The following is a 72,089-nucleotide window of genomic DNA, read 5'->3' as shown; positions in this document are numbered from 1 at the left end:
CCAGAATACTGTAAATAAAAGCAAAAATAAACAAATGGGATCTAATTAAATTTAAAAGCTTCTGCACAACAAAGGAAACTATAAGCAAGGTGAAAAGACAGCCTTCTGAATGCGAGAAAATAATAGCAAATGAAGCAACTGACAAACAACTAATCTCAAAAATATACGAGCAACTTATGCACTCAATTCCAGAAAAATAAATGACCCAATCAATAAATGAACCAAAGAACTAAACAGACATTTCTTCAAAGAAGATATATGGATGGCTAACAAAGACATGAAAAGATGCTCAACATCACTCATTATCAGAGAAATGCAAATCAAAACCACAATGAGGTACCATTTCACACCAGTCAGAAGGGCTGTGATCCAAAAGTCTACAAGCAATAAATGGTGGAGAGGGTGTGGAGAAAAGGGAACCCTCTTACACTGTTGGTGGGAATGCAAACTTGTAAAACCACTATGGAGAGCAGTGTGGAGAGTCCTTAAAACCTGGAACTAGAACTGCCTTATGACCCAGCAATCCCACTGCTGGGCATACACACCGAGGAAACTGGAATTGAAAGAGACACGTGTACCCTAATGTTATCGCAGCACTGTTTATAATAGCCAGGACATGGAAGCAACCTAGATGTCCATCAGCAGATGAATGGATAAGAAAGCAGTGGTACATATACACAACGGAATATTACTCAGCCATTAAAAAGAATACATTTGAATCCATTCTAACGAGATGGATGAAACTGGAGCCTATTATACAGAGTGACGTAAGCCAGAAAGAAAAACACCAATACAGTATACTAACACATATATTTGGAATTTAGAAAGATGGTAATGATAACCCTGTATGTGAGACAGCAAAAGAGACACAGATGTAAAGAACAGACTTTTGGACTCTGGGAGAGGGAGAGGGTGAGATGATTTGGGAGAATGGCATTGAAACATGTATGCCATCATGTAAGAAATAAATCGCTAGTCTAGGTTAGATACAGGATACAGGATGCTTGGGGCTGGTGCACTGGGATGACCCAGAGAGATGATATGGGGAGGGTGATGGGAGGGGGGTTCAGGGTTGGGAACTCATGTACACCTGTGGTGGATTCAAGTCAATGTATGAACCAATACAGTATTGTAAAGTAAAAAAAAAAAAAAAATTAAAAATAAATAAAGTTTTTCACTTGCAAAAAGTTGTTTATTAGAGGATTTCCATTTAAAACATTTATTTTTCTTTCTGTTGCATTATGATTTTTTGTTTAGCTTCGAAGTTCCATGAATTCTCTAGTAATTGTGTATAATATTTGTGTTCATGTCCCCTTAGAAGCAAACCACAGTTTTAATCAGGTTCTTAAAGTGATATTTGGCTTAAGAAGTTTAAACTTCTTATACAATATAGATTTTTTAAAAGATGAGAAATTAAAAGAAAATTTCTCTTAGAGAATTATTTCTAAGAAAATGAAAACAACCAGAAAGGGCCTATTTTGGAGAGATCTCTGTCTTCCTATGACTCTGAAGTAGTACCAGAAGATGAAAAAACAGACAGAAAAAGAGAAAGAGAAGAAAAAAAATAGCATCTTCTATGACAGTTCTGGATTTCATGTCAAACTCTGTCTCTTGAGATCATATACTGGTGTATTGCCAGTGTCAAAATCCAAAGAAGTTTCAGGACTCTAGTGGATTATAAAAACAAAAATAGTGGGCTCCAGAAATACTCCACAAGTACTGAAACAGTTTTATTATTTCACTAGGAGAAAAATGCAACAGATAAGTTGTCCTTTCTACAAATCCCTGCCCATTTTCAGAAGTAGATGACTTTTAAAAGTCTGTGTTGATAGATTTATATTAATTCAACCATGGTCTCTGACTTCCCTGGTGGCTCAGAAGGTAAAGAATCCCCCTGCAATGTGGGAGAGCCCAGTTCGATCCCCGGGTTGGGAAGATCCTCTGGAGAGTGGCGTGGCAATCCACTCCAGTATTCTTGCCTGGAAATTTCCATGGACAGAGGAACTTGGTGGGCTACCATCCAGGGGATCACAAAGAGTCAGACACAACTGAGTGATTAACACACACTAACTTCTTGTAGGACCAATGACATAAGAACTAATAAAATTAGGAGTGAGGACTATCACTGTAAAGGAACTAGAACTTGATGTTGTCTGTACTAAATAGAGACAAGTTAAGGTGCTATTCACATTTCCTAAACAGCCCATTTTCAAAGTCTTCATCCTTCTAATTAGAGGGGCTTTCCTAGTGGCTCAAATGGTAAAGAATTTGTCTGCCATGCAGGAGACCTGGGATCACTCCCTGATATGGGAAGATTCCCTGGAGAAGTGAATAGCTTATTCACTCCAGTATTCCTGCCTGGAGAGTTTCATGGACTGAGGAGCCTGTGGGCTCTGGTCCATGGGGTCACTTTACTTGCTTATGAAATGAACTGCAGATGATTGAACAATTTTATTGTATACATCTGGTTTAATATATTTTAGAAAATAAATATTTGTTTATTATTTGCTTAATTCCACATGTACAGCTGATACTCTAAACTTTCTTTGCAATATTAAGTTTAAGACCTGCTTAAGTCAGACACTCCTGGTCCACAGAGCTTCAACAACTTTTCAGACACATTGACATGTTTTTTCAGGGAAAAGCATGCATAGTGGGAAAACTACAATAAAAAAACCGAAACAGAGCAAAACAATAAAAATCAATTCATGTTTCCCACCCAACTAGAAAGATTCCCTAGAGTCTGGGCTGGTATACTAAGTTAATTACAAGACTGTGTGACTTCTTGTCTGTAGCCCACTGGTTTTGTACTCACACAAATATAAAGGGTAACGATTTCCACTTAATTGTTAACTATTATGCCTTTGTAATTCTAAGCATTGTTTTTTTCTTAAATGAAAGCCTCCATTTATTTGTGTGGAAATGACATGGTTGCAAAGAAAAGTTAACTTTAAAAGATTGATAACTGCGAGGAATAGCGTATTGTATAATCTTTCAACGTTAGAAGAATCAAGGAAAGATCTACAAATGTTTTTGATTCCTGTATTGTGAAATTTTTAATTAGTTGTGCTAAAAAAGAGTGTTCTGGGACTTCAGAGTCTTGGCCTCAAGAACCAGGTAGGTTCTACTTGGTTCTCTAGAAACATCTACTTTTGGCCTTCTGAGCCACCTTGTAAGAAGACTGACCACAACCTGCTGAAAAGATCCTTCCTCAGGGGAAGCCCTGAGACTACATGAAAAAGGAGGGCTCCAGCTGAACCCGACCTTCTTGTTGTCCTTGTCAAGATGCCAGACTTGTGAGTGAACCTGTCTTGGACCCTCCAGTCCAGCTACAGGTGAATCTCATCGAATAACTCCAGTTGGTATGTGAGGCAGGTACATCACTTAACTGAGGCCTGACTCACCGTATCATGAGGTTCAATACACTGTAGTCTAAAACCACAAAAATGTGGGGATGGTTCATTAGTAGCAATTTATACTCAGAACATCCTTATGAAAACTTTGACTTATTTGATCAAAACTTTTATTCACTGATTTATTGCCAACAAAAGATTTACTAGTTGCATTTTGGAGAACAAGGTTCCAGGCAATAGATTTCTGTATTTCATGAATTCCTATCCTTTCTGCCCCTGTTTTCAACCTGTTTTCGCTTGTTCTAATCTGTAGCTACAGATTCTCACTTCCCGTCAAGTTTTTAGCTCATCCTGTATTTGAGTCGAGGTGTATATGTGGACCACTTTTCCAGCAGCCCAAGTGACTCCATGTCAAAGAGCTTAGATAAGGGTCTCATCTTAAGCCTTTGTACCTGTTTTAGCAAGTCAGAGTCTGTGTTTTTCTGTGTTCCCCCTTCTTATACTATAATCCCAAGAACTAGTTCCTAACCTTGTTCATTGTTCATTCTGCTTAATGGTCTAAACCTTTTCAGTTCAGTTCAGTTCAGTCGGTCACTCGTGTCCAACTCTTTGTGACCCCAAGAACTGCAGCACGCCAGGCCTCCCTCTCCATCACCAACTCCTGAAGTCCACCCAGCCTTGTCCATTGGTTCGATGATGCCATCCAACTATCTCATCCTCTGTCGTTCCATTCTCCTTCTGCTCTCAATCTTTCCCAGCATCAGGGTCTTTTCAAATGGGTCAGCTCTTCATATCAGGTGGCCAAATTATTGGCGTTTCAGCTTCAGCATCAGTCCTACCAATGAACACCCAGTACTGATCTCCTTTATGATGGACTGGTTGGATCTCCCTGCAGTCCAAGGGACTCTCAAGAGTCTTTTCCAACACCACAGTTCAAAAGCATCAATTCTTTGGTGCTCAGCTTTCTTCACAGTCCAACTCTCACATCCGTACATGACCACTGGAAAAACCATAGCCTTAACTAGATGGACCTTTGTTGGCAAAGTAATGTCTCTGCTTTTGAATATGGTATCTAAGTTGGTCATAACTTTCCGTCCAAGGAGAAAGCGTCTTTTAACTTCATGGCTGCAATCACCATCTGCTGTGATTTTGGAGCCAAAGAAAATAAAAGTCTGTCACTGTTTCCCTGTTTCCCCATCTATTTCCCATGAAGTGATGGGACTAGATGCCATGATCTTCGTTTTCTGAATGTTGAGCTTTAAGCCAACTTTTTCGCTCTCCTCTTTCACTTTCATCAAGAGGCTCTTTAATTCTTCTTCACTTTCTGCCATAAGGGTGGTGTCATCTGCATATCTGAGGTTATTGATATTTCTCCCAGCAATCTTCACTCCAGCTTGTGTTTCCTCCAGCCCAGTGTTTCTCATGATGTACTCTGCATAGAAGTTAAATAAGCAGGGTGACAATACACAGCCTTGACAAACTCCTTTTCCTATGTGGAACCAGTCTGTTATTCCATGTCCAGTTCTAACTGTTGCTTCTTGTCCTACATACAGGTTTCTCAAGAGGCAGGTCACGTGGTCTGGGATTCCTATCTCTTCCAGAATTTTCCACAGTTTATTGTGATCAACACAGGAAAAGGCTTTGGCATAGTCAATAAAGCAGAAATAGATGTTTTTCTGGAACTCTCTTGCTTTTTCCATGATACAGTAGATGTTGTCAAATTAATCTCTGGTTCCTCTGCCTTTTCTAAAACCAACTTGAACATCTGGAAGTTCATGATTCACATATTGGTGAAGCCTGGCTTGGAAAATTTTGAGCATTACTTTACTAGCGTGTGAGATGAGTGCAATTGTGCAGTAGTTTGAGCATTCTTTGGTGTTGCCTTTCTTTGGGATATGAATGAAAACTGACCTTTTCCAGTCCTGTGGCCACTGCTGAGTTTTCCAAATTTGCTGGCATATTGCATGCGACACTTTCACAGCATCGTCTTCCATGATTTGAAATAGCTCAATGGAATTCCATCACCTCCTCTAGCTTTTTTGTAGTGATGCTTCCTAAGCCCCACTTGACTTCACATTCCAGGATGAGTGGCTGTAGGTGAATGATCATACCATCGTGATTATCTGGGTTGTGAAGATCATTTTGTACAGTTCTGTGTATTCTTGCTACCTCTTCTTAATAGCCTCTACTCCTGTTAGGTCCATACCATTTCTGTCCTTTATTTAGCCCATGTTTGCATGAACTTTTCCCTTGGTATCTCTAATTATCTTGAAGAGACCTCTAGTCTTTCCCATTCTATTTTCCTCTATTTCTTTGCACTGATCACTGAGGAAGGCTTTCTTATCTCTCCTTGGTTTTCTTTGGAACTCTGCATTCAAAAAGGTATATCTTTCCTTTTCTCCTTTGCTTTCACTTCCTTTCTTTTCACAGCTATTTGTAAGGCCTCCCCAGACAGCCATTTTGCTTTTTTGCATTTCTTTTTCTTGGGGATGGTCTTGATTCCCGTCTCTTGTACAATGTCATGAACCTCCATCCATAGTGCATCAGGCACTCTGTCTGTCAGATCTAGTCCCTTAAATCTATTTCTCACTTCCACTGTATAATCATAAGGGGTTTGATTTAGGTCATACTTGAATGGTTTAGTGGTTTTCTCCACTTTCTTCAATTTGAGTCTGAATTTGGCAATAAGGAGTTCATGATCAGAGCCACAGTCAGCTCCTGGTCTTGTTTTTGTTGACTGTATAGAGCTTCTCCATCTTTGGCTGCAAAGAATATAATCAATCTGATTTTGGTGTTGACCATCTGGTGATGTCCATGTGTAGAGTTTTCTCGTGTGTTGTTGGAAGAGGATATTTGCTAAGAACTGTGCATTCTCTTGGCAAAACTCTATTAGCCTTTGCCCTGCTTCATTCTGTACTCCAAGGCTGAATTTGCCTGTTACTCCAGGAGTTTCTTGACTTCTTACTTTTGCATTCCAGTCACGTATAATGAAAAGGACATCTGTTTTGGGTGTTAGTTCTAGAAGGTCTTGTAGGTCTTCATAGAGCTGTCTAAGCTGGTCTAAACTGATAGCATTTCCAGTACTCCACACTATATTTCTATAAGTGCCATATCAAATTGCTATACACTTGGCAGCCTAAAACACCACCAGTTTATTATCTCACAGTTCTATGGTGAGATAATGATAGATGTTTAGACTTAGAGCTGGACTGTAAACAAGGCTGAGAGCTGAAAAATTGATGCTATTGAACTGTGATGCTGGGGAAGACTCTTGAGAGTCCTTTGGACAGCAAGGCAACCAAACTAGTCAATCCTAAAGGATATCAACCCTGAATGTTCATCTGAAGGACTGATGCTGGAGCTGAAGTTCCAATACTTTAGCTACCTGATGCCAAGAGCCAACTTATTGAAAAGACCTTGATGCTGAGAAGGACTGAGGGCAAGACGAGACGTGAGCAACAGAGAATGAGAGGGTTTGATGCCATGCATCACCAACTCAATGGACATGAGTTTGAGCAAACTCAGGGAGATAGTGAAGGACAAGGAAGCCTGGTGTGCTGCAGTCCATGGGATCACAAAGAGCCAGACATAACTTACCAACTGAAAAACATGAGGCTCAGCTTGGCTCAGTTGGATCTCTGGTTTCAGTGTAACCAGGTTGAAATCAAGGTGTCAACAGAGTTGCCTTCCTTTCTGGAGGCTCTGAGGATGACTCTGATTCTGAACTTCATGCCATTGCCAGTATCTTGTAGGTGTAGAGCTAAGATGCCTGTTTTCTTCCTGGCTGTCAACTGGGGGGTCATTCTCAGCTTGTAGACTCTTTCTACATTCCTTGGCCTCTGACTCCCTCTCTCCATCTTCAGAGTCAGCAGTCATGCATGGAATCCTTCTCATTCTTGGAATTTCTCTGACTTGCCCTCTTCTGCCTTTCTTTCCTGCCTTTAAGAGTTCGTATGATTGCTTTGAACCCTCCAACCCACCCCCGGTTAACCCAAAATAACCTTCCTCTCTTGAGTTAGAGAGGGTAGTAGCATTAATTACATCTGCAAAATGCCTTTACAGCAGTATCTGGATTAGTGTTTGATTGAATGATCAAGGGATGGGAATTATGGAGGGACATCTTTAGACTTCTTTTACAACATGTCATCCTAGGAACTAAAGATCTGTCTTGGAGCTAAGGAGCTACCATCCATCCGCTTTGGTTTCCTTACATCCTTGTCCTTTTGTCTAAAATGTCAGAACTCCCTGTTTAAAATATTTTCATTACCTGTTTTTCCCCACTTGCTAAGATATCTTTCATCATTTTCTGAATCCTTTTAGTGACGATTATCTACTTGGTTGCTATCCATTTCTTCCTTCTTTCCTTCATTTGGCAAGTACTTATTGGGTATTTATTTTTGCCAGGTAATTTCAGGGTAGCTGAGGAAATGGCAGTGAAGAAACAAACAAAAAGGCTGTGCTCTCAAGATATGTTTTGAGTTGGCCAAAAAGTTCATAAGATCTTGCAGAAAAACCTGAAAGAACTTTTTGGCCAGCCAAATGTATAAAGAAAGACCCCAGAGAATCTAGGAATTAAAGATGGTTTGGACTTTTCACATGCCTATATTTCCATTTTGAACCATCTTCTTTGTTCATTTTACTCCTAATCTAAAAAGTACCCTCCAGACCACTTTTACACTTTCTACTTTGCCTGAACCAGCTCAATATTAATGTGAAGGAGTTTGTAAGATTAAATACCAAGGTGCTTTTTCCCCTTCCAGCCATTTACTGGTTTTCTAAATCAAATTCTCTCTCCTTAAACAACAGTTCTTTGTACACTCTAAGCTCTTGTCTCTATTCTCACTGTTTGCCCAATTCTCCACAGTTTCCATGCCATTTTAATTGGAATTTTAGGATCGCTCTTGTTTTTACTCAAAGGCCCACACATTAGGTCATTTAAATTCTCCCCTTCACCACCCCCCCAATTTCACGCATTCTTCCATGCACCCTGCAACCCCTCCCTCAGACTCCTAGTACTTTAAGAAGCCAATAACTGATGACAAATATCTACGGTTATTATACTAGTGCTTGGTCCTTGGCGGCAGCTAGATGACCACGACAATTGTTATGATTTGAGGGCCATCTGCAGTGTTGGTATCTTAAGACCAATGTCCTAAGGCTCATGGGGTGGAAAATCTGGGAGACAGTTTGTGAGATATTTACTATTGGGCCTGACACAAAGAGGTGTTCAATAATCTTAAATTACAATATACCAGACTTTTAAATGTTTAAGTGTTTTAAATTATTTCTTTCAACACTATACATCCTACCAAGAAGAAAATTTAAAGTACAGTTCTGAAATACTATTTGATAAGAGAGAGAAATTCAGTGTTTGCAATGTACACTAACTAGTAATGATTTCAGTTTTAGAAGGAATTCATGTCCTTCAGAATCTTAATGCTATAAATTTGATACCAAATAAATAGCCTTTTGTTGCTGCTGCCAAGTCATTTCAGTCATGTCCGACTCTGTGCGACCCCATAGTCGGCAGCCCACCAGGCTCCCCCGTCCCTGGGATTCTCCAGGCAAGAACACTGGAGTGGGTTGCCATTTCCTTCTCCAATGCATGAAAGTGAAAAGTAAAAGTGAAGTCGCTCAGTTGTGTCTGACTATTAGCGATCCCATGGACTGTGAATGTTAATGCCTTTTAAATTTCCATGCATGCATTATTATTTTGGCTCTTTAATTTTATAGCTAGAATACATTTATCTTTGTAAAAGTAAGGCTGAAGTAGGTAGGTTATGTTGCTTGTGGTTCCAATTTAACATCAGAAGTTTGATACTAGACAGATGTAGGGGCTGATACTCTAGTAAGAAGAACTTGAAGCAAAAGGTCATTATAGTTTAAGATAGACAAAGTATTAAAGGCCTGTGCCAAAATGAGAGACGGTAGAAATTATAGAGAACCTGGGGCTTCATTAAGACCTAGCTTGGTCCTATTCCTGTTATGAGAAAATTAAGAATAAGTAGACAGTAGTTTCTACCTCTAAAACATATTATATGCCGTACATACTTTAACCTATTTTACAGTTTACATTTATTATGCCCACTGAAACCACAAAACCAATGTTTAATTTTACAGTTTAAAGTCACACATAAGGAAATGCTTTACAAAATAGGATATTGTTCCTTAATGAAAACTATTACAGTAAAGGTCCCAAACATCTCATTTCAAGTGGTTTACCTGAATAACAGAGCTGTTGTGGAAGGTAGGCTACAAAACACAGTAATGCTTCCAATAGTTGTTTCAGGTTTGAAATATGCCAAAGCTGAAGAGACATTGTAAACAAGACCCGTCTTAGTTTTCCAAGATCTTTTTTTTTTTTTTTTTGATTTTCCAACAGCATTATATTTACTGAAAAAATGCCATCACTTCTGGAAAACTGAGAGTAAAAAGCAGCTTACATTTTACTGCTTGTATACAGCATGTAAATCTTCAATATTTTACTCTGTGTTGAAAGCATCTTTCAAGACTTAAAAATACCAGTTCTACACCTATTTTGGTTTATTACCTGACTTGACTCACAGACATTAATATAGAAATCAAATCTGTGGCTACTGCCCATATCAAATCCAACATATTCCTGCAATCTGTTTACTTATTTGCAGTCTGTTTACAAAGCACATGCATGATTTCCTCTGATGAACGAGCTTATTAAAATGTAAGCAGTATTTGTCAACTCCTACATTTATGTTATGCTGGAGTGTGTAATGCAAAAATACCATCCAGAGACAATATAAATTTCTTAATCCAAAGTCTAGTTTCACAAAGTCACACAGTATGACACTCTATCTTAGATATACTCAGCATGGGGTGAAATGTTTCTAATATGTTGTGAATTGTTACAGAAAAGATGGAGATAGAGTAGCCAAGTGTACAGACCTAAAATACTGCAAAACTTGAAGTCCAGCCAAATATACACAAAAGTTTCTCTGTGTATAAGAAACTTGAAACAAGTTTGTTTGAAAGGAATGCTGATGGCTTAGTACATGATGGAATGTGACTCATCTAAAACTGGGCTATGGTGACCTGATGCTTTTCAAGTGTGGATGTCACCTTAAATATCCTCAATGGACATGGAGCTTCTGTCACTAAACCCTGCCAATCTGAATGACCATTAGGTACAATTTCCCAAACTTTGATTATCAAGTTGTGCCCAGCCTTGACAAAAAGACTTAAAGAGCTCTTTCTTTCTTGTAGACCAAGAAATCATGTAGAATAAAATAGTAACTCAGAAATACTGCGTTTGGCAGTTGGGTCACTGAAAGTGCTAGCACCTTGACAAAGATTGCAATTGTTCACTGGATGTGCCAAAGGAAAAGTAAAAAAAAAAAAAAAATTCCCTGTTTTATTTATAAATCACAGTTGTCCTCACAGTGTTAGACTTGGATCATTCTGCTGTGGCAGTGCCTTATAGGAAGATGTGTGTGGGTGTGCTCAGTCATGTCAGACTCTTTGGCAACCCCATGGACTGTAGCCCATTAGGCTGCTTTGCCCATGGGATTTTCCAGGCAAGAATACTGGAGTGGGTTGCCATTTTCCTACTCCAGGGGATCTTCCCAACCCAAGGATCGAACCCGCAATAGGATGATGGGCCATTATTTATTTTTTTCACTTGACCTATGGCAGTGCACATGGACCACTTGGTGGAGATGTGAGATATGCACCACAGATAGCAAACTTACTTTTAGTGTGAGAACATTAAGAGAGTGTAAGTTAACGTATATATATATATATATATATATATATATATATATGTATGTATATTTCAGTCCTATTCCATTTTAAAACCAACATTTTCTAACAAGACATTCCTTTATCTTTTCTACAAAATCTGCATTGACAACTATGATATCATGGCAATAGGATAGCCAGATGGAATACTTTCCTGATCTGAACACTATGTATATTTTCATTTTCTGAATCACTGATACATGGGTTGGTGTTTCAATATGTTCTCATATATTAATTGAATAGAACATTCAGTATGCAGTATAGATTGATGTGTTTAAGAGCTGTAACTTAAAAAGTCATTTCTGTAGTTCATGCTAGTGAAAGTGAAAGTGAAACTCACTCAGTCGTGTCCAACTCTTTGCGACTCCATGGATTATTCAGTCTATGGAATTCTCCGGTCCAGAATACTAGACTAGGTATTTCACTTCTCCAGGGGATCTTCCTATCCTTGGGATCAAAACCGAGATCTCCAGCATTGCAGGCAGATTCTTTACCAGCTGAGCTACAAAGGAAGCACCGTAGTTCATGCTAACAGGGAGCTAATAGAAAGATTGTATTTTTCAGCGGGCTAGTTGATTTACCCACTTAGTTGGTCTACCTGTTTGATAACCTAAAACTACGGTTGTTGTCAAATTAGAAAAATAATAGATAAAACATAAAAGTTGCTTTTCTGTGTGTCTATATGATAGATCACGTTGACCCTGCACTTGAATGGCCATTTCTGTTGTCAAGGTCATTCATGTAGAATAAAACAGTAACTCAGAGATTACTTTGTAACTTTGAAATGTTAAAAAATATATATAAGGTGTTTCTATGACTTCAAGTTTGACTATTAATAGATTAATAATAGTCACTGATCATGCAGATAAGATTTCATACTCAGCCATAAACTATTAGCAAAATCCAGCGGTTGTTAAGTTCTATCTTATTTCACAGTGAACTCTAAGTTATAGCACAAGTCCTGAACTTCTTTGGATCTGGCTGCTGTCCTCTCCTAAACCATTAAAATGACCTTGTTAATGAAGGAGCCAAGGGGAGAAACATCAGAACCAAAGACTGATCTGATCAACTGTGTGTCCAAAGGTGCTTTCCCAAATTCTATTATCCCTCCAAAAGATTAACTTGTAATAGTAAAACATCATATCATATCAATGGAGATCCAGAAACAGTTGTGACTACAGAAACAGTTATGCAGAAACAGTTATGACTATGAACATCTAAATCATTTAAATCTGATTTGTTTACTCTCATTTATAAATTCCTAAAGATGCTGAAAGGAAATGATATTAATGTTAAGAAGGGTTTCTAAAGCAGCAGAAGGCATTATTTTGCTTTATTATCATTGATATTATTTGGAGGTTGTGATATATCAACTGCTCCTTGTCCAAGTTTGTCAGTGAAAGGGTATGGACCTGATTCTGAATTGTCTTAGATTCTACTCGAAGCTTCCATGCTACCTATATACTTTAGTTTTAAATTTAGACTTTAGTTCCTTGAATAAATGTGTTTCTTAGCTGAGGTTTGGGAAGATTAGGAACCCAAAGACCTGTTAACATAACTACAAGTGATGAACACTACTAGTCACGGAAGATTAAACTTAAAATGTCCTTAGAAAGGAAAGGGACAGTATCAGAATAAGAATACATGAGGAATATACACATATACACCTGTTTCACACAGAAAGCTTTCAGTAAAAAAAAAATACAAAAGCAACCAGTGCCATATATTATGTAAACTCACAAAGTGTACTTTATACACAAACATGAAGCATAAATTAAAAAGTAGGACAACAGCAGAACATCTTAAATATAGAAGAATTTGCACATATTTTTGTTAAATAAGAATAAATAATTTTATCACACAAATTCACATACCAGTTGCAAAAACAATAAATTACTTTTTTTTTTCAGTGCTGCAACTTTTTTTGTCTGTGATTAACCCCTTCATTCTTAATGTGTTTAAACTGTTTCCACAGGAAGGCAGAGGAAATTGAATTGGTTGAATAAATTAAAACAATGTCCTTAAACCTCTAAACAACAAGGTAGGGCTTCATTTGACATTTTCTGTTCCAGAAGAAATAAATGTTTTATTGTTTGGGGCTCCCTTTTAGCTACTGAAACAATCTGGAGTGTTTAGTTTTGTGAGTGTGATTAGATTCTTACTAACCTGAGCATTTTCAGACAAACTCTTTTAAACTCTTTTTTTTTTTAGGAAATTTATACTCTTAATTCAAGATGCAACTACGGAAAAAATAAAGGCATAACACAACTTGAAACTGAACTAAATTACTTTGCATATAGTGAGGATTTTCCCTTTGCTCATCATTCTCTGTGTCTACCCAACACTCCATTTCTCTAAATTTCAGTTTCCAGTTTATATTTTCTCAGGAGTTTAGACATACATTCCTTAGTCAATCTACTGATACCCATGCAAGAAAAAAAAAACAAAAAACTAAAAAACCCCTTAGATAGAAGCATGGAATAGTGGTTTATTTATTTTAAAGTCTCTAGGATTGCTCCTACGAGAAGTGTAAAACTTCGGTATTTGGGGAAAATTGGAATCATTGATAAATCATATTTTAAAATCTATGAATACAGTATGGAGAAGCAGAATAGGAGACAATCATGTTTGCTCTTCAATTATTTTTTAATGTTACTGCCAATACAACCACAAAAGATTAAAAAATTGCCATAGCTGAATTACTTGATTCAAGTTATTTTGAATATTGGAAAAAGTAAAGCTGGTCTGTTAATTCTCTCAGCATAGTCAAATGATCAGTGTTATTTTTATTTTTTTCTACTGATATGAACAGGTTTGCTTTCAGTGCCTCATATCTGGTACCTTCATCAAATGGAGGTTACCAGTCTTGTACAGGCCTCCATTATCTCACTGTTTCTTAATTACGAAAAAGGACCACGTCTAAAGCAAAGTCAGCCTACAAAAACCCAAAAGATGGTTAACACTTTTGATTTCTTGAGAAAATACTTGAAACACAGAGACATTCATTTCCTTGGTCTACAGAAATGAATGTGCTATAGCAAGATCAATTACATAATTCTTTTATATTAAAAATATGTTACGACAAAAATAAACTCTCATGAGCTTAAGAAAACTCAAATAGTAGTTCCCTAATATCCTTATAAGCAAATCTCTAATAATAGGGCACACTTGGTGGGATTATTAGAAAATTTCATAAAAGCAAATTGTTTGTGCTATTTCACAAAGAAAAACCAAATAAAATAAAATATTTTAGTTTTTCTGAACCATGGCATAGAGGGATGTGGTTTATTGCCTATGAAGTTTCTATGCAGGTAACTGGAAAAATTTTTCATGTCTAACTATTCCAACTCACAATCTACCTAAACAGGCTATGGAAATAAGAGCAAACTTTGCAAAGGCCATCACATTTCATCACTCACTGGTACAACCAAATGCTTCCTAACTGGGAACAATCTTAACAGTATCAGTATACTTGGATTTAAAAAATAATGCAAAGAATTATTGCCCATGGTGTGGAAACAGTCTTGTTAATATTAACCTTTTTCTTTTTTGTTTTGTACTAGCCACATTAATGATAACCACTTCTACATGTGGCTGACTACCAAGTCAACAAGTCCAAAACATCATAAGTTCAGAACCCTTGAACAAAGCAAACAAACGAGCGGAAACAAAACGTACTATAAAGGCTTGCTGGTAAGAGGTATACCAGTGTTGTACGTGATTGAAAACTTTGCTGTGTGTTCTGTATGGATACGACATATTGTGAGATATCAGATAGGAGCCACAGAGAGAGAAAGCAGTTGTGAAAATATAACTTGAAAATATGGTGAAGCAGGTATTTTCTGTTTGTTTTTACTTTTAAATTCTAACAGGAGGAAATTAATTTTCAGACCTTTGAATACTGATGCACACACAAACACTTCTCCTACCTTCTCATGATACATTAATTTGTCTGGCTGCCTGAAAAAATACAGGCAGTTAGTGATTTAAATAAATGGACCCCTGCGTATATTTAAATGACTAGATACACTGAGACCTTATTTTCTTTTCAGAATTTCTCAGAAGATGCTTGCTGTCAAAATGGTTTTTGACAAAAATTATATCTCCCGTAGTCTGAACGTATAACTAACTCTTTTTAAAACAGCAGCAAGTTCTTAATTTCCAGTAAAACATCCACAGCTCTTTCTGGAAACTGGAAAGAGTGGAAATAGCTGCAGACCTACTTTGGTCAAATACTCTTTTTTTTTATAGAAATATATATATATATATTTTAATAGAACCAAGTGATATAAAGTGACATACCAAGGAAGAATGTATTTACAAACAATAAAAATAAGCTGCTGTGTAAATAATATGCATCAAAATGATTATGATGCCTTTGAAGACATTCTATAAGAGGTAGGTGACGAGGGAGAGACTGCTCTGCCATCTTTGAATGTCCCCTGATTCTACATTCATCCATGTTTCTGCAATCTCCTCAGCCCAGGGGATGTTCAAGAACTCGCAAGTGTTTCCACGTTCCAAGGTCACCACTGTCCCACGAAGCAGTGCACACCTTCATTTTGGTCGCTGAGGGCAGATTCTGCCCATAATTGGACTCCTCGTTGACAATGACATCGCAGGATGTGACTTTCTGCGCTTTAGGTGGACCCTGTGTTCGCCACGCCAGCATCCATGAGCCATCCTTTCAGTCGTCCCGGCAGACGGTCATAACCACAGGGCTAACACTTCTTCAGCAAACACTGCTTAAAGGCGGAAGGCCTCTGCGAGAGGAGACATCCCTTCGCCAGCTTCCGATTCCCGTCCTGGCACTGCACCGTCCTGGTGTGCCAGCCCGTGTCACAGGTTCGCGAACAGGCAAGCCAGGGGCCTGTCACCCACTGCAGCTGCGGGGTGGGCGAGCCCACTTTATTGCTGCCCTGGCTGGTGACAGAGTTTGCTTTTGGAGCGGACTTCTTGGGAACGAAGAAGCTGTAGCGGACATCAAGGGCTTTCGTGGGGTCTGTGGCAAGAATCTGCACAATGAGAATTTCCTTGGTGGCTGAGTAGCCCATCCCGTGCAAGAAGTCGTCCCTATGGCTCCAACCGCTGTAGTTCATAACGGTCCCGTTGATGTCGACGATGGTTTCCGAAGTGGAAATCATGTACTTGCCATTGATCAGGTACTCACCGTTTTTCTTCTTCAGGGCTAAGTAGGCAGTGAATCTGGTCTGGTCTTTAGCCTTGAACTGGCGGACTTTTATGTGAGTTGCCCCTTCGGGGATCCTCACGACGTCAGTGTAACCCTTACTGGAAGCAGGGATGTCGGGCACGGGAGAGAGAAGGAAAGGGGCCGGGGCGGGGGGCAGAAGGGGGGTGGGGGGGTGGAGAGGGGGGAGGAAGAAAAAAAAAATAAGTAAGAGACTTAACAAATAGATGCACAAACAGAATTTCTCTAAAAGTGTGGAAGACCCGGGTTTCATCCCTGGGTGGGTATCGAAGGGAATGGAGAGAAGGGAATGGATACACACTCCAATATTCTTGCCTGGAGAATTCCATGGACAGAGGAGCCTGGTGGGTCACAGTCCATGGTGTGACAAAGAGTCAGACACTAACTGAATGATTAACACTTGCACATCACCTTATCTTAGTGCAGTTTTAGTGTATTAAAATTTAAAATTTTCAATTTATTAAAGCTTAAAATTGGTTTCAAACGTTGGTTTTCTTGTAACAAGATAAAATTATGGTTAGACTATTATATGGCATACATTTCTTTAAACAACAGGATTTTTTTTTATTTTTAAAATTTTCTCATTATTTTTGGCCACACCATGAGTCATGAGGGATTGTAGTTCCCTGATCAGGGATTGAACCTATGCCCCCTGCAGTGACAGTGCAGTCTTAACCACTTAACCATGAAGGGATGTCCTGTATACATTTTTATTATGATGTTCAAAATTTACAAAGCTATTCTATGTTCTTTTTGGCACAAAATGGGATACAGGTAAACAGAAACCAACAAAAATCTACCCTCAATTAATCTCACAGAAATCTTTCAATTAACGTTCCTCAAGCTTGTATACACATTAAGATCACAGGGGGATCTTTGAAAAAGTTCAAAGCCTGCAAATATGAATCCAGGGCAGTTAAATCCTCATCTTTGGGTCAGAAGGAGCAGTACTTTTGGAGTTTCCCCTACTGTTCTAATGTGCATACTAGTTGAGAAACCATGGGCTTAATTATTTGTTAGACCAGAGGCAGCATAGAGGCTCTGATTCTGTTTCTACCTAACACTCTGGATTTGCTGGGGCAGGACAGAAAATAAAACATAAAATTCTGTAACTGAGTAACCACAGCTTACTGGTATCAAAAGTAGGGAAAGAAAGAAACATTAATGCCTTAGCAAATTTCCCAGAATTACTAGGGTTTGCAAAACTTTATGGTGGACTGACTGAGGCTTTTATGATGAGCAACAAATGAGATAGATTTCTAATGATCCATCTTCTGCTCAGGAAAGTGGGCAAAGGTATAAGTATCTCTGATACCCATAAGTTTGCAGAAAAGGCTAGGTTGAAAGTTAGCTGAGCACCAAGGCATTACACCAGTGCAGGGGAGGCATCTTTTGCCAAAATCTTTGTCTCTCTAAGTCATTATACTAGTGTCTCCATATGTTTTAGGTTCCCAGCTATTTAAATATAAACAAATACTTTGTGTGTGCAGTTTGACTAATGTGTATGAAATTTACTTATTTACTTTCAAATTCTTACTCAAGTTTAGAGGATATGGGGCAACTGATCCATATATGGAAAATGCAAGTGTGTTTCCCACTCAAGCATTTCCTCTGAGTTGGAGAGAAGGCTTAGTCCCAGGGAAGGCCCCTTTGTACTGGGCATCTGATCTACAGTGATGGCCAGGCAGGTGGCAGAACTTCTTACTGTCTTGAAGAGAGGAGATGCAATGCTGATGATATGGCTTACCTATTCAATTTGGTTTATTAACTTTATTTACGTAGTATATTTTGGATTAGATTCTGTTACAGGATCCTTTTTTTTTTTTTTAAGTGTCTAATAGTAAGAGATGAGATGTTTCTACAATGGCTTCAAACAAAGCCAGGAGAAAAATATTCCATCTTACCTAAAAAGCCTTGATGAGGGTGAAAGAGGAGAGTGAAAAAGCTGGCTTAAAACTCAACATTAAAAAAATGAAGATCATGGCATCTGGTCTCATAATTTCATGGAAAATAGAAGGAGAAAAAGTGGAAGCAGTGACAGAATTTATTTGGGGGGGCACCAAAATCACTGTCGACAGTGACTACAGCCATGAAATTAAAAGATGTTTGCTCCTTGGAAGAAAAGCTATGACAAACCTAGACAGTATATTAAAAAGCAGAGACATCACTTTGCTGACAAAGGTCCATCTAGTCAAAGCTATGGTTTTTCCAGTAGTCATGTATGGATGTGAGAGTTGGACCATAAAGAAGGCTGAGCGCCAAAGAACTGATGCTTTCAAACTGCAGTGCTGAAGAAGACTCTTGAGTCCCTTGGACTGAAAGCAGATCTAACCAGTCAATCTGAAAGGAAATCAATCCTTAATGTTCATTGGAAGGACAAATGGTGAAGCTGAAACTCCAATATTTTGGCCGCCTGATGAGAAGAGCTGACTCATTGGAAAAGACTCTGATGCTGAGAAAGACTGAAGGCAAAAGGAGAAGGGGGCGGCAGAGGATGAGATGGTTAGAATCACCAACTCAGTGGGCGTGAATCTGAGCAAACTCCGGGAGATAACGAAGGAAAGGGGAGCCTGGTGTGCTACAGTCCATGGGGTCGCAAATAGTTGGACATGACTTAGTGACTGAACAACAACAACAAAATCATACATTACCATGTGTAAAATAGCTAGTCAATGGGAATTTGCTGTATGACTCAGGGAACTCCAACTGGGGCTCCGTAACAACCTAGACGGGTGGGATGGTGAGGGAGGTTCAAGAGGGAGGGGACATATGTCTACTCATGGCTGATTCATGTTGACAGTTGGCAGAAACCAACATAATACTATAAAGCAAGTATCCTTCAATTAAAAACAAATAAATTTTAAAAAAGGGAAAGCAGAAAAATTCAATGTGTAAATGAATTACACTGCTAAATCTAAACAAAACTCAAATACATGTTCGAAAAAAAAAAAAAAGCCTATCATCGGGGAAGATGTATTAAAGTAATTTGCCCAAGTTCACTAGAGTTAACCAGTGGCAGTGCTAGGACATTGGACTCCCAATTTCTGCTCCTTTCACCACGTCTCTGTGCATGGAACCCTTAGCTCAATCAGCTGAACTTACTAACAGTTAAATGAAAATATGTTCTGGTGATGTTCAGAGTTTAAGTGATACCAAACAGAGTGTCAAGAAAGTAAAGGATGTCGGTTGAGAGAAACAGACAGCACAGACTTTTTTTTTAATCCTTGTTCTTGGAGTCTGACTCATACTCATGAGAATCACTGGGAACTCAGCCCCGTGCAGGTCTCCAGACTGAGTAGCTCAAGGCACTGGGCAGTATGAAGATTCGTGTGCTGATTTCTTGATGCTTCAGTAAAATAGGATTTCCTTTTATTCCTTATTTGTTTTCCTTCACCCTGACTGGTGTCATTTAAACTCTGGGCATGAACCAGTTTCCTTGGTCACCATGACTGAATGCAGCTGTTTTCATGTAAGTATGAAGTATGAAGTGTGGATGGCAGGGCAAGGAATCTTCTTTCTTCTTTATACAAATATCCCCTTTTTTTTTGGATTTCCTTCCTATTTAGGACATGGGAGCAACCTAAATGTCCAGAGGAATGAATCAAGAAGATGTGGTACCTATATATAAAGGAATATCACTCAGCCATATAAAGGGACAAAATTGTGCCCTATGCAGAGACGTGGATGGACCTAGTGAGTCTATACAGAATGGAATCAGAAAGAGAAAAACAAATATTATATTAACGCATATATGTGGAATCTAGAAAAATGGTACAGATGAACCTATCTGCAAAGGGAATCTTCTTGTGTCCAGGGCTTTCTCCATAGTACTAGGAAGAGCACCTGCCATGAAGGAATACATGCATTCTTACATACTACACATGCTGTCATGGAAGTGACATTCTAGCAGGCATGGGGGAGTTAGATCCCCAAACAAAATTATGTGACTATATCTGTTGATAATAGCTGAGGAGAAGAGAGGAGAGTAAGAAGACAGCGGAACAAGGAGGAAGGGGGAGAGACCCTCCAATTCATTTAAGGAAGTGACTGCCTGGGGGCTATGGGGGTTATACTTAGCAGACATTTAAAGGAATTCTAGAGGAAACATCGGTTATATTGTCAAAAACTGTTCCAGGCACAGGAAATAGTGCCCATGCTCCCGCCTGCCTTGTTTGAAGAGCGTTGGGAAGTTGGAAAGTCCAGGATGTTAGAGCAGAACAAGAGAAGAGGCCAGGGAAGAAGAGACTCAGAGCAGGGCAAGGACCAAAGCTTTTGGCATCACCCAGGTTACAAAACAGCCTTGTACACTGACTCTAAGTGAGCTGGCAGCCACTGAAGAGTTGAGCCCAGGAAGGCCACCGTCTGACTCAGGTAAGAAGAGACCATGAAGACCCATGGGCTGAGAAGCCACCCTTGGGAGGACTGCGGGATTGATACAGCCCAAGAGGATGACCACTGGATGGTGGCGCTTGTCCTCCTGGTGGTGAGGGGCAACCAACCAGATTCTGGGACACACCTTGGAAGTAGGACTAAGCAGATCTGCAGATGAATGGATGTGTAGTGTGACAGAACGTCAGGTGTGAAAGACGGCTCAAAGTTTTAGACCCAGGCAGTTAGAAGGACTGAATTGCCCTTTAGAGACATGAAGAAAATTGAGAGGAGTGAATTAAAATTAGGATCATGTTCCTGAAGATTTTTGAACTTAGTGAAATATTTTAATATGCATAATCTCATTTGATCCTCACAGAAACATTTATTTGCGAGATAATTACTATTATTTCCATTCTCCAATTAAAATAAATTAATTTATATTAAAAAATAAAACCATTTTACTTTCAAGGCTGTTAATAGGAAAGAAGGTGAGTGATTCCTTGAGACCATGTGACTAGGGAATTACTAAGTCAGAGCTGGATTGCAAATATTCCAGCTCCAAGATCAGTGTTCCTTTTTATCAGTGAACTATGTCAAGATAACTTATTCAGGATACTCAAACAGATCATTTGCATCACATATTCTAATCTTGGTCAAATCAGTTTGCAAGGATTTATGGTGCATCCTGCTTGTTGCTATCATGAATACCTTTATCTTTCTGTGTGACAGCAAATACATATTTATTTGCTGTAAACACATAAAAAACCTAAAAGCTAAATCTAGCTTAGGCTTGCACAGAGTTGGACACGACTGAAGCGACTTAGCAGCAGCAGCAGCATTATAAGAGTCTTATAAGTTGATGTAGGAAGAATACATAGCATATAGTACATAAGCTATTAAAAAATAATTTTATTTCTCTTTCGGTTCTGAATTTTTTCCCTTCCTTCTTTTTTTTCTCTTTCTCTTTCTCTCTCTTTCCTTTTTTTTTTTTTTAAACAAATAGCCTGTGCATCCTATTTTTATGATTTAAACTATAGCCTCTACTTTGGCATTCCTCAGTCATGTAAAACTGTGTAAATCTTAAACTTTAGAGTTCCAAATCCATCATTTATAAAGCAAGCATTAGACTGGATCTTTTCTAAGGTGCCTGCACCTTTGAAATATACTGAAATGCAGAATATAATTGGACTTGCAGGCTTTCTGACCCACATGGTCCAACACCATTAGATGAATAATTATAATATCACTAGCAAACAAGATTAGGAATGAATATTTTAATATGGAATAAATTCTCAAGCCATACATTTTTTTATCACATCAAGGGTTACTTTTAGTTTTTTTACATTACCATGGCATGCAATTTGTATTAAGAAATGCTTCTTGTTGACTTGGCTTGTATATTCCTCTCCAGTTACAGACAGCACAGCACATACATCAAGAATACAGATGTACCTGATCAATGTATGTGTGTGAGTGTGTGTGCACACTCAGTCATGTCTGATTCTTTGTGACTTCATGGATTGTAGCTTACCATGGAACGGTAATCCTACTCTGTCCATGGAATTTTTCAGGCAAGAATATTGGAGTGTGTTGCCATTTCCTGCTCCAGGGGATCTTTCTGACCCAGGGATCAAACCCGTGTCTCTGGCATCTCCTACATTGGCAGGCGGATTCTTTACCACTGTGGCAGCTGGGAAGCCCCATCTGACCAATACCACATAGCGTAAGGATAGTCTTGGTGAAGAGGAAAAACAATTCTGCATTCCTGCAGACTCTTTAGCTGACTCAGTCATCCTAGCTGAGAGTAAAATATTTCATGCCAGAAACTGGTTACTTTCTAAACTTACATTTTTTAAAGCAAGAGTGTAATCAAGGACCATGAGAGGGAGCAGGAAACAGATATTATGCTTCATAGAGTAGATAGAAACCAGGGTAGTGCACTCAAAAACAGGCTTGCCCTCTACACCACTGCAGATCACTTACATTTTGGTTTGAGAAATGTTTTCTCAAGAAAAATACAGGCCAAAGAGAATTTGTTTGTTTAAAAAAAAAAAAGTAGTTAAGATGGAAACCAGTCATCTCTTCCTAAATTGTGTTTCAGGAATAACAGATCTGCAAGGTACGGCTCAAGTGGAATGTCACAGATTTTTTCTTTGCCTTTTTCACACTCTACAAAACCTGGAGCCATGGCCATTGTGATTCCATCTGCTTTGAGAGGTGCCACAAGTTTCCAGTCGGGATCCGTTTCACGTCCTTGCCTTCCCTTCTCATATTCATAAAGCATTAATAAGGGGAGGCTGGCCAAACCTCCTCTGAGATGGGCCTGGGACCTGGGACACTTTGCTGCAGCGCTGCAATGCTTGTACCCGGACATACCTCTCCTCCAGCAACAAAACTCACAGAAACTGTATGGGGTTAAAAATTAACTGCATGTGTGATTGACTGTGTGTAGCTGGGGCAAATTCTGGGCCCCCAAAATACGAAGAGATCAAAAAACCCAACTGCCACTTTTGAAGAGCATGGAGCAAAAAGCAGGGTACTGTGCCTGCCCCCCTTCACTCGACACCACCAGAAAGTGAAAGCGTTAGTTGCTCAGTGGCGTCCAACTCTCTGCAACTCTATGGACTATAGCCCACCAACCTCCTCTGTCCATGGAATTCTCCAGGCAAGAACACTGGAGTGGGTAACCATTCCCTCTTCTCCAGGGCATCTTCCCAACCCAGGGATAGAACCTGTGGTCTCCCGAATTGCAAGCAGATTCTTTACCCTCTGAGTCATACCACCAGAAGGGTGGGCAAAATACCTAGGTCCCCCTTTCTACCCTCATCCCGTATAAAGAATGAGCTCTCCCTCCTCAGGGGAGCGAGCAAACAAGGGAACATGTTGCTTGTTGTTTTGCTTCCCCTTGTATGGGCCCCAGTAAAGCTTTTCCTGAATTTTTTGTATGCCCTGTAGTCAATTTCTGTTGCTTGGAGGAGGCCAAGAACCCTGGTGGGTAACATGCCCACAGATAGCTTAGGATGTAATGAGTCCTCCTTTATCAATTTTGTAAGAGTCTAAAGTCATGTGATGCGAAGAACTGACTCATTTGAAAAGATCCTGATGCTGGGAAAGATCGAAGGCAGGAGGAGAAGGGAACGACAGAGGATGAGATGGTTGGATGGCATCACCGACTCAATGGACATGAGTTTGAGTAAACTCTGGGAGTTGGTGATGGACAGGGAGGCCTGGTGTGTTGTAGTCCATGGGGTTGCAAAGAGTCAGACACGACAGAGTGACTGAACTGAAAGTCTTGTTCAGGTCAGTTAAGGGTGGTTCTCTCACATTACCTTTTTTTATTGAAGGTTCCAACCACCTTTGTGCAACTGGAGTTGTCTCCTCCACAGACGCCACACTTGTCATACTGCAGCTTCGAGCCAATGATGCCATCACAGCCTGTCCGCACACACTTCCCCCGGACACACACGGAATTGCTGTATGGCCTGCATTCTGTTCCATCGGTCACCTGAATAATGAGAAACACCTTAGCGGTGGGAAATACTGGCTCTGCGTACATGATTTCTTTGATAAAATCAAGTTTTAATTTGGGACTTTTAAGTTTGATTGGAGTAGATTTTATATCAGAAACTAAACAACCAAAAAAAGAAAAATAAACAACGCCCCCCCCTCCCTGCCCCACCCCTCGCAAAAAAGCCATAGTTTCCAGGAGTGTTGAGTAGAAAATCTTTGCCGTATTGGTAGGAAGAAGAACTGGGATAAATCAGGGTTATGCCCTTTCTTTCTTCTTTCTCTCTAGAGCTTAATCTGAATGTGTTAGGAGACCCAAGGTTCTCATCTTCATTTCTGTGTTCTGCGATAAGTCCCCATGGTGTAGTCTTGTCTTTCTATTGATAGAATATTTCACCCAGTATGTGGGACTGTTTCACCCAGTATGTGTCACTTGTGTGGAGAGAGGGAGAGCAGGATTTGGGCAGGCTCAAGAATGTGGGCATCCTTTTTGGTTGCATACTTGTTATTACTGTCATAAAACTGAAAATCTACGCTGGACACGCACAGCCTTGTCATGTTGGAAAGCCTTCCCTATTGTGTGAAATGGTGAGATGCTGAAATAGAGATGAGAGCACGTATGCTCAGTTGCTTCAGTCGTGTCCAGCTCTTTGCAAACCCATGGTCCGTGGCCCAGCAGGCTCCTCTGTCCATGGGACGGTCCTGGCAAGAATACTGGAGTGGGTTGCCATGCCCTCCTCTGGGGATCAAACCCACTCAGCGTTCGCAACTGAGCCACCAGGGAAGCCCCAAACAGAGACAAATTTGTGTAAAAAAATGAGTCTGGGGAAGTCTGAGAAAAGTACTTACTGGAAGAGACAGCATATTTTTGAAAAAAAGAATTAGCATATATTGAAAAAGGTAGTTATAAAATAGTATATATATATGATCTCTTAGTGGTTTGTGCATGTAAGTAATATACATAGTTATACAAATAAATGTACATATTTTGTATTTGTGTATAAACAAAACTCTTGTCATATATGTCTGTGAGTATATGAATATGTGGATGTGTGTTAATTGGGGTGGGATATTCCTCAACAGGTTAACAACTCTCTGGATGATTATATTTCCAGATGATGGTTTTTGCTTTTATTTTTTATATAATATTTTTTAAAGAAAATGTAATATTTTGCAATAAAAGATGAAATGTTTTAAAATGTACATAACTGGGACATTAACTTATTTTTCAATAATATGTCATAAATACCTGAAGATCTGTTACAGAGGTGGTTTTAAATATCACATCTATTTACAAATTAGATAAACAGTATCTGAAGCCATTGCATAATGTTGATTGTGAGAACTGAAACTTCAGTAATTTAGAAAATGCTCTTCTTTGGAAAATAAAGGATAATTTCACATACATAAATTATGATGTGTATATCTAGACGGACATTGATTCATATTAAAAGTGCAGGACATTTTAAAGTCTCGGTCAGGGATAATGATGTTGACATCCTGCTTCGTGAATCACCAATGGAATTCTTCAATAAAACATAGAAAAATAGAAAACTTTCTTGTTTTATAGTCCCCTTTACAAATATAATTTGTGCTAAAAATATGAAAAAAGTATTCTTTTGAGAAGCAGTCATTCCATCTAGTAGGGAATACAAACTTTAAGTATCCTTTATATTTATCTTTGCTTCCCAGGTGGCTCAGTGGTAGAGAATCTGCCTGCCAGTGTAGGAGATGCAAGTTTGAACCCTTGGTAGGGAAGATCCTCTGGAGAAGGACATGGCAACACACTCTAGTATTCTTGGGGATCCCATGGACAGAGGAGCCTGATGGGCTACAGTCCATGGGGTTGCAAAGAGTCAGACACGACAAATTATAAATGTACCTAAGGAATACTATTTTGAAGTTAAGGTCACAACTCATCTTCTTGACAGAGTTACACTTTTTCAAAAAATAGCTTTTAAAACATTTACTTGTCCTGTTTACAAAATCCTTTTGATTCATTGTAGCAAGTTTGAAAACACAGAAATTACAGAGGTGAAAATAAAACCTTCCAAAATCTAGCCACCCCTCAAATAATGACTGTTTACATTTGGTATGTGCAGCCTCCATTCTACCAAATAATTTCCGCCAAGGGCACCCACTGTTTCTGGACAGTCTGTGAGCAGTTACCTTTGGAGAAAACACCACGTAGTAGCCAGTGCCCTTAGCTCTGCAGGTCAGTTTGCACACGTCTCCGGGCAAGACACCGGCATATTTGGGAACCCATTCCACAAATGTTTTGACTCCTTTTGCATCAGACTGATATCCATTTTTGGCCTCACACTGCTCATGACGAAAAGATTTATCTAAAAATTAAAAAAAAAGCACATTATTACTCTGTTCTGAAACTCAGATACGTTCTTATTCATGTAAATACTCTCAAGGAGAAGATGCTAAATCTTTTTTTTCTACAGTCTCTTGACATACCAGCGTTGAAGGATTTTTATCCACAAGCAATTATTTTTTCCTACTCCTAGAATACTCAACTGTTTATGATAATAATTTAAAAACCACTCATGTATTTGTACCTGATTTACACACTCGTGGAACAGTGCAGAAGAAGATTAACAGAATATTTCTTCAGTCTCTCCTGTTGACGACTGCTAGAATGAAATCGTTGTTGTCTAGTTACCAAGTCCTGCCTGGCTCTTTTGCAACCCCATGAACTGTAGCCCACCAGGCTCCTCTGTCCAGAGGATTTCCCAGGCAAGAATACTGGAGCCATTCCCTTCTCCAGGGGATCTTTCTGACCCAGGAATTGAACCCATGTCTCCTGGATAGGCAGGCAGACTCTTTACCACTGAGCCACCAAAGAAGCCCCAGAATACAAACTATGCTTGACATATGGTCGTTGCTGACACTTGGGAGCAGCGTACCGTTAGCTGGGCAGGGCGTGACGCTGCACGAGCGGTAGACAGCCCTCTTTCCCGTGCAGTAGCGGCCGTGGTTCCTGGGCGCCGGGTTATTGCAGTGGCGGTAGGCAAACTGCACTCCGCCCCCACAAGAGCGAGAACACTGGCCCCAGGACCCCCAGGACCCCCAGTTGCCGTGGCTTGATGTCTAAAATAGAAAACAGGAGATATTTTACTCAGAAGGGTGGACAATTTTCAAAATGTACATTTAGAAATCACTTGCATGCAATGACTCGGTGGAAATCTCATCGCAGGTAAAACAAGATCATCTCTGAGTTTAACATGGTCACAGATGTTGAACACTCTAAAGTTGCAACGTGATTCCAATTCTAAACAATCCACCTTTTCTGCCCCCTGCCCCCCAGCACTAGAGGATCTGAATGGGTGTGTGCTTGGTCACTCATTCTTGTTCAACTCTTTGTGACCCCATGGACTGTAGCCCACCACAGGCTCCTCTGTCCATGGGATTATTCAGGCAAGAATACTGGGGTGGGTTGCCATTTCCTCCTCCAGGGCATCTTCCTGACTCAGGGATCAAACCTGTGTCTTCTGCATCTCCTGCACTGGTAGGGGCATTCTTTACCACTGAGCCACCTGAGAAGCCCAGAGGGTTTGAGTACTTCACCTGAAGTACTGAGCACGCTGCAAGGACCTTCTGTGTATTTCTGTCAGTCACCACCGAATCATGGTTCACTTCGTGTCCACTCTGACTCTGCATCTTTAAAGAACTGTGTGATGCTAAAGAAGCTGCATGATCCCAGGTTGATTACTCTCCCATCGTTCCTCCCTCTTGAGCGCTCAAGTTCTGCAGTCCCTTTGCAGACATCACACAGCCCATCTGTCACATGTAAACATATCTGACCCAAGCTTGGCTTCATAACACCCAGTAGAAAGGAAACAGGACAGATACTAACAGTACCCAATCACATGGACCAACACCACAGGGAATGAAGAGCCCTGTTATGACATCCCAGGTTGATTCCTCTGGAAACACTGCAGCAGGAAGCCGAGACGCCAAAAGAAAAATATTAGTAACTCTTTTGTCAAGGACATTCTTGAAGAACCTCCTCTGGTTGCATGGTTCATGGTGTCTGTGTCAGGGTATCTGAGACTGGTAGCTTGGGTGGTAAGCCTTGAAAGGAACAAGCAATGAGCACATAGCAAAGGTCTTCCAGGGACTCTGAAAATGTTGCAAGTGCTGCTGCTGCTGCTAAGTTGCTTCAGTCATGTCTGACTCTGTGAGACCCCATAGACAGCAGCCCACTAGGCTCCTCTGTCCCTGGGATTCTTCAGGCAAGAGTACTGGAGTGGGTTGCCATTGCCTTCTCTGGTTGCAAGTGAGAAGGAACCAGGGCTTTGCTTGACAATGAAGGTGGTGGGAGCTGACCTGAAGCTGGACTGGGTGTACAGAGAGGGAGGTCCAGTGCCTTCCTGGAGCAGGTGTGGCTACTTTAGTTCCTGACGTTAGATGACTTGCTATTGCCTCAGATGGTTAAAGAATCCGTCTGCAAGGTGGGAGGCCCAGGTTTGATCCGTGGGTTGGGAAGACCGCCTGAGGAACGAAATGGCAACCCACTCCAGTGGGTTCCCTGGAGAATCCCACGGACAGAGGAGCTTAGCGGGTTGTAGTCCATGGGTTTGCACAGAGTCGGACAGGACTGAGTGACTAAGTATGCAGCAGGCACACCATGAGGGGTAACAGGACCATTTTGGAGCTGACCAAGTATGCCTGAGGACCATCTGTCAGCTCTCCTATGATTCCCTTCTTGAATTTAAACAAATGTGTTCCAATAATTTGAAGAGCAATTTGAAAGCAAACTCCCAAGTGGTGACTTAGGGGCCCTACTTGCGGTCTCAATGAGACAGAATCTGGGCTCTCTACTTATTTATTACTGGGTATAACCCGAGACTGACATTTTCTCCAGTAATTGACAGCTAAGGATGACTCCTGCAGGTAAAAGAGGAAGTGGTAAATAGATCCCTCAAGAAAACATATTTTAACTAGGAAACAGAGCTTTTTGGGGACAGTCCCCTCCATATGTCACAGGAATGTACTTCAGCCCTTGAGGCTCCGGGGCTTGCATGACAAGAAAAGCACTTACCGAGTAATATTTTTTCTTGGTTTTGTCCACACACTTGCCCTGCAGGCAGATCCTCCCTTTCCCACATGGCGTTCCTTCCACGGCCGGCAGCTTCTTGGTCAGACACACCGTTTGGCCCTGGCGCACCACGGCACACCAGAGGCGGGCACACACGTCCATGCCCGGACACACCGAGTACTCTGGTCCGAAGGTCAGGTTGCACTGCTGGCTGGCATCGTAGGTCTGGCCCGGGAGCTCCTCAGGCCCTGGAATCTGTTTGCGTGGTAGGTCCAGCAAACAGTTACCTACAAGAACAACCAAGATTGGCCACTGTTCTGCATTTCTGTTTCCAACTTTGAAAATGATGGATCTAAAGAAGCAAGACTCCGGCTGGTGTGGAGACACATTGCATCCACAGATCCCTGGCGAGGGGACTCTCTGGACAAGGCTGAGCACCTCCATGAACTCGCCAACACCCACCAGGATTTCTGATGGATGATGTGCCCTCAGGTATCCATAATGATGGTATCATAATGATGGCAGTGAGTTTTATTTGATTAAATGAAATTTTGCAATAATTAGTTTTGAAAATAACCATCATGCTAAGGGACTAAAAGAAACTGGGATGGACCTAGCAGAAATCAGAAAGTGGGTATAATAACAATGTGTGTGCTGTGTGCTAAGTCACTTCAATCATGTCTCACTCTTTGCGACCCCATGGACTGTAGCCCACCAGGCTCCTCTGTCCATGGGATTCTCCAGGCAAGAACACAGGAGTGGGTTGCCATGCCCTCCTCCAGGGGAGCTTCCCGACCCAGGGATCCAGCCGTGTCTCTTCTGTCTCCTGCACTGGCAGGTGGGTTCTTTACCACTAGTGCCACCTAGGTGTTACAACAGCAAAAACCACAATAACAATAAAGCTATGTTCACAACTTTGAGAAACAGAGTTTGTCCTTGCGCCCTTTCTATGCCCCTTTGTCCACTACCAACCCAAGTTCTTACCTCTTTTTCATGCACTCATCCCCCATCCATGTTACCTTTCCATTAATTCCATAAATAAAGAACACTGGTCATTGCTGCACTCAGTAAGCGTCTGCTTAGCATGTACCATGTTCTACCAAACATACCAGATATTTGGAAATACAGAAAAGTGACCCAGATCCACCCCTCAAGGGCTCCTGATAAACTGAAGGAAGCAAAATAAGTCAAGTCTTTCTCTTAGACTGAAATAATTTTAATGAGGAGCTTTCAGGCACCACGCATTGGAGCAGTGCGAAGAGAAAGGAAAATATCTCTGATAACTTGGGACTGAGCCCATTTTGTCGCTCTTCACCTCCTTTTCTCCTCTTTGTGTTGGTTGTTGAGTGCAGTTGGTATTTGTTGGGTCTTTGGAGTACACAGTGATGGGGGGATCAGACAGGGAGTGGGGACTCAGCAGAAGCTGACACACAGACGGTGCAAACTCAGAAGCTAAAATACACCTCGCCTTCCCCAGAAAGCTTCCCTAAGAAGTTCCTTCTGAGTGAGTTAACTCCGTTAATTTCCTCAGTTTGTATAGGAGCTTACATATTGTCTATCAGTTTCAGAATTTTTCTATTTACTTGATTTTAGGATTTATGCACTGACTGCTACTGAACGAACTTGCAACAAATTGCAACGAATGAACTTCTTGGCGAACACAACAGAATCTGCTATGTAGAATTCTCCTAAAGACTGAATAAACTGATACATTTAAAGAACTGAAAAGAGTGCCGTGCTAAGTCACTTCAGTCGTCCGACTCTTTGCAACTCCATGGACTGCAGCTTACCAGGCTCCTCCACCCATGGGTTTTTCCAGGCAAGAGTACTGGAGTGGGGTGCCATGGCCTTCTCTGACACACTGATTATTTACACACTAAAAATGATGAATATTTGTTATACACTGACACTCGTTTTGGATTTCCCTGGTGGTTCAAAAGGTTAAAGAATTCACCTGCAATGCAGAAGACCCAGGTTTGGTCCCTGGGTTGGGAAGATCCCCTGCAGATGGGAATGGCAACCCACTCCAGTATTCTTGCCTGTAGAATTCCATGGACAGAGGAGCCTGGTGGGCTACAGTCCACAGGGTCACAAAGAGTCAGACACGAATGAAGTGACTTAGCTGGACACTCTTTTCAGTTCTTTAAATGTATCAGTTTATTCAATCTTTACGAGAATTCTACGTAGCAGATTCTGTTGTGTTGGCCAAGGAGTTCATTCGTTTTTTTCCATAGATGTTATGGAAAAACTGAAACAGAATTTTTGGTCAACTCAAGTATTATTTTCTTTATTTTGCAGATAAGGAAACCGAGGAACTTGAAGACCTAAGGATCAGTTACCTAAGATTTCATAGCTATTAGGGCTTTGTGCTCAGACCCTGCTCTTCTCATCATATACAAACCTGACTCTGCTTACCATGTGGACAGGCTGCTTATTTTATTGCTAAAGGGCAGACATGTGTACGAATCCTTTAAACAGTAACACCAGGCCTAATGGTAGAAACACCTGGTCTAAAGTCTAATTCTGGCAAAACACTAAACGGCTGAGTGTTCTTGGCCAAATTAGTTCACCGTCCCTAATTTATTTTCAAGATCTATGAAATGTTGATTTTCTCACTGTGACACTGGAGGGGCAAAATTAGCTCACAGAGCTATTAAGGGGTGATCAGAAAAACATAAAACAATCATACTGGTACTATGCCCAACATATTTAACATTTCAGATTTATTTCGAGTTATTCTTTTTATCCAACAAAAGAAAACCATGTTTAAATCCTATTTTCCACTGAGAAATGGAATATTCAGCACATTTTAAGTACACTGCAAATGTTTTTACAACTACACTCAAGTTTCTTCAAAGCGAATACCTTGAAATTTGTCAATCTGTGATGGAGGCATTATATGAAAATGAATAAAGAGCAAAGTTGCTATTTAACTTCTAAGCCAGAACTTTTGAAGAGGTAAAGCTTTTTAAGGCAGGCCAGAAAAAGCATTAAAACCTCCTATCCAGCCAAACAGAACTTTGGGAGGAAAACATCAAGTTAAAAGAAAAACATCAACAGCAAGTCAATAGAAGGAATGGTAGTAAAACCTCACTAAGCTTTGTTTAGAAGATAAAGTGAGATGAGGCCCTTTGGACTCAAGGAAAAGCATTATCTTCCTTGCTACATAAAAAAGAGCCTTGTGTAAAGCAGAGAATGCTTAGTGGATTGATGATGGTAGAAGACCGTCAACAGATTTCTGAGGCATCAAGAATGCTTTCCAGATCTTCAAAAGTACTGTTTGACGAATCTTTTTTTTTTTTCACTGAAAATCACAGACTGTAACACTGGGTAACAAAATATCAGCTGGGAAGTATTTAACATGCGTGGGTGCCTGTGGCATGGGTCGACAGTGCTTTTCCCCAAGTCAAAACAACGCATCACCTCCCCAGGGATACATCACTGACACACTTTCAACCTCCCTGGCAGATGACTCGTGAAAAGAAATGGACAAGGCAATTGGAAATTGACTTACAACAAAGGAGGCTTCAGGATGTGGTACGTCTTTGTTTAAGCTCATGTATGCCTCCTGCTCAGTCGTGTCTGACTGCTTGCCACCCTTTGAACTGTAGCTGGCCAGGCTCCTCTGTCTGCGGGAGTTTTCAGGCAAGAATACTGGAGTGGGTTGCCAATTCCTTCTCCAGGAGAATCTTGCTGACCCAGGGATCGAACCCGTGTCTCCTGTGTCTCCCGCATGGCAGGTGGATTCTTTACCCACTGAGCCATAACAGATTTGCTTGACTATTAAAAAAACCCAAACATATTTAGCTCTGTGGTTTTCCCTTAGAGGTCATTTGGAGATGAGCTGTTCTTGCTTAAAAAAAAAAGCTTTATTCAGATATGCCTTTTACTTATGACTTTAATGTTCTCAGCATCAGGATGTGTTGCAGCATTAGCTTCTGATAACACTGAAATCTACAGTCGATCAATTTCATCTATATGTTGACATGTCGTTTGGCGATAAAATAGGTATAGACAGCACTACCAAATGGCAGACTGGTGCCAGGGAAGAAGAATAAAAAAATCAAAATACAGTTTGATTCTGAAGCTCATGATATACATCTTTCATCTAAAAAAAATGTGTACAATTTGAGGAGGTGTTAGCAAGGAAATTGACCAGTCTTTAATACCGTTTATATTGACCTCTAAAAGTGTTCAGTCTATTGCTGACTTTTCTTAATCTCTATTACTTTTATTCTCAACCAAATCTTTACGTATTTTAAGATTTATCTTAGCCTGAAATCCTATCTGGACTTCGCTGCCAACGTTTTGTCTATTTTGCTCCATAAAATTGCCAAGTTCTTTTTCCCTTTTCTTTCCTCATCTCTTTTCCTTCCTTCTTTCCTTTTGTCTTAACATTCTGTGTAAAGACAATGAAAATGTGTGCATATTGCAAATTTGTTTTCGCTATCCATGTTAAATTAAATGCTCTAAGTAAGGTGAAAAGTTTAAAAAATAAGACTTAGTGATTTGCAATGAACAAATAAAGGGAATAATGTGGTCATATCCCATGGCCATAAAGTACACTTTTGGGTGATGGAAGGTATGCCAGGTCTCCAGGAAATGGAGCAGAAAAATCTTTCTTTTTAATATCTGACTGGTGTCACTATCTTTCATATTAATGATTAATGAAAATTATCAGATGAAGGTTGGTTGTTCTTTTTCTCCCCACCCTCCCCCATTTCTAGCACTGTAGTTATTTCTGTCTTCTCTTCCTTTTCAATACACACAATGAAATTAAGAATTGACCCAAACAGAGAATTCCCTGGTGGCCCAGTGGTTAGGATTTCATGCTTCCACTGGCAGGGGCCTGGATTGGAGCCCTGGTCAGTGAACCAAGATCCTGCAAACCAAGTAGAGCATGCACACACACACACACACACACACACACACACACACAGTGGCCCAAATATTCTTTGCCTAGGAGAAATAAATTAATATTCTTAATGAAACTCATTCAAAGAACCCTCATAACACTCATTTCTTTATCATCATTTCCCTGGTCTTGCAACTCTTCTTCGAGGTCTTTATTTGAATGTCTAACATTAAAAGAGACACTGATGCATCATGGGTTCAGTGATGGATAAACTAACTTGTTGCTTGTTGTTTAGTCCCTAAGTCATGTCTGACCCTTTCGTGACCCTGTGAACTGTAGCCTGCCAGGCTCCTCTGTCTATAGGATTTCCCAGGCAAGAGTATTGGAGTGGGTTGCCATTTCCTTCTCCAGGGAATCTTCCTGACCCAGGAATCAAACCTACATCTCTTGCATTGGCAGGAGGATTCTTTACCACTGAGTCAGTGACTCAGTAGTCAGTTGCTCAGCCTATAACCGTCTAGGCTCCTCTGTCCATGGGATTCTCCAGGCAAGAATATTGGAGTGGATTGCATTCCCTTCTCTAGCAGACCTTCCCGACTCAGGGATTGAACCCAGGTCTCCTGCATCACAGGCAGATTCTTTACCCTCTAAGCTAAAGGGAAATCACTAGGGAAGCCCTTAAACTAACTTGGGCAATGACAAAGGCACAGTCATTACTGTGCCAAAGTAATTCAAAGTAATTCATGAGATCTGTTTGTGAAACTGTGAGAAGCATTAGTACACTGTTTAGCAGATGTTATGCCAGGGAAATTTTGATTAAAAATTCTCTGTATTTGAGGATGAAAATTAGCTTTATAAACAGGTCACTGTGGACTTAAAATTCATGTCTTACTTGCAGACTCTGTTAAAGAACATATTTACTTTGAAAAATCAAGAGGCTACCATAGAGGGCTTTGAATTTCATATGACCTTAAAAACCAAATGTTAAGATCGTATTACGACCTCTATTGTCTATACTTACAAAGGGTTAAGAGAATGGCTTTTTAATACCACTTTTTCTCCAAAGTTGTGTGTTCAGTAAGAGGCTGCAAATTAGTTCTTTAAATATGAATTTTTCAAAGATGTCTATAGCTTTTCCTTAGCAGCCTGTGTCTTGGGTGTGCTTGAGTTGTATCTGCTTTGGCAGTGGCCCTTTCTCATCACCTGGCACTGGGGACTCAGTGATCCAGAGGACACGGCTATTATTTTTGGCTTCAAGATTATTAAGCATTTGAGAAAGGAAATTTAATAACTTGCTTTTGCTAAGCAATTTCTCTGCCAGTGCTTACCTTTATTTTTGAGGATCATACTCCTAAGCCAATTTGCCTAGAGCTAGGTTGTATAAACACTGCAGAAAGTTACAAGTATCTTGGCCAGGCTGGGGTTGTGGGTCCCCCAATAAGACATGACTTCTTCCTTTCTGAATCAGAAATTTGCAGGCCCAGTTATTTTAGAGTGTGCAAACTGAATTGTCAGTCATAACCTAATTGCTGTGCATTTCTTGTTGGAACTACATCAGAAAGCACTCAATATTAATAAATTTAAATTTGGCAGTGGTAGAGTGCTACACATGTCTAGCTACTTATGGCTAATAATTTTAAAAACAAATGATACAAATTAAATTGTTCCCTAAGAACTCATTTCTCCAGCATTGCTGGAGGTGGGAAGGAGACAGGTAAGCAATTATATAAATGGATTTTCTAGGTACTCTGCATGTGTGTGTGCTAAGTCGCTTAGTTGTGTTTGACTCTTTGTGACCCCATGGACTGTAGCCCACAAGGCTCCTCTGTCCATGGAATTCTACAGGCAAGAATACTGGAGTGGGTTGCCATTTCCTCCTCCAGGGGATCTTCCCAACCCAGGAATCGAACCCGGGTCTCCTGCATTTCAGGCAGATTCTTTACCGACTGAGCTATGAGGGAAGCCCTAAATTGTTAGTGGCCTAGAAAATCAGAACAGAAAAACAGAAACATTTCATTCCTACTGCATGTGAACGAATGGGCTCTGCATGCAAATAGTAGATGGAAAAGGAAGGTTTGATGATATGGTTTCATGACATCAGCTTAGTCTTCTATCAAAGATGTGTGTTTGTTTGCTTTTGTTTATCTTTCCACTGCCTTGGGCTTTGACAGTCCCCTTGATTCTCTCCTAAGCTCTGAAGTTGAAATGTCAGAACGGCCACCATCTCAAAATCCCGCTGACTAATTCTTGTCACCACACTCTCAGTTGAACTGACCTAAGTCAGTTTTTGGTTGCACTCTAAAAGTTATTAAGGTTTAAAGTGACGCTTAAATGACAGTGCTACATAGAGTACTGTAGCTTCGATTCTGTATCTGTTTTTCAATGAATGCTTCCCTGGTGGCTCAGCGGTAAAGAATCCGCATGTGACACAGGAGACTCGGGTTTGACCCCTGGATCGGGAAGATCCCCTGGAGAAGGGAATTGCTATCCATTTCAGTATTGTCGCTGGGATAATCCCATGGACAGAGGAATCTGGTGGGCTACAGTCCACGGGGTTGCAAAGAGTCGGACATGACTGAGCATGCATAGGTTAGGTTTGAAATGAATATAATTGATCTGGCCGCTGTGTCACAGCTACAGTGTCTTTCTTAGACCCTCATCATAAAATCAGTTTTCTTTTGGTGGGCAGAGGGGGTTGAAGGGTTAGCTAAAACACAAAACTGCTTACTCAACATTCAAAGGTGAAAGAGTCTAGGTTTTGATGAAATGAATGAATGAATGACTATATTACGAGAATTTCCTCTCCAACAAATATTGGCAATGAAATTTATTTATTTACTTAACATATAGATAGGAAAGTTAGATAAGATTTTCTCGGTGCAAATGAATGAGATCTAATTCTAGTAAAAGTACAGTGTGGTGGTTATCTACCAGAATATCCTTTGGAGCAGATGCAGAAAGACGTATAAAATGTGTTGTAAAAATTTTAAAAATCTGAGTGTAGACTCTTTTAAATACAGAAATGAGATTTAGAAAGTGAAAACAATACTGGAAGCATCTTTACTGCATGGAAAGTAAAATCATGAATTCCACAAACATGAAATAAATGAATCATTCCAGAAATATGGCAATAAAGAACAAGATTTTGCACAGCATTGTAATTAGCTGACCTAATACTTATACAGGAAAAAAAAAAAAAGTTGGTCCCATTTTAGCCATAAGTATTTGCTGCCTTAGCAACTAAATCTGTTCATTTAGTGATTCAAAGTTTAGCTCAACCTTTTGGAATGTGTAATGTGGGATTCTAAAATAAAATTTTAATGTTATTCCATATTCACACAAGCTGGAAAAAAAAAAACAGTAAAAGTAACAATAAGAGTAGAAACTAAGATTCCACCTAAGAAGAAATGTTATTAGATATGGACTTGATCAATGTAGGTAGGCAGATAATTAGGTAAGCATTCATCTCAGGACTCTCTGCTTTTACTTAGCATTTTAAACTGAGCTAACTAAACAGAAAATTACCACTTTATTATTAGTCTAGGATAAACCTAACACATCGATTCTTGAAATTGTTTCTAAATCTTTGAGATATTAGGCCATCTTTTCAACTAACAAAGAACATTTATTTTGTGTTAAGAGATATTTTAAAGCAAGCTGGGTAGGTACTGTTTTCAGGAACAGGAAATTTAAATAGTCGAAAGGAGCTAAAGCATTATCAATTCACTATTAACATAGCAAAAATGAGTTTGTGAACATTTTGGCGACAAGACAACAAAAGGCTATATAGTAGAATTTCCTTTTGTCTGAAAAGAACTGAATTTACTAATTGTCTTGTAATTATGTAGCCAAAGCTCAAGATGGCAAACTCACTAAGAAATTACAAAAATATCAAGTTATAATTGCTGTGGAACTAGGGGGAAACAGTTACTCCAGATTCTCTTTATCCAGCTTTGAATCATATCCTGAGATAAATTTGTGAACAATTATCATGATCAAGAACTTCTTAAAAAAAAAAAAAAAAAAAAGAACTTCTGTCCCATGTACTTCAACCATCAGTTTTAGAAAGAAAAAGGAATGGGAATGTGTCCATTCAGGTGGCACAGAGGGTAAAGAATCTGCCTGCAACTCAGGAGATGCAGGAGAGGTGGGTTCAGACCCTGGGTTGTGAAGATCCCCTGGAGAAGGAAATAGCAACCTACTCCAATATTCTTGCCTGGAGAACCCCATGGACAGAGAAGCCTGGTGGGTTACAGTCCAAAGGGTCGCAAAAATGTCCATAGGAACAGACTGAAGTGACTGAGCACGCACACATGTAATATAAGAAACTTGAACTCTGTGGTCTCTGAAAATCTCCTTCAAATTTATCTCATCTATTCGCCTGTTTCCAGTATTTTAAGGTAACAGGGATGCTAGGAAATTAGCAATAGCTTGTTTCAAAGATTACTTCAGGGCCAGAATTTATTACTTCTAAAAACTGTGACTTCCTTGGTATTTTGATAGAATTTACAGCACTAATCCTAGATTTAATAGACCTTAATAAAGTATGCTGTGCTCTTGAACTCCATTTAGAGGATAAAGCCAAACATTTTCTTTTGAAGTTCTTAAACTGTTTTCTCACAGTTCAGATTGATTTTCTATTTCTGTTTCTGAAGCTTTTACTCCACTTTCAGGAAAACGGGCTGCCAGGGTGAAGCCAAGTCTTGTAGTGAATCTATAGAGCTTCCTTTCTTGGTTTTATGCTGCCAGAAAGAGAATCTGACAGAACTGTCACTTACATTCTAACCATACCTTTATAATAAGCATGTAACAAATAATTCTGAGAGTCCTATTAATAACAGGGAAATGAGATATATGCCAACATTCTCACAGGAGGCTGGTGTGGTGAAAGAGGGAATAAAAGCCAGGCTTTCAGGGCACTAGCGAGGCCTTCTGTGTGGTCTCCCACATTGCTTCTCTTTGAACTTGGCAATTCAAAAGCAAAAATTACCATGGCTATAATGCCACCAAGGATGTTGGCATTCCATACCAGTAGACAGACCCCCTTGTTCCTTTTCCTGACACTGTCTCGGCAACCATTGTCTTGGAGGGCAAGGTGAACACCAGGAGGATACAATGAGGTGTTGTTTCTGAGCCTGTGGAACTGTACCTACCGTGGCCATCATCCAGAAATTCTGTGATGGTGGCTGAGGTGCATTTGGACCAGGGCTTGGATGCGTCAATGCTGGTTAGGATGGAAGACATTAAGCGCTTATCTTCTGTGGAGCCGAAATTTTCTTCACAGAATTTGGAATCGTCATGGGAGAGGCCAAGCAGATGTCCTAAAAGACAGGATAGATGAAATGCAAATAATGAGTGATATTTGCACATCTACTTTTCTGTGGCAATTAAACTAGCACTTGACTCTTCTCTTCCCAATTGTACATGAGTTCATTTTAACTGCTTTTTCACACAGAGACTGGACTCCCCCTAGGGAAACTAAAGCTGCATGTCATCAGAGCGGTCACTTTTGGTGAATATTCTGGGGAAAACTGAAAAATTACACAAGACGAGATGTTCCCATAATCCATCTGGATCACACATGCTCAAGAATATGTAGAAACAGACCTTATTTAGAATCTAGAATTTGCAAGGCAACTGTGGGATTATGTCATAGTCCTCACAACATATTATTTTGAATGCTTGTTAATTTTCCATCTTCTGTGCTCAACTATAAGCCCCATGAGATGAGAGAGCATTCCCTACCCCCCCATCCCCTACCCCCCTTCCCCCCCCTGCCACCACTCTCCACCAGCCACTGCTGGAAAATCTATATTTAACTCAATGTTCTGCAAGTTACAAACACTTAATACATGGTATTTGAAGGTCAGGGACTTCCATTTTCTTAGCCACATAAATAGGTAGCCAAATAAGAGATGACTAGAAGAGAAAAGAAAGAAGTGAACTTAGTAACTTCCTGGTTTCATGCAAATGTTAGCTTGCTTCACTCTTTCATTTCTTTTAGTTATTCAGTGAGTTGTGAATGTTCACTAGTTCTGCAAGTAAATGGTATATCTTGAGGATATACCCATTTGCATTTCAGAAATGTCTAAAGCACCAATATGACTCTCACCAAGTGTTAGCCCTTGGAGAGAAAAACAAATGCTAAGAAGGGAAGTGATTGTCTAAAACCACTCAGGTGGTGTTTGTGCTTAAGTTTACCAAACACACTCTCTGTGACCCCATACTGGTGCTCCCGTTCTACCATCCTAGGTATTATTCCACAGAGTACATAAGCCCATTCTTACAATGTGCCTAAATTTTTTTATTACATAGGATTAATTTTTCACATAGTCTAAACGTATAATACATTCTACAATACATTTAAAATACTGTGGGTTTTTTTAGTTTTTTTTTTTAATTGGGGGATAATTGCTTTACAATGATCTGTTGGTTTCTGCCATACAGCAATGTGAATCAGCTATAAGTACACATATATCCACTCCCTCTTGAGCCTCCCTCCCACCCTCCTATCTCACTCCTCTAGGTCATCACAGAGCACCAGCCTGAGCTCCCTGTAGTTATACAACAACTTCCCACTAGCTATCTAGTTTACATGGTGGTGCATATACTTCAGTGGTAAAATTCAGATTGCAGAGATTCTAAATAGTAAACAAGACATTCTAGTAGTGTTTTTTGCAAAGCTTTTTAAAACCCTACACAAACCACCAAAAAAAAAAAAAGAAAAGAAAAGAAAAAAAGTGGAAAATACCATAGAAAAGTGATTACTGCATTCTCCTTGGGTTCCTGAATACCAAAGGCAGGAACTTTGGCCATTCTGCCAAGAAAAAGTCCAGTGTGCAGCAGTAAAACCCAACAGAGATGAAATTTTTCACGCCAAATTCCAACTACTTGGGGCCAACTTGTTAAATCACTAACACCTCATAATAAAATTGTCCACTGAGCAGCTGGTTGCTGTTGTGGTTGAAATTAAGTGGCCAGGGCTCAGTGACCTTCTAAGCTTTGCATTTTGATGCTATTTATACAGTTATTTACTTCAATAGCATTTACTCAGCTAGTTAGTTCTCTGCGGGAAACCCTCTTACCACCACTCACGTTCTATTTGGTCAGCAGCATAAACTCACAGCGTAGTTCATAAAATATCTTCCAAATAATATGCAAAAGAAGACTGGCAGGAGCTCGTCCAAGTTTTGGGTGGTATGTTGAGTTTCACCGCACTCCAGAAAAATAGTACCTTTCATTCACATCCTATTCAAAACTGCTAAAAGTCACTTAGTACATCAAATACTTGTTGAGAATGTAGAAAAGTTTATCAGTGAACACTGTGGGATTAGTGTGGAGGTTTCACACTTGAGTTTTTCCCCCCGGCATAGTAGAGAAAGTGGCCCAAGGGAACCTCTGTATTATGAATCTAGGTTTTATACTTCAAAAAGTGTGATTTTTCACTCTATTTCATAAGACATTTATATTTATTTAATGGAGAAATGGTGGCTTAGACAGTAAAGAATTTGCCTGCAGTGCAGGAGACCCGGATTGGATCCCTGGGTTGGGAAGATCCCTCGGAGAAGGGAATGGCTACCTCACTCCTGTATTTTTGCTTGGAAGTTCCATGAACAGACGAGCCTGGTGGACTACAGTCCATTAGGTCACAAAGAGTTAGACACGACTAAGTGACTAGCACTTTCAATGGAATAATTGTCTTTTCCTCCAAATACTATTCATATGCATGTGTATTATTGCCTCAAGAGATACTCACTTCATCTGGATGCTATACTTTAGATATTTCATTTAAATACAAGCCACATGGTAGACACCTAATTCACTTTGAGGGGCCGAGGAAACTACCTCTATTTTTTTCTTTTATACATAATGGTGATGCCTATGTGCTAAATATCAATTATGAAAGCAAAGCAATTTATTTTAAGAAGCTCTGGTCTTTTTAAATGAATCTTTTGCCAGACTCTTTGGCCTCTGAATTGCTAATTTATCCATGTGATAACTTGTTGCTGAAGACACAGGTATACGGTCATTAGAAAAGACAGCTACTCTGGACATGAACAAATCGGAGGTCCACTTTGGCAAGAGCTGAATGGAGAAGTGAATTTTATAAGATCTCCCAGAGTCAGTCAGAAAGGGACTGCTCACGGGTCAACTGAGAGAGACAGATTCCTTGGAGCGAGGATGAATGTTCTGTTCTCCGTGAAGAAAGCCTGTCAGCTGGCTGGGAGAGGAATGCTCTCCCCAGGACAAGGAGAATCACGGGCGATGTGAAGACCGTTTCAGCATCCAGAGAAACAGGCAGCCAGTGCCACAGGAGCTGGATCCAGAGCACAGTGAGAGAGACCCATGTGACTTCCCTTCAGAAGCTGGAGAGGGATTCAAATGGAAGAACAATGTGCGGGATGTCTGGACAGTCTTCAGGAGAGACGTGACAGGCATACTAAAGTCTGCGGACAGCCAAAGAAATGGCATTCTCAAATGTGATTCCCCTCATCATTAAGCTAGGACACCTAACGTCAGCCTAAAATCACCCTGTGTCTTTGAGCCCTAGAGTGCCAAGATACAAATAAAAGCATAAGTTATTTTCAAGGGACACTCACATTAGAAACCACATGCTTATTAACAGAGAAAAGCCTGGAACCTAGGAAATTTCAAATGTTCTGTCGCAACTGACAACAACACATTTTAAGTAGATGTTATGAAGGGCTTGACCAGAATTTATCATGATGTCACCGATGGCCTTTTCCAGTGAGAATCTGTTCCTAAATCATCCAATGAGATGTGCAAAATGACAGGCATGGATTAGAGATTAATCACTTCTCCCACAAGCAGCCTTGAGCAGGATTAGTAAAGCTGAGATTTAAACACATGTGCCCCAGAGGATAAAACAGTGTCAGAGAAAATGTTGACATCTCCTAAAATAATGTACTGTTTTCATCAAAAGGATTTTTTATGATGAGTTTTTTGAGCAATGCAAACCAGAGTTAGTTGAAGGGTGGGCTTCCAGGTGGAGCTGGTGGTAAAGAACCTGCTTGTCAATGCAGGAAATAGAAGTTCAATCCCTGCATCAGGAAGGTCCTCTGGAATAGGAAACGGCAACCCACTCCAGTAATCTTGCTTGGGAAAATCCATGGATGGAGGAGCCTGGCAGGCTACAGTCCATAGAGTCTCACAGAGTTGGACACGACTGAAGTGACTTAGCACAAGATCGAGGAGGAGTCCGGGAGATAGGATCCAGAAAGTCACAGAGAAAGGCAGTTCTTTCCCTTAGAAAGACACAGATACTTCTTTCTCTAGGCCAAGTATGGGAAAAGAGTGAATTCAAGATTCAAGGCAGTTTTGAAAGGTAAGGGAAGAGATTTGAGGAAGTTCTACCAAGCTCCTTTACTAAAACAGGATGTGAAAAATCCTAGTGAGGGGGCAAGGCTGATATGGATTAAGGACCACAATTCAAGATCCAGGTTTAAAGGAGAGGTTCCAAAGTCTTGCTTCAGGGTTAGCATTTGTATATGGAACCATTTGTAATCAGTAGACGTGCAAAAGATTGAAGAGCGGTTTGTTTGCCTTAACTAAGTTAAGCACCCTATTTACAATGCTATCTTTCTTTGTGAATCTTTAATTCTTGAGTGATGTAATTGGGAGCCACTTCTCACGTAAAATCCCAACACAGTTACAGACCAAACACTGTTAGGCAGTGGGTGAGTTTGTTAATGGCATTCATACACTAAATTTCTTAAAAAAGTATTACAGAAGTCAGAGTGAAATTTACAGTGATGTGGGGGTCCAATTCATTATTTTCCCAAGTGATGCAGCCCTTACAACTGTATCTTGATGTTTGAAATCATTAGTAAAAATCCAGGTGTAATTATAAGGGCTTCTGTAGAAAATACCCATCTATTCTTAACAGATATTAAACCATGTCATAAACGTGACAGTCCTGCTAATGAGTGCCCATCATACAAAGTAACCTCAGGGAAGAGTTTATTTGAATTATGTGGAGGAAATGAGTTTCGGGTAAATTATGTCAAAGCAAAGTCTGTAGGGTAAGAGTCTGAGGTATAAGTGTTAGTTCAGAAACAGCAAACTATTAGTCACCTGGTAATTTTTTTGGACAACAATCATTTTTTAAAATTGGTACATAGGCAGAATTTCATTAAATCAATTTCATCTTGGATATTCACAATATAGATTTTAAATAGCATCTTGCCTCCTTAAATTCACGCATGAATTTGGTGTCAGAAAATCCAAAATAAGGGACACCCTGGTGAAGACACATTACAGGAAAATGCTGGTTTAGCTTCTTATTCAACTCAGGTATTACTGTACAACCAGGGCTGATTTATAATATTAACCTCAGGAAGGAAATCGGGTTGTTTTTCTAAACTTTGGTCTGTAAATTAAACAGAACTTCAAGCTCTTGTGTCCTGACCCCAAACCGGCCAATAGGCAAGGGGCCATAGCATCACATCCTAAAAAAATGTCAGAAAAAGCTCTGTCATGTATTTACTTAAGAAAGCCTTGCTCATGAAGCATCTGTTTCTTAATGAGGTCATGTTTTTATTTTTACCTAATTTTCCAGCTGGGATTATTAAGGTTCAGGAAGGTCTTGCCAGGGGTTGGGAAGGGAGTCAAAAACTCACAGGGGATCAGGACCTAGAATCCTTGGTGAAGGAAACCAGGAGCCCCAATAATTGGATCCTACACATCTATTCAAATGCAAATCCTTAAGAGAAGAGACAAAACTCTTAAACTCCCATTTAAAAACATTTGTGTTAGTTACCCAGACCTGTCTGACTCTTTGTGATCCCACGGATTGTAGCCTGCCAAGGTCCTTTGTCCATGGAATTCTCCAGGCAAGAATATTGGACTGGGTAGACATTCCCTTCTCCAGGGGGTCTTCCTGACTCAGGGATTGAACCTGGGTCTCCGGCATTGGCAGGCAGATTCTTTACCATCTAAGCCACTAGGGAAGCCCTAAACACAAATGCTAAATGTTGTATCAGTGATGTAATTTAGAAGGAAGGAAACAAATTTTTTTCACCTTATAAATAGCTGTGTCAATATCCTTCTGATTCAAATTCAAGACTATCTTTCAAAAGGGACCCTAACAAGCCATTCTAGCATAGCGTCCAAATTTTGGGCTCTGGAGCCAGATAAACTGGATTTAACTTTTCCCCAAGCAGTATACCTAGTTGTTGACCTTAGATCAGTTTAGAGACTTCTCTGTGTGTCAGCATCCTCCTTTCTTGGGTGACTCATTAATAGTACTCACCTCATGGGATTTTGTGAGGCTTAGAGGATATAAAAGTTGCAAAGTGCTTAGAAAATGTGCCTGAGAAATATAAAGGCCCAGTGATTGTTACTGAACTTTATTGTTCTCACTGATATCTTGGGTTTGTTATAATTTTAACTTACAAGTAGTTTAATCTTATGTAGTTTTTGATAAATTCTGATTACCAGATGCTAGATTACTAGTGTCTGATTAGTAGACACTAGATTATTAATGTCTGATAATCAGACACTCAATTTGGGAGACAAGGGGAAATTTTCTAATCCTAAGAAGGAAAAAAAAAATTTACACATTGTGTGTGATATATTTATTTTATATTACCTTCAACTTGTTGGCTTTCCATACCCATGGCAGACAACCCACAGGCTTTCCCTAGAGAAATATGAATTGGGATTTGATTTCAAAACAAACCAACTGATACTAAAACTACATCTTTCAATGCTGCCTCTGGACACGGAGCATAGACCTATTCCCACCTTTCATCTAGGGGCCAAGAAAGACACAGTATGGCACTGCTCCAAACCGGACAGAAAAAAAAAAAGCTCAGTTCATGTTGATTAAAGCTATGGGTTTTGAGGGTAAATACCAAGTTTAATCCTGGCTTCCTTTCACCTCACATCTCACAGCCGGTCCTGACATCTGACTCTGTGTACTTGGCTTTGGTCTATGGTGTTTCCAGGGCCTCTGCAGCCTTTCAAAACATGGCCTCGTTTAATCTAATCGATGGCGGGGGCAGAGTCACACGCAGATCAGCAGAACCAGAGCACTCGCTCAGACCTCAGCAAAACACAGGCAGCCATACTGTTGTGTTTCCACCGCTTCCTAAGTTTCCAGCTGACTTTCTGGCCCTGACTCTTTTTGGGCCTGATTTTAGCTTAGGAAGCATTTTTGGAGTCTTTCATGATGGAGAGATTCACTTAGCACATTTTATAATTAACCACTCTAAGGCAGAGCTTCAGCCTGTTTGCAAACTACGGATTTCATGAGTCTAAATAAAATCAGATGGCTCCCCTAGCACATTAGAGGCTGGCCCAACATCAATAAAATTATTATGTTGGAGAACCATGTGTGCAGCAGGTGAAATCACTATTACAAGCCCATAATAAAAGTTTGACAAGTTAAAAACATAAACTCTAAATGTAAACTTACATTCACTTGAAACTTGCTACAGCTCACATTTGGACTGTAAAACACTATAGTCACATTCTTACCTCCACCCATAGTCCAGGGATGGGAACCATGCTCTTAATAGTTTAAAAAACTTTCTCAAAGATCCTAACACTTTACTCGATGTTGACCTTGCTATAAGATGGCAAGAAGGCAGGCAGTAAGGCAATTCTTTACTGCCTAGACAGTGTCTAGATGCATCAAAATCTATTTTCCAGGAAGCTGTATTGACACCAGTGGACTGTGTCTCCAAAATCTAGCTTTCTGTTAGGAAGGAACTGGAAAGCAAGAAAAGAGAAGTCTTCCCATTCACACGTGGCACAAGAAGCCTCACTTCTCAAAACTGTTCATTTAAGTCACTTCATTACGACTTTAACATCATGGACAGAAAAAGTACAAGATAAAGACTTAAGGCTTGCCTCTGTCTTACATGATAATTTTCAATGTAGGGACATGTTTCAATGGACTGAGTGAAAGAGCAAGTAAAAGTGAGTAAAAGAACAACAACAACAAAACCTTTGGGGGACTTTGCTGATTACCCAGTGGTTAAAGAATCCACATTACAATGCAAGGGATGTGGGTTGGATCCCTGGTCTGGGAAACTGTGATCCCACATGTCTGCAGAGCTACTGAGCCTGCACACTTCATAGCCTGTGGACCCTGATGAAAGATCCTGCACCAAGAAACTAAGACCCAAGTAAATAAATTATTAAAAAAGAACAAAAAATTTTATGTTCAACTCTCAAGACTGTGTTTTAAACCCTTATTGTATAGAAAGAGGAAGTGACTAGAGAATACCATGAGAAGCTAAACCAGTTAATAAAAGTGAACTTACATGCAGAGTATATCATGCTAAATGCCAGGCTGGATGAAGCACAAGCTGGAATCAAGATTGCTGGGAGAAACATCAATAACCTCAGGTATGCAGATGACACCACTCTTATAGCAGAAAGTAAAGAGGAACTAAAAAGCCTCTTGATGAAAGAGGAGAGTGAAAAAGCTGGCTTAAAACTCAACATGCAAAAAACTAAGATAGTGGCATCCAGTCCCATCACTTCATGGCAAATAGATGGGAAAACAGTGGAAACTGTGACAGACTATTTTCTTGGGCTCCAAAATCATTGCAGATGGTGACTGAAGTCATGAAATTAAATGACACTTGCTCCTTGGAAGAAAAACTATGACCAACCTAGAGAGCATATTAAAAACCAGAGACATTACTTTGCCAACAAAGGTCCATCTAGTCAAAGCTATGGTTTTTCCAGTAGTCATGTGGGGATGTGAGAGTTGGACCACAAAGAAAGCTGAGTGCTGACGAATTGATGCTTTTGAACTGTGGTGCTGGAGAAGACTCTTGCGAGTCCCTTGGCCTGCAAGGAGATCAAGCCAGTGAATTCTAAAGGAAATTGGTCCTGATTATTCACTGGAAGGACTGATGCTGAAGCTAAAGCTCCAATACTTTGGCCACCTGATGTAAAGAACTAACTGATTCATTGGAAAAGACTCTGATGCTGGGCAAGATTGACGGGAGGAGGAGAAGGGGATGACAGAAGATGAGATGGTTGTATGGCATCACTGACTTGATAAACATCAATTTGAGCAAGCTCTGGAAGTTGGTGATGGACAGGGAGGCCTGGCATGCTGCAGTCTATGGGGTCACAAAGAAGTGGACACAACTGAGCGACTGAACTGAACTGATTCTTAATTATACCTTTCATTGCTGATAGATGAAATAAAGTAGAAAAATCATGGGAACATCCTGGAAATTTTCTCCACAGCTTATGTATTGTGCACAGAAACATATTTACCATACAGACGAAGCAAATTGTTCATTTTGGAATAGACTCAAGCAAATTCAAAACACTCTGGCAAAACTGAGGTTTCACAGCGGCACTTTATCACCATATGTAGCCTGGATATAACCTCCAGATCTGGAAAGTAGTAAATGTCTAGTAAAAAGGGAGGAAATTACATAGAAGAACAGAGTAGAATTAGAATCCAGAGCATAGTAAACTCAGGCTGATGGCTAAAAACAACAACCTAAAAATAAAGCGCTGGAAACAGAACAGGGAACTCCATGACCCAAGAGCACACTGGCTGCAAAGGCAAAGCTCTGTAATTGTATACAGATGATTAGGAAACATTTTGTAAGGTTATCTTTGCTACAATTTTTAAGGCTCATACTTTATAACACGTGTTCGCAATATTTAGGTGAAAAGTGAAATTAAAGAATAATAAAGCAATTAGAAAACAAAATGAATGAAAGCCAGATTCCTTATGAAAGGGAAATTAAACCCATATTCCCCTATCCCCAGACCTTACATTTCTCAGATTAGGCCATATGTGACACATAAAGAGAAATGAAGTAGGCACTGTTTTATTGGAGAATAAATTACAGAGAATTCTAAAGAAGTACATAGAAATGGTCCAATCAAGAAATTAAAAGGAACATGGAGTGTAGTCAGACAGCAAAGATTTAGGTGTGATTTTTTGGCAGAGAAACCCACATTTCTCCCACATTATTCTCTTGTAGAACCATGTCCCCTTAAGGAAAGAAATGTTCTTATTGTACGTAAGCAGTTTTAATAAAACACCTGTTCTCATTAGCATCTGGCTTCCTACCTCTCTGCTGTATCTGCCCGTGTAATCCCTTGGTGTAGGAACTCAGGAAGGCTGAGAAAAGTGGTGCTAGAAGGTTCTTCATTCCAATTCAGTTGCTTTGAGGGTCCATGAAACTTCAAAGAAGCTGCATTTACTGCCACTGTGGTTCTCTTACAAAGAAACCTCCCAGATGCTGTCAATGTGTGAAAATAGATCACTAGTTGGACCATAAAGAAGGCTGAGCGCCAAAGAATTGATGCTTTCGAACTGCGGTGCTGGAGAAGAATTTTGAGAGGCCCTTGGACAGCAAGGAGATCTAACCAGTCAATCTGAAAGGAAATCAACCCTGAATATTCATTGGAAGGACTGACGCTGAAGCTGAAATTCCAATACTTCGACCACCTGATGCAAAGAGCTGACTCATTGGAAAAGATCCCAATGCTGGGAAAGATTGAAGGCAAGAGGAGAAGGGGGTGATAGAGGACGAGATGGCTGGATGGCAACATTGCCTCAGTGGACATGAGTTTGTGCAAACTCTGGAAGATACTGAAGGACATGGAAGCCTGGCGTGCTGCAGTTCATGGGGTCCAAAGAGTTGGACACAACTTAGCAACTGAACAACAACAAGAGGATTGAAGGAAGAAAGCCCATCCTTCGTGGAATCTGAACTCTCTTTTTTAGAAGGTCAGTATTAGGGCTTATGGTGGTTGATGCCACAATTCCACTTTGTTGCTTATCCCTCATCATTCCTTAACCAGCATCTGCCTGCCAGGGCTTAGAACTTTCCTTATGGAACTTCTCCAATTCCGAATAATGGTGATTAAATACAGGTGTACTTTTAAAATCATCTCTGGGTAACTACAATGCTTCTGAGCATTTGAATTAATTCTTCTTAGCTTTGCTGAAAAATCAGAATATTGCCTTGAGTGGCTCTTGTGTTTCTCCCACTTCCTCGCTTGTGCACATAAATATATATGTAATAAATATTGATGAAAGACTGATGTTAGGCTGTATTTTTATCAATCAGTTTAATAGGCAAGAGTGAGACATAGGTGAAGGCACAATCCCAGTCCTGAAGTTCAAATGGCAGCTGTGTTTTAAAAATATTTGCAGCCATATGAGGTCTTCCAGCGACTTAGCAGCAGCAACAGCAGTGCAGTCACCAGAGAGCCGTCTCATTCATTATTGGTCTACCTTCTAGAGAAAAAACGGGGACTCGTTGTCTGAATCTCTTGTCTGAGATAAAACTGAGAACATGGAGATGGAGCTGGGAGTCCATCTCGAAGCTAAAGAGGCTCAATTAACAAAGTGTTAAATCGGATTGTGATCAGTGATGCTATTGGACAGTTATTTACATTAAGATATTATTATTATTATTATTATTTTTGCTTAGGTGGTAAGAAGAGTATCAGTTAAGAAAATTAAGATCATGATTAATACATATTAATTGGAATTTAACTACTGATTTTTATTTTACTGCTCTAATAAATGGACTTATGAGATTGCACTTTTGATGTGAAATTAAGTCCCCAAAGAAAACATAGTGGCCAAAAATCAGCACATTGTGAAATGTTCTTTGCCTACTAAAGTGCAAGAAAAGTTTTAATTTCTACTTTAAAATTACTGTGTTAGCTTAAGAAAACTACATCTGTTTAATAAAACACAGCAAAAGGTACAGTAATTTGCACCATACTTTGTCCCCAAAAAGACAATGCTAAAAGGTGATACATTTAAAAAGTAAATCAATTAGTTAATTAAAAAGCAAACAGAAGTGCATATGAATACAAATAACAGCTGGTATCTATAATTTACCCAACTTGGTCCCTGAACTAATTCAATGAAACAGGCACTATTATTTCTATATTTCAGATATGAAAACTGAAGCTCAGAGTTTAAATCATCAGACCAACAGGACACAGGCAGAAAGTACTTTGGCAAGAACTGAGCCCAGATGTATCTAATTCTAAAATCTAATCCTAAATAGTGAATTAACTTCTCATATGTCTAGTAGCCTCGGTCAGTGATTACAAAACACATATTCCTAATTGCTGGGATATTTGTCATATTTAGTCTAACATTTCCAGTTTCAGGATTGAAATGAGTTTCTTAATGTCACCAGGTAAGGAACACTTTACAATCAACCCTGGTGACAGGTTTTGTTTCATTTGCTTTCCTTCTTAAAAACAAGACTGGAATGGTGACCATAAGCTATTGATTACCTTTGCCAGGAGTCGATGTATCACTGACAGTGGAATAAAACCTGACGAAATTCTGTGTAAATTGATTTGCCTTGGATGAGTCCACAGAGTAATTTCTAAGACAAACATCTCTGCATTCCATTGTCAACTGTGACAGATTTTATCTCATCAGGTCCTGGGTGGACACTTTACAAGACAGTGGCAGTAGTAAGTTTCTCTTAAACTTTTAAATGGCACCAACAGAAAGGAAGTCTCCACCACGTGTGCCTAACTTTGGTTTCCGTCCCTCTTAGGAGTTAACCCTAAAAGGGCAAATATAAACAAATATAATCCCCAAGGGTTATCCGAACCAGGAGAAATCTGGAATTAATTGCCAAGTATGCTGGTTCCTGTTGCAGCTGTTACAAGTGTTTGATTTGGCCAGGGAAGAGAAAAGACACTGCATACCAATTTCGTGAGCCACGGTGAAGGCTGCATGGAGGCCATCGTCTTCAATCACCGCACAGCTGCGCTCAGGAGAGCATATGGTCCCAACGTCTGCCATTCCCAGGGTGTCGCATGAATGATGCCCACATAAATCCTGCCCAGGAGAAAGAAAGAAATCATTAAAGTCAATTTACATCCAGAAGGAGCCACCTTGTAGAACCACTTGCTCACTCCAAATGTCAACACTGGGATTTGTTTATGGTATCACCTGCTCAGCTCTGGAAATGGTCCAAAGACAAACTAATGGCATTGACTCTGCTAAGCTTCTCCGGGCCCCAGAAACACAGAAAGATGATGGGACTCAATTACATTTTAAAAGATGTCCAGGACTGTGGCTTGTCCGGTACAAAAGTAGCCACAGTCTTAACAAAGCTGTATCATGTAAATGTAGGCACGTATGTTATGAATCATTTTCACATAGGGTCATGCTTAAGAAAGTCTTGATATTCTGACCTAAATTCATGTTAAATGTATCAGAAGTCAAACGTAATAATTTATTTTCCATCACAGGGGCAACACTGCAATTCTGCCACCTATTTATGGAAGAATATAAATTTCTCAGTCATTTGGATAGGAAACTAAGTTTTAATGTATGAGGGTAATTCCTCAAAAGATCATCTCAATTTTCAAATCCAGTGGTAATTTCATAGATTGTTTCTTCAGAAATGTATACAATCTTTCCCATAGCGTTTAATGTAGTGTTTCTCAATCCGATCAATCCTCAGAAAATATAGGTAACATATTGTGGGTGCTCAGTTACTCAGTCATGCCTGCCTCTTTGTGGCCCCATGGACTGTAGCCCACCAGGCTCCCCTGTCCATGGAATTTTCCAGACAAGAATACTGGAGTGGGTTACCATTTCCTCCTCCAGGGGGTCTTCCCAACCGAGGGATTGAACCCAAGTCTTTTGAGTCTCCTGAATTGGCAGCCAGAATTTTACCACTAGTGCCACCTGGGAAGCCCCTGTAATATATTGTATTTACACAAATGAATGTATGCATTTGTCTGGTAAGAAGTTGTATAGCTTACAAGAGTTTCTCAGAGGAGAACATGATCACATCTCACTAATGGTTGTGAAAGTCGCTCAGTCGTGTCTGACTCTTTGCGACCCCATGGACTGTCTCCAGGCCAGAATACTGGAGTGGGTGGCCCTTCCTTTCTCCAGAGGATCTTCCCAACCCAGGTCTCCCACACTGCAGGATTCTTTACCAGCTGAGCTACAATGGAAGCCCATTACTAATGGTTAAGATGGTCAAATTAGATGAAAGAGACACCAACAAGACAATTTTAAATTATGAAGCATAAACAGAAAATAGAAGCCAAAATGTATGATATAGATTTGTAATGATAAACTTTCCACTAAATGTTATTTGAATATTAATGGACATTAGCTTTTCTTGTATTTGACTCCTGTTTTCAACGAAAATGAATTGAGAGTGTGTATATTTCTATCAAAGAAGCCATAAGTGAATAACAGCAGAAGAGTTTTATAAAATACTGATTACTATGAAAGATGACTGTTTACTAATTGAAATTGTTCTTTCTATTGCAGTTATTATCTTTGTGTCTTGAACTACCACAATGTCTGACTTTCAATGGTAACTCAACAAACATTTGCCTAATCGAAGGTGAATTCTGACATATAGTCAGATGCAATGTAGACCTCACACACCTTTATTTTTTGTTCATTTATATTTTGATGACATAAGCTAATATTTTTATTCTACCAGGACGAAGAGAAAGGATGTTTATCTTATGTGGGTTTTTGCCTTACTGAACATTGTCACACATGTTTAATATGCTGTATGCTAACAAGACTGCAACAGACTCCAGGAAGCCAACAGGAGATGTTACTACTATATAACCAATGCCGCCTAGTTAATGTCTACACACTCTTCCAACTCTTCTCTATTTTGCTGCATGGAAGTCCAGCCAAGGTGAATAATATTTAAAAGATATACGCTACAATCTCCCTAGTACTTTTTCAGATCCTTATTGTCTTCCACATGAGATCCCAGCTGTGATGAACTGTACTGTGGCAGCCATGTCATTACAACTTCAGACAGTGGAAATCTCAGCCAAGTAGTTTTGGTGAATCGAGTCACCAAACCAACAATAGCCTCCCAAAGTCTGCTGGATATCCTCATATGCCATCCTGTGGGATGTCAAATTACTACTGTTGAGAACAAATTAGTAGTTTTTAAAATTGAAATTAGAACACACGTTTGCATAACAATCGGTCTTTAAGATAATTGTATAGTAGAATGCATGTTTTAATCCATTTTTTTCCTCTGGTCATTTTAGTAGCTTTAAGACCAAAGACCCGGGTCATGGTTTAAGTGAATTGCTGGACACTGTAGGTTATTTCTGCACATGCAAATTTTTTTAAACCAGGATTTATGTTTACCTTCAAAGTTTGGAGTTATTATCTTCAAATGACAAAATCTAAGAAATGTTTCCCCTTCTTACACTTTATTTCATTAATAAGCTTGGATGAAGAATCACAGCTAATGGAAATGACCTCTTGTTCTACACAGAGTTTATTGTGGATTCTTCATCTCTCTCTGTTTACTGATAATCAATTGCTCATTAGAGCCCATCAACCCTCCTTGTCATCCTTGAATTGCATTAAATGCATTTGGCCCTTTGCCATGGAAATTTGTACATGTGACAAAATTATGAACAAAAGCAGTTTTTTTTTTTAAATCACATTGATTAAACCCCTTGACTGCATAGCCACAGTCTTTATTTCTGTAACTGTAATTATGTGAACTGTCAACCTTTCCATTTTACTTACGCAGTTTCAAATCATGGCAGCCCAGTAATGGTGTCTTCCTCAAGACTGACAACGAATGCCTGTACTTCTCTGTGATCCAACGTTCACTCCAATCTACTAAAACTGAACTTGTGCATCAAATTATTAAGAATATAACACATCAAACTCGCCTCTATTTTCTGATGATAATTTATAACAACATTTACAGGTCCAAAGCTTATTTGATGTTTATAGGTGTTTTTGTTTTTTTTTTAATTCAGAGCAGGATTAAGTATTCTAGTGAGACAATAGCATATCTACCTATCAACCTGTCTGTTCATCCATTCATCTATCTTTCAAAACTGGAGGTAGGAGGTACTAAAGGAATGAAAATCACAAAAGGTATCCACATAAGAGTCAAATGAATTAGAGTGCTGACAAGGATTTTTCTGCTTAGTCAGTATAAATCTGAAGATAAGTTATATCTGTTATGTTAAAGATGGCTCTTTTTATTTTTTTATTTTATTTTTTTTTAAATCTGATAGATTTTTAATGACTTATTGAATGGTTAGTTTTACTCTTTCATTTAGATTCATTTTATTTTATTTTATTTTATTTTATTTTATTTTTATCTCTGAGCGCATTTTATTCCCAAGATCTTGGTTTCTTTTCTTTTTTTTTTTTTTAAATAATTAAATCTTTAATTCTTACATGCGTTCCAAACATGAACCCCCCTCCCACCTCCCTCCCCATAACATCTCTGTGGGTCATCCCCATGCACCAGCCCCAAGCATGCTGTATCGTGCGTCAGACATAGACTGGCGATTCAATTCTTACATGATAGTATACATGATAGAATGCCATTCTCCCAAATCATCCCACCCTCTCCCTCTCCCTCTGAGTCCAAAAGTCCGTTATACACAGCTGTGTCTTTTTTCCTGTCTTGCATACAGGGTCGTCATTGCCATCTTTCTAAATTCCATATGTATGTGTTAGTATACTGTATTGGTGTTTTTCTTTCTGGCTTACTTCACTCTGTATAATCGGCTCCAGTTTCATCCATCTCATCAGAACTGATTCAAATGAATTCTTTTTAACGGCTGAGTAATACTCCATTGTGTATATGTACCACAGCTTTGTTATCCATTCATCTGCTGATTGGACATCTGTCTCTTTTTAAACAGTATTGATTTCATGATATTGATATGTATAGACAATGATGCAATGGAAAATTTAATACAATGTAAGGGTTGCAAGAGCATGCAGAGATTTAACCAGTGGGCTTCTGGGGTGTCCCTGGCTGGGGGACAGGACTGGGACACTGTACCTAAAATAGAGCTGAAATGGTCAGCAAGACCAGGGAAAGCTTGACAGAGAGGTCACTGACATGGTGACTAGGGGTGGCCATTTACAATATCATGAATATGGCAGTATCTGTGATTCATCATGGAGTTTAGAAGGACTCACAGTGTCCCAGACCTATACTTGCAGACGGAGCAGGGAGAAGGGAGCCAGCAAAGATGCTACCTTGAAATGCAGGTGCCTAGAGGCTAATACAACCTGGAAAATCAAAGTGATTGGTACTGGGTGGGGAAAAGGAACGAAGCAGACATGAATGTGCAAACTGCAAGTAACAGCAAGCGATGTAGGGGAGACTGGTCTCTCAGGCAGCACAAACGAGCTGAGGGAAGGAAGGCAACATGGAGGCAGAGAAGAGCGGATTTGATCACATCAGCAGAACAGCAGCCAGAATGAAGGCAGAGTGCTTTGTAAGGGGAAATCTGGAGTTAACTAACTCAGTTAACTTCAGCTCAGTTCAGTTCAGTCGCTCTGTCGCGTCTGACTCTTTGCGACCCCATGGACTGCAGCACACCAGGCCTCCCTGTCCATCACCAACTCCCAGAGTTTACAAAAACTCATGTCTATCGAGTTGGTGATGCCATCCAACCATCTCATCCTCTGTCACCCTCTTTTCCTCCTGCCCTCAATCTTTCCCAGTATCACGGTCTTCTCCAAATGAGTCAGTTCTTCACATCATGTGGCCAAAGTATTGAAGTTTCAGCTTCAGCATCAGTCCTTCCAATGAATAATCAGGACTGAGCTCCTTTAGAATGGACTGGTTGATCTCCTTGCAGTCCAAGGGACTTTCAAGAGTCTTCTCCAACACCACAGTTCAAAAGCATCAATTCTTCAGCACTCAGCTTTCTTTATAGTCCAACTCTCACATCCATACAGGACTACTGGAAAGACCAGCAGAGTAACGTCTCTGCTTTGTAATGCGCTGTCTGGGTTTCTCATGGCTTTTCAGCTAGACCCCTACCTATTGTTGATCGGCTGGTCGTTGCTGTTGAAGTGCTTGACAGTCGTGGTGAAGAGATGCTCAGCTTTGCTTCTTCCAGTGTTTGTAAAAGTACTTTCTATTAAATATTTATACAGATATTACCTCTGATAAGGAAAAGCTTGGGCTTCCCTGGGGGCTCTGTGGTAAAGAATCTGCCTGCCAATGCAGGAGATGAAGGTTCGATCCCTGGGTCAGGAAGATCCTCTGGAGGAGGGAATGGCAGCCCACTCCAGTATTCTTGCCTGGAGAATGCCATAGACAGAGAAGCCTGACCGGCTATAGTCCATGGGGTTGCAAAGAGTTGGACACAACTGAGCCACTGAGCGCACACATGAGGACAAGCCTGGAGCTCAAGGCAAGGGCAGAGAAGAGGGTTTATGCAGCCTTGCGTGTCTGCCTATCTGCCTGCCCAGTTCTTAATGAAGGAGAATTATTGATAGGAGAAAGGGGTGTGGTACATATTATGGCCATCAGTATAACTCAGATACATGCTTATTCATCATAATTCATATTTTTCCTGTGGGATCCTATTCTTTTGAGATGTTTTTGATGTGGAGCCTTTTTAAAGTCTTTATTGAATTTGTTATAACACTGCTTTTGTTTTATGTTTTGGTATTTTGGCCTCTACGAATGTGGGATCTTAGTTCCCTGGCCAGGGATCGAACCGACACCCCCTGCCTTGGAAGGTGAGGTCTTAACCACTAGACCGCCGGGGAAGTTTCCCTGGATCTGATTCTTGAGGTGTCCCCTCTCTGGCTATCTAAATGGCATCCCCCAATAACAGAGGGTCTTATGTGGACCTCAGCAGAGACTACATTATTTAGGTCTGTTAAGCCGAACAAGACGATGTCCCATGTTATGCAATCTCCATCTGCGCTTCTGGACATAGCTAGGTGACACAAAACACAGCGAGCCCTGCGGGATTAGGGACCAAGGGACCTGGGTACACTTATTCCTAAAACAATTACTGTGTGGTCACAACCTGCCAGACACTGTACTAAGTGCTGACAGTATAGCAAATAAATGAAACAAGATCTGATCTCAACGGTTAAGAAACGTGACATGATTTAGACATGTCAAGAGGGGGGCAGACTGAACAGACTATTGAGGGATTTCAGAAGAGGAATGACACACTCTCCTTGGGGAAATCAATGAAGGTGTCTCAAAGGAGGTCACTGGATCTTGAGGGATGAAAAGATGTCTGACAATGTTAAAAAAAAAAAAAAGTGAAAGTGTTAGTCTCTTGGTCATGTCTGACTCTTTGTGACCCCATGGACTATAGCTCACCAGGCTACTCTGTTTTGGAATTTTCCTGGCAAGAATATTGGAGTGGGTTACTATTTCCTCCTCCAGGGGATCTTTCCAAGCAAGGGATCAACTCATGTCTCCTGCAGTCCCTGTATTGGCAGGTGATCCTTTACCACTGAGCCACCTGGGAAGCATAGTCTTTATCTCTATGGCATGTCTGGTGAGATTCAATAACCTACAGGTGCAGTGCAATACATACGAAACACTGATATTCCAGAAAAGAAGCTGAAAGTGATGGATAAGACACCTGGTGACCTCATTAACTTGCCTGTCTCTCACTGCCACATCAGATTGGTCATAGTGAGTCCCAAATGTCTCAGGTAGCTGTCCTCTCTTTCTCACTCCTTTCATTGTTCCTTCCTATCACTTAAGGCTTTTAAAGGGTCCTTTGTCTCCTGTGAGATCCCTACCTATAGGCTACAGTAAGTTACCTTTTAGCATCCTGATGTCGTGCTGGGTGCTAAGTAGCTTCAGTCCTGTCCAACTCTCTGTGATCTTATGGACTGTAGCCAGCCAAGCTCCTCTGTCCATAGGATTTTTCAGGCAAGAATACTGGAGTGGGTTGCTACTCCCTCCTCCAAGGCATCTTCCTGACTCAGGGATCAAACCTGAGTCTCTTGTGTCTCCTGTGTCTCTTGAATTGGCAGGCGGGTTCTTTACCATGAGTGCCACCGGGGAAGCCCCTGTCCTTTCTTTCATACCTAAACCTTATCATATTTCCTGGGATTGCCATGCTGCCTGTGGGCAACTCCAAGAATTAATGTGGTGTTTCTACAATGCCTATATCCTCCTTATGGATCTGGTTAATTCTCCTCTTTCTTACAAACTGAACTCAGATGGGTTAGGCTACCTTCTAATGTACTCCCATGACATTTAATGACCACATTTATTAAAACATCATCACACTGTACAACAATCATCTACTTCCTTTTCTGTTTCCTACATTAGGATTCTTAGGAAAAGGGCCACTTTTCAAACCTCTGAATCCCTCTTTGCCTATTGGAAATATATTGAATGTTTGCATAAATTCATTGTAATATTTTTATGTTAGAGACCACTTAATAGGACAACTTCCCTCTCAGCCATTTGTCAGCTGTTACTGGGAGAAGTTTATCTCTGTTTCTCTTTCTATGCATGTCCTTATCTGTCAAATGATAATAGGATCAGATGCATGCAGATTGTTGAAAGAATTAACTTTTAAATGATTTATGACTATGAATAGCATCTTATGAAATGCTCAACAAAAGCTGGTTGAATCCAAATAAAATCTATCCATCCTTTGAGGACCAATTCAATTCTTCATTTACAATAAAGCCTGTATAAAGATCCCTTCTCTTTCCTTTCTCAGCTTTTGTTTATAGCTCAGGTGCAGCAATTATTAGAGCTTTCCTAATATTAGAGTGATATATGCATACATGTGAACCTCCCAGGGAGCACCAGTGGTAAAGGACAAGCTTGCCAATGTAGGAGAGGTGCATTTGATCCCTGGATTGAAAAGATCCCCTGGAGGAGGGTGAGGCAACTCACTCCAGCATTCTTGCTTGGAGAGTCCCATGGACAGGCTATAATCCACTGCATCAACTGAAACAACTTAGCTTGCAGGCACAGCACATACATATACACGTAAGCCACAAAGGTCCATATAGTCATAGCAATGTTTTTTCCAGTACTCATGTACAGAGGTGGGATTTGGACCATGAAGAAGGCTGAGTGCTGGAAGAATTGATGCTTTTGAATTATGGTGCTGGAGAAGACTCTTGAGAGTCCCTTGAACTACAAGGAGATCCAACCAGTTCATCCTAGAGGAAATCAGTCCTGAATATTCATTGAAAGGACTGATTCTGAAGCTGAAGCTCCAATACTTCGACCACCTAATGCGAAGAGCTGACTCATTGGAAAAGACCCTGTTGTTGGGAAAGATTGAAGGCAGGAGGAAAAGAGGGCAGCAGAGGATGAGATGGTTAGACAGCATCACTGACTCAATGGATATGAATCTGAGCAAACTCAAATGGTGGATGATGGGAGATGGTGGAGGACAGGGGAGCCTGGCATGCTGCAGTCCATGGAGTCACAGAGAGTTGGAAATGACTTAGCAACTAAATGACAACAACAGGCATATATCTGCTTCCTCTCCCTTGGTGACAAGCCAGAGTGGGCAGGGATGAGATATTTTCTTACTCCTTTCAACTCCCTAAATATGTGTCTCACAAATAGGAGGTGCTCAGATGCATGAGCTGAATCTAAGAGAGACGACAGTGAAATATATCCTCTATGTCATGGTTTATTGTCTCTGATCTAATGGCTTTTGATTTTGTGGAATATTCTTCACAACTACTTAATTTGCACATAATTTATTTACAACATTATGTTAGCTTCAGGTGTGCAAACTAATGACTCAATAGACACATATATTGCAAACTGATCGCCATAGTAAGTCTGCTTAACACCCATCACAAAGTTTGTCTCTTGTGATGTAGAACTTTTAAGACCTACTCTCAGCAATTTTCAATTCATAATTTATTATTTAAATGTCAACTTGAGCAGCTGAAGCCGCTCCCTGTCTTCCCATTTCTGAGTTATTTAGCTTTTTACCAGTTAGAATTGACCTATTGGCTATGATTCTTTGAGAATGCTTCCCTTGTCAGTTTAAATGGGATTTGAACTCAAATGTGTGATAAAATCAGTTAATCTAGCCTACAAGCAAATAAGAAAAAGCTCATCCTTCTCCCTCTTCCAAGCTCCCAATCTTCTTTTAGGGCCCCCTATTATGATAACCTTGCAAGAAGCTAGCTAGTAATTCTGAGTGGAGTCCCCATTACAATGTAAAAATCCCCCTTATAATGCCTCACAGCATTATAAGCCAGAATGTAGACTGGCAATTTGGGATTGACATGTACATACTGCTATGTTTGAAACAGATAACCAACAAGGACCCACTGTGTAGCACAGGGAACTCTGTTCAACACCATGTAATAGACTGAATGGGAAAAAAATTTGAAAAAGAATAGATAGATGTATTTGCATAATTGAATCACTTTGCTGTATACCTGAAACTAACACCAATATAAAAAATACTTAAAAAATAAGACCAATTATAGGAGCAAGGTGTTAACTGACAGACAATTACCTGTTAACTGGCACACTGATGATTCATGAAAATGAATGAACTGTTTCTATTGCATAGTCTGATAGTTGGTTCAGTTTCAATCCAACTCTTCCAATCTGTGAAAAAGTCAAGCTTTCACTGATGTGGTGCAGAGGGCAGAAGGTATTAAACAAACAATTTCTCACTTTGTTCTCAAGCAGGCAGGTGTTTAATCTCTAAAAAAAAATTGCATGGCCCCCAAAGTGGGTTTAGGAGTTTGTCTTTAAAGAAACTATCTTTAAAAAAAAAAAAAAAAAAGGAAGCCAAGAACCAGAAAAGGATTCTGGAAGGCAAAAATAAATCCTAGGGTGATCGGATTTCTACTGTTTGATGGAAGAAGTGGTGTGAATTCCAGTGTAAGTGCCACTCCAGGATGAAAATTGCTCCTCTTGCAAAAAAAAAAAAAAAGAAAAAAGTGACTGGTGCTAAGTGACTGGTGCTAAGTTTCTCTAATTAGGACAGCACCAAGTGCTGGGGTACAGTCCTAACAGTGAAGTCTGTTAGTTTGATAAATGAATTACCAGCAGTATTCTGCTGACTCCTAGACACAGCATTTAAAGTGGCCTCGGCTAGTCAACAGGGGTGGAAAACATATCCTCACACATTTGCTTCATGCCTGAAAAACAAGCAATTTAGGAGAAGACATCTGGACACAGAATTTGAACAGTGCTCAGAGCCCATCAAAACATGGATTTCATGGCTTGGCGTCTGGCTGCTAAGCAACGTACTTCTTACATTCAAAACAGAGTTGTAAAAGTGGGATCCTGTTGCCAACTCTGGGTATTTCTCATTGAAAAAAAAACAGGCATGAAAGTTTTTCTTTAGATCCCAGATATCTGATTTCCATGAAACTGAAGATCTTAGATCATTTCTCCTTTAGTTCCCCTTGGTTTCCATACTCTGAAGTATTAACCAGAGACTGACATTGTATTTTAAAGTACTCCCCAGTGAATGCTATGTGAGAATCTTGCAATATTCTTCTCAGCCCCTTAATTAATTGTGCTTTTTAAAATTAGATGCATATAATCATGATAATATGCTTTTCAAATATTTGGTTCTCATCAACTTATATGTATATACCAGAGAGCCAGCCACCAGCTAAATGAGATTTACTTTACTGCTTCTGCTTGGCAAGGAGGCCAGGGAGGGCCCATGTAAAATATTTTCCATGTGTAGACTAGCTTGAAAAATGAAAGTCCTTATTAAAATGAAGATAGATGTTAATTTATTCCTTTCTTATCTATTAAAAGGTACTGATATATTCCAAAGCTTGGAAAATAGGAATTGTTAACTACTCAAATCAAATCCAGAAAAGGCAACAGACAAATCATTTAGAATCACTGACTAGTTTTACTTTTTTTGTTTTTATTCTAAGACGCAATTAGGAAAATCATAGGGCAGGAACTAGGGAGACATGGGGTCTTCTATTTATGTTTGTTTAAAAAAAATTATGGAATCTGCATTTGTATTAAAAATGAAAGTGCACCATGACTATGTTCAATGGGAACACTTTGGAGTATTATGCCTACAAAAGTATTTTTTCTTCTGTCTTTGGAGAACTTCCTTCCATAAACTCTCTGAAGCCTCCTTCTTGGCAGCCTCTAGTGATGTAGCAAAGCAAGAAATCCAGACACGGAAAGTTGCTTACCAAAAAAAAAAAAAAAGACCTGGAAACCAAATAAGAAAGGGATAGTTTTACAGGAGAACTTCACTTCATATGGAAGGCTACAAAAGTGAATGTTCTTCCGTTTTAAAGATTAATGTTGTGCAGAAAAATTAAAGGATGGTGTCCAGGAGATCACTTAATGAAGAGAAAGATTTTCCATCTTGCAAAGCACCCTGTACTGGCGGCGTCTCCCTAACTGCTGCCCTCCAGCGTCTTTATTTACATGTGGTTTACATTTATGTCCACCCCATGAACCACAAGTGTTTCTTCACTCCAAATTTATCAACACTTTTCCTTCATACCAGGAGTGCCTTAGTAAAAATAGGAGAATAAGGTGGTGGAGCTGTGTGATTCTGAAACATCCTGCAAGCCGTCATTGAATTTCCTGTCCTATTTCTGTTCGTTCCCTTTTGTACCATGATTTTGCATAATATTCCAAAGTTTCTAATCCTTCCTCTATCCTGGATGGATCTCAAGCACTTAAAGAATGTGCTATCAAGGTCCATTCTTACCAGACATCGGAGAGCATGACTCAAAACTGCCAAACAGAGGACAGCTGTGAAAACGGAGGCTCAGAGCTCCCAGCAAAACCAGCAGAAAACCAGCTCAGACTCTGTATACGAATGTCACACTTCTGTGGTGGTCTACATAGGTACTGGGTTACTCCCAGAACCTTTGTGTCTATAAAGATCATTTTTTCCCCTCCCATTACCTCTGTCCTTAAAAGAGGGAAATCCTGGAAAAACATTCCTTCATGTCTTGACTCTCTGCCCAGATCTTTCCGCTCCGGGACTTCAGAAACATTCATCCAAAACCCAAACATGCGAGTTGGATGTGACCCTTGACGGGCAGCTGTGGACAACCTAGCAGTGCTTGCTGTGCACTGAAGAACCAGGCAAAGGCGTTGCTAAGGAACCTCCAAGACTGGTTTCTATATCCTGCTGGCCCTCCCTGTCTCTTCCATCCAAGGAACCAAGTTTCCACCAAGGTGGATATGTAAGAACTCCATTAGAAAGCCAGATGAGAAAATGAATCCTTCCTTTAGAAAGTCTTCCTTTGACTTATGTCCCAAAAGAGGTTCAAGGAAGAAGGTCGGGCATTTACAGAGGAAGATGGTGGATAAGAGTGACTACAGTGAATCACCCATCACAGCCCTTTCCATCAGGTTAGCCAAAGTTCTACCTCTGGGTTCATTGGAAAGTAGATGACTCCTGAATCCAAAGACAGACTCAGCTTTCCCCTACTCCCCACGGAACCGTGCACATTTCCCCAAGCATGCTAGCCCAGCCCATTTTATCCTATTTGCACCTCTATGGTACCAGATCTCAGATTGGAGACATCCAACCTGATGGATTGATGTCTAAACCCGACTTGGCCGTTTAAAGTTTGATTTGCTGCTGACTCTACACTCTGAAAACACGAGCACAGTGGGAGGCTGTCATGGGTTTCCTGCAAGGGCAGATCAGCAAACCCACGGGGCCAGGCGGTTCGTGGGAGAAAGAAGGCTGTCAACAAGGCCGTCCATTTGACCTACCTCCTTACTGCAGGGCTTGAACCACTCACCCAGGCGGGACCTACCTCCCGAGTAAACAGGATGGCCGCGTCATAGTGCTCCTCGTGATCATCCCCTAGCTGGTTGTGCTGGTGCTGCCACTTGCAGAAGTTCTTGAGCGTGGTGGCCGCGTTCTTGCTCACCTCCAGGCTCTTGTCCTTGTCGCCCAGCACCACCACCTTCACCACGACCAGGCGAATGTGGTTCTCGATGCTGGCGTGGCTGTACAGCTTGTTCGCGATGGAGGCCAGGGTCAGTAGGTAATGCTGGAGGCCCCGGCCGTACATCCGCGCCATGGATGCGTCGGCCACCAGGAGCAACTCCACCTGGCGGGCCCGGGAGATGGAGCGGCGCCGCCGCCGCCACCACGTCCGTGGTCCCTGACTCCCGTCGGACGAGGGAGCCGACTGGCCCGGGAGCTGCTGCGGGGCCAGAGCCCAGCGTCCGTCCTGGCGGCGGGGCGCCGGGGGGCGCTCGCGGGCGCCTGGCGGGGACGCGTGGGTCTCGCAGCTGGTGCGAGGAGGCAGAGCCTCAAAGCTAAAACCCTCTCGGGTATAGACGTGCAGGATCCGCGGGGACCCGTCCCCGTAGACGCGCGCATCGTCCTCCGCCTCTGCCCAGGGACCGCGCAGCAGCGGCTGCAGGGTGTAGCGCGCGCGCTTGACCGCGAAGAAGCCGTCGAGGCCGCCGCAGAGGTCAAAGACCGCCAGCGAGCGCGAGCTGCCGTCCACCGTGCCCCGATAGAAGCAGTGGCCCCGGTGGCGCCGGGTCGCGTTCGGTCCGCCTCCTGCGGGCACCAGGCCAGCGGCGCCCACCGAATCGTCCCTCTCTAAGTCCAAGAGGAACCGCCGACCTCCCGCGTAGACGAGGTAGCCCACCTTGCCGCCGCCGGAGTAGAGCTGGTCGATGTTCTGCACGAGCCCGCGGCTCCCGCGCTGCGGCGCCAGGGGGTGCGGGTGGCCCGGAGGCTCGGCCGGCTCCTGCGCCTCCTCCCCCCGCCACCCGCGGGGCTGGGCGGTCGCAGCCACAGCAGCAGCCCGAGGCTGCCCAGCTTTATCCTGGGCAGGTGCCGCGGCGGGGCCGGCGGCCACCGGGGGCAGGCGGAGCGCGCACAGCATCAGGGACGCCCACCCGAGCAGCATAGTGCGCTGCCCGCGGGGAGGGGCTGCGCGCCAGGGGACACTTGGTGGGTTATTTGTTAATAGCTCAGGAAGTTACCGGGGCGGGAGGTGGGGATACACATACACTTGCTTGCAAGGTTGAGTCTAGTGTCGGAGGGAGGGGGAACCCGGTAGCAGCGCCAGCCTGTCCCGGCCACGATGCCAGCGTGCGAACTTTTCTTTGTTGCTTTGGAAAATGTTTGGATTCGGGCTCCGGAAAGAAGAGGAAAGAAAGAAAAGGGGAAAAAAAAAAAAAAAGCCGGGTTGCGGATATTCAGCAAGTACTAGAAAAGGGGGGAAAACCCAAACACGACCAGGATCGGGGCACCAAGAAAAGTCAGGAAGGTGCCGCGCACCATGCGGGCGACTGGTGCATGCTTTCCTCCAGGCTCCTTGCTGCTCCCGACCCGCCGGCCGCGGGGTTCCCAGGTCCGGAACCGGCTTCCTTTCTTATTTGGGGGTCTCCTTGACTCTACTGGAACCGGCCGGAAGGGAAGAAGAGGAAAAAAGGGCAGAAAAACTAAAACAAAAATGCCAGGGGCGGCCTGCGGCAAGCCAGCGAAGCGGCGTGTCTGGGTCCCTTCGGATGCAGTGTCTTCCTGCCCGCCGTCATCCCCAGTCTGCCGCTGCGAGCGCCGAGAGCAGCGCGAGCGCTGTGAAGATGCGAGGAGGTGGAACAATGAATTTATAGCGGCATGCCATCCTGCAATGGCAATTTCAACAATTCGTCATTGCAAGCTGCCTCTTAAAGGGAGAGCTTCCCCCACCACTCCCACCCTTCCTGGTCCGCGCCTAATCAGATGGGGGAGGGCGGGCCTGGGGTGGGGTGGGGGGGTTGATCGAGGAAAGGGCGACCGCGGAGGAGGAAGGCACCCGGCGAGGTGGAAGAAGGGAGGGAGAGAGCAAGGGCGAAGGAGGAGAAAAAAGTATTTGAGGAAGCAAAACAGATTTCTTTGGCTTCATTTAAAGCCACAGCGGCTCGGGGTTTGTCTGATATTTCACAACCAATGGGGTTGGCTAACCTCGGCTTACCTCATCTCCAGAAAGGGTGTTTTTGGTGTGCTTTTCAAGTTACTGAGACGTTTCAAGTCTCTCCCTGCCTCCTTCTCGCCTGCTTTTCTTTCCCTCGGTAGGAAGTTCCTGCCGCAAGTTTTTTCCCCCCTCTCTTTGCAGGCGGCCGGTGCGCGCCGGCCTCGCAGACCTTGCAGCAGCATCCACCAGCCGAGGGCTTTCGGCTTCCCGTGCACCCCCTCTCCCTGCCCTCCCGGTACCAATCTCCTCCCTCCACATTCCCCAGACTCTTCGCTGTCGCTTTCGGATGCCCGCTAGGCTAGGGTTTCGGGTGACTAACTTCTCCCAGCCTCCAGCAGAGGGGCCAGGCAGCTGGCGCGCCGCTGCGGTGTCCCCGGGCAGGGCCGCGGGAGGCCTGGGAACTCCTCGCCTTTGTGTGCGAGCCGCGCGCTCCCCCCTTTCTCCAGCGCGCGTTTCATCCGCGCCCGCAATCTGTCCCTCAATCCCAGATGACTGAAACTACCTTTGCTTTGCTTTCTGACGGTCAGGTTGAAAGCGTTAACTCATTTCCTCTCCCATAAGATTAAAAAAATAATGTACCCACACTTCACTTCTTCCTTCAGCTAAAATGATACTTACATGATAAACACCCATGAGTGAAGTTACCTGAAAGTTGCTCAATTGTGTCCGACTCTTTGCGACCCCATGGACTTCTTCCATGGAATTCTCCAGGCCAGAATACTGGAATGGGTAGCCTTCCGTTTCTCCAGGGGACCTTCCCAGCCCAGGGATCGAATCCAGGTCTCCCACCTTGCAGGTGGATTCTTTACCAGCTGAACCACCAGGGAAGCCCATGAATACCCATATTTATATTTATTTCTCTTAAAACAACCACTCACCACCCTTGGTCCTACCATACTATCATTCTCAGAAATTCCTTGTAGGAGAAAAAGAAGACTGTTTTTTGGGAAGAAGGGGGCCAATTGGTGTTAGTATGTGAGCAGCATTGTGACTGCAACTTTATTTGTCCCTCCTCTTTCTTTCCTCAAATTATCAACTCTAGCAGAAAAAAAGACAGAAAAAAAAAAAAAGAAAAGAAAAAGAAAAAAAAGGAAAATCTAACGACTTTCTAACCACTCAGTTCAGTTCAGTCGCTCAGTCATGTCTGACTCTTTGGGACCCCATGGACTGCAGCACGCCAGGCCTTCCTGGCCATCACCAGCTCCCAGAGTTTACTCAAACTCCCGTCCATTGAGTCGGTGATGCCATCCAACCATCTCATCCTCTGTCATCCCCTTCTCCTCCTGCCTTCAATCTTTCCCAGCATCAGAATCTTTCCAAATGAGTCAGTTCTTCACATCAGGTGGCCAAAGTATTGGAGTTTCAGCATCAGCATCAGTCCTACCAATGAACACCCAAGACTGATCACCTTTAGGTTGGACTGGTTGGGTCTCCTTGCAATCCAAGGGACTCTCAAGAGTCTTCTCCAACACCACAGTTCAAAAACATCTATTCTTTGGCACTCAGCTTTATAGTCCAACTGTCACATCCATACATGACTACTGGAAAAATATTCTAACCACTACTGATAATGATTAAAAGGTCTACTGTAGGGACAAGAGCATCTTCCTTCCCCATTATTCCTAGGTGAATTAATGAATACATCAGTGAAAAAAGAATCTGCTTTCTACCTTAAATTCACAGAGGATGCATGCCAAGGATAGCAGGGGCACCTCTGTGTAGGCCAAGCTGCTGATGGTTTCTTGGATCCTTGCCAAGAGATTTAATCACTTTTTCAGGGAATCAGGAGAGTTCTGAATTGGATTCAGGTCCTTGGAGGAGCAATGAACCTGAGAATGCCAGAATTGCCCAGCAATGATGCCCACTGCCCTGTGCCTGGAGCACCCTCTGGAGTCATCGAGAGGAGGGGTGAAACACGTTTTGAGAGTTAGCTCTCACTTTTAATTGTAATGATTATAATGATCCTTGGGATTTCCAGACCACTCAGTAACCCTTAGTGGATTCTGAAATACCACAACATCTGGGAAGAAGTTACTATTGCTGAGAGTTATTGCCTTTAAAATTTTATTTTTTAAGTTTTATATTGGAGTATCATTGAATCCCAGCTGGCACAGCACTAAAGAATCTGCCTGTTAATACAGGAGACAAAAGAGATGTAAGTTGGGAAGATCCCTTAGAGAAGGAAATGACAACCCACCTCAGTATTCTTGCCTGGAAAAAACCGTGGAGAGAGAAGCCTGGCAGGCTACAGTCCATGGGTTGAAAAGAGTAGGACGTGACTGAGCACACACATGCACACGTAGACATATACATAGTTGATTAAAAATGTTGTGTTAGTTTCAGGTGTACAGCAAAATGATTCAGTTATGCTTACACATGTATTTATTCCTGTTCAAATTATTTTCCCATTTAGGTTATTACAGAGCATTGAGCAGAGAGCCTACAGAGTAGATTTTGTTGGTTATCTATTTTAAATGTAGCAATGTATACATGTCAGTCTCGCAGGCTAACCCTCCTCCAGCTGTTATCCCCTACTAGACATAAATTCATTTTCTAAGTCCGAGTCTGGTAAATAAATTCTTGTGACAATTTTTTAAAGGTTCTTCATAAAAGCGATATCATATGATATTGGTCTTTATCTCTGACTTACTTCGTTCAGTATGATAACCTCCAGGTTCATCCATGTGGCCTCAAATGGCATTATTTCATTCTTTTTATCCATTCGTCTGTTGATGGACCACTAGGTTTCTTCCATGTCTTCAGTGTTTTAAATAGTGCTGTGAGGAACATTGGGGTGCATATGTCCTTTAGAACCTTGCTTTTCTCTGGATATATGCCCAGGAATAGGGTTACTTGATTATATGGTAGTTCTATTTTTAGATTCTTAGGGACTCTCCATACTATTCTCCACAATAGCTGTGAAATTCAAATAAAAACTATAATGAGATATCATCTCACACCAGTCAGAATAACTGAATAAACCTTAGTCACTCATAATGTCCAACTCTTTGCCATCCCATACACTGTAGCTCACCAGGCTCCTCTGTCCATGGAATTCTCCAGGCAAGAATACTGGACTGGCTTGCCATTTCCTTCTCCAGAAGATCTTCCAAACCTAGGGACTGAACTCTGGTCTCCTGCATTGCAAGCGGATTATTTACCATCTGAGCCAAAAGACAAGCCCCCTCACCACCCCCCCCCACCCCCTGCCACTCCACTCAGAATGGCCATCATCAAAAGTGTACAAACACTAAATGCTGGAGAGGGTGTGGAGAAAGGGGAACCCTCCTATACTGTTGGTGGAAATTTATATCGGGCTGTTGCTTTTTAATTCCACAATCCCTCAGGCTCTCAGTCTAAGACCAATAATACTACCAGTTGAATATTTTGAGGAACTGCAGACTTTCAAGATCAGGAAATAAAGGGGACAACCTAGTTTTCCTGCAGTTTTCCTCTCCCTCCAATAGTCTTCAAGTTTGTGCTGGCCATTCTCTCTTCAGTGGCCATTGTCTTGTGCCTTTAGATAACATTTGCTGCTATTACTATTGCTCTTACCAATTTCAGTAAAAAACAGTTCAACATATCTCACTAAGTACCATCTCTAAAACAACTTGGATTCGGTAATTTTAACCTTTTCATCATGGTTAATCTCAAAGGATCATTTTGATAGAGAAGCATTTTAGATGACAGTGGTGTACTTTAATTGACTATAATCATTTGCATTCACAGATTTCTTATTTATCATTTAAGGAAATTCCAAATGAATTTTTTTCTTAGTGAATATTTTTCTCCTCTTTCCAAAACACTGCATTTCTCCTGTGAATCATGTCTCTGAATTTTAGGCCTTCAGTTTTAATTACATAATGATATTTGTACTCATGTTTTTGTTCAGCTGCTAAGTCATGTCTGATTCTTTGCAACCCCCTGGCTGTAGCAGGCCAGGCTTTCCTGTCCTTCACTATCTCTCAGCATTTGTTCAAACTCATGTCCATTGAGTCAGTGATGCAATCCAACCATCTCGTCATCTGTCAACTCTTTCTGTTTTTGCTTTCAGTCCTTCTCAGCATCAGTGTCTTTTCCAGTCAGTCGACTCTTCGTATCAGGTGGTCAAAGTATTGGAGCTTCATCTTCAGCAACAGTCCTTCCAGTGAATATTCACAGTTGATTTCCTTTAGGATTGACTGGTTTGGCAGATGATTTAAATGTTTAGAGATATGTTGAATAACAGAATAGAAACAGATAAGGCTCCAAACATAAATATCAAGTAATAAATATAAATATAACCACATATTTAAAAGGGCAGAAAATAATACAGCTTATGAATACAATGAGTAAATTCTTACACAGTCAGAAAACTTCTACTTAGATATATTTTTTTTTCTGTGAAAGTAACTTGGGCACTTTAGGAAGTTCCTCTCATAACAGTTTTAAAATGTTACTCTTGTGGATTAGGATGAAAATTACAGAAATGTTCCAGAAAAATTAATGTCTGTCCCTTCAAGGAAATAATTTGCACTGGATGGAAGTAGTCCGGGTTTTTATTTTCATTTTTTAAAGTAGAAAGAGAAAATATATGAGGCATCACGTTACTTTATTCTTTCATTATTCTAAGTAACAGTTTTATTTGTGCATATTTAATGAGAGGTGTCTACTACATTTCTAGAGTACATGAACACCCCTGATGTATAATTTCACATTTCCCCAAAGGAAAATAAATGTTCGACTCCAGAATGTTATCAGTTGGAAACTAGAGATTTTGTAAAAGTCAAGACCAAAATGAGCTGCCAGTAAGCCAAAAGTCCACTAGTGGCCAGCTCTCCTGAAGCTAAAATCCCTTCCCTCATAATTTGATGCTCAATCCACGTCTCTTAAAATCCACCCAGTGTAACAAATATCTGCTAAGCACCCACTGGAGGTTTTCTGGAGACATATAAAGATGAATAAGCCATGATTAATATTCAGAGATGCTAACCATTCAGAGAAAGAGCCAACTGTACCAAGGAATACTTGGAGTGCAAGCTGTAAAATGCAACCAGAGAGGGGGGAAAAAAGCAAGGGAACAACTTCTGCAGGTGCTCTCAGCTGTGTATTTCCAGCACAGCTTCCCTGCAAAGGATGTGTATGTTCTTGTAAGTAATATTTTCTCAGATTTCCATTTGCTAAAGTGTTATTTCCTCCCCTTCCCCCATCTATGATTTTAATGCTAAGAGTGAGGAAATAACGGACAATAAAATATTCCCCTCCAGCCAAACACCTGCTCCTTACCTCCC

At 41.0% G+C, this 72,089-nt stretch overlaps 1 protein-coding gene across 1 annotated transcript; it reads right to left on the bottom strand.

Annotated features, from left to right (window-relative positions):
- Positions 1-15,394: 15,394 nt before the first annotated feature.
- On the bottom strand, positions 15,395-67,903 carry ADAMTS5 (ADAM metallopeptidase with thrombospondin type 1 motif 5). The gene is made up of 8 exons (XM_069549541.1): positions 64,654-67,903; positions 51,822-51,954; positions 39,272-39,439; positions 29,267-29,550; positions 27,129-27,312; positions 26,383-26,558; positions 24,036-24,211; positions 15,395-16,415 (listed from the first exon to the last, which is right to left on the bottom strand). The coding sequence occupies exons 1-8, from the start codon at positions 65,767-65,769 to the stop codon at positions 15,848-15,850; spliced, it is 2,805 nt and encodes a 934-aa protein (XP_069405642.1). The 5' UTR covers positions 65,770-67,903; the 3' UTR covers positions 15,395-15,847.
- Positions 67,904-72,089: the final 4,186 nt, after the last annotated feature.

This window comes from Ovis canadensis, chromosome 1, assembly GCF_042477335.2.
Source record: "Ovis canadensis isolate MfBH-ARS-UI-01 breed Bighorn chromosome 1, ARS-UI_OviCan_v2, whole genome shotgun sequence".
Taxonomy (NCBI): Eukaryota; Metazoa; Chordata; class Mammalia; order Artiodactyla; family Bovidae; genus Ovis; species Ovis canadensis.
This window is presented reverse-complemented; position numbering and strand designations above follow the sequence as displayed.

Excerpts from the sequence above, each read along its gene's own strand:
- ADAMTS5 (XM_069549541.1), bottom strand. The coding sequence starts at position 65,769 with ATGCTGCTCGGGTGGGCGTCCCTGATGCTGTGCGCGCTCCGCCTGCCC. Across the intron at positions 51,955-64,653 it reads CCATCCTGTTTACTCGGGAG|GATTTATGTGGGCATCATTC; the intron begins GTAGGTCCCGCC and ends TCTCCTGGGCAG. Across the intron at positions 29,551-39,271 it reads ATTTCTGGATGATGGCCACG|GTAACTGTTTGCTGGACCTA; the intron begins GTAGGTACAGTT and ends TTGTTCTTGTAG.